A 72,089-nucleotide genomic window follows, 5' to 3' on the forward strand; every position below is an offset into this window, starting at 1 on the left:
GATAGATAGATAGATAGATAGATAGAGTCTGACACCTCAGTTTCAGCATTTTATTTATTTTAATATTTTATTTTTTAATAAAGTCTATTACTTGTAACGATATATAGCATGAAAGAGGATATAAGATATGTCAATGTCAAAATTCATTAAAAACCACAGGTGAATTGAGAAACCTATGTCAAAAGAAGAAAAAAAAAGTGTCTAGAGTGTAAAGTTTTAGCAGTTTTTAGGTCTGAAGCCTTCAGGTGTGTCTGAACATAATGCAACAGCTAAAGATGAACTAAAACTGGGTCATGCAGCAAGACAATGATCCCAAACACACCAGCAAATTTTCAACAGCTAACAAAGAAAAAAATTAGTTACTAATATCATGGTGTTGCAATAATCAAATCCAGAGTTTGTCATGATTGAAATGCTGGTTAGAGCTATGGGGAAAAAAATTCCAAGTCATTACTGTTAAAAGTCGAACTGGCATCTGATTCAGTCTGTCCTCTTTGTCACCCATGGCTATATAACAGTGACACTGTGTGAAGTCATGTGATGTTGTCCATCTGAGGTTTTAGCTAGCTTCAACTGAAGTATACTTTAAGATAAATATGGAAAAAAAAAGTTTGAATAGAGTTTGAGCATTTCAGAAGGATGAAACATTCACCGAAATTCACTTCAAGAGTCTTCCCAGCAGACACACAACATCATAGGATGTTAATATTAGGTTAGATTTAGGTCGCCAGTGTCTAAGGCAGAGATGCCCAAAGTTGGCCCATGGTAACCTTTGACTTGGCCTGCCATCCTATCTGAAAAGAGAAGGAGAATGATGTGGAGGTGGCTGGGGCAAATTCCTTTGACAGAGATCCACATTTTGAAATTAACATAACCTTTTGTTTATTTGTTTTATTGCTAAGCTACAAAAAAGCCAGCTGAAATTAAATGATTGAATTATTAAGTTGTAAATGAATCAGACTTAAATACAAATGTAAATACTGTCACTTGACAGACAATGCATAAGATATCTGTGAGCAAATCAAGGTAAAGGCAGGAGCAGCTCGACTAGTGTCTTTCACATCAAACTCCATTGTGTTATAAATAGGATTGTTTATGTTTTTACTATAGTAAATTCATTATTAAATGTTACAAATGATACTGCATTAGTCAATATGATTTAAAGCAATGTTTTCTAGATATTTATAAATATCACCAAATTAGGAAATTACCCATGGCAAATTAATTATATACCGGTTTGGTATACATTCGTTCAACCACAACCATCAATCAAGTTTGCTTTTTGGCCCATTATAGGAAAAAGTTTGGGCACTCCTGGTCTAACGACAATGTCATTTTGATATCCAATAATGGCATGAAATGAGGTTGATATTTGCTTGATTTTAGGTTGTGTTGGGAAGTGACCAAAATCAACCATTGAGGCAACTTCTTAAACCAACGTCATATTGACGTCAAATATTGACATTTATTCATCAGCTATTGCAACCAAAATCTAAAGTTTGATAGACGTCATATTAGGAATGTCCACACAATGTCAACCTGTAACATCATTAGACGTTGATATTTTGTTGTTGCATTTTGGTTACTTTCCAACGCAACCTAAAAACCTTTGTCCAACATTGGACATTGACGTCAGTCTGACGTTGGGTTCTGACATCAACCCGATTTTCACTTCCAAACAAAATGCAATGTTCCATGACATTGCAGTACAACACTGTAAAGAATGGGGTTTTAACCACAGCGGTTCGAACTGTAGCCTAACTCTGCCGACTGACTAAAAAGTTATCAGTATGACTGTGAAAAACTGTACATTTCGAGTCAAACCATCCTCCTGCAATCTTGCACAAAAAATGGAAGTTAAGGCCATTTTAATAGCTAAAAATGTGGCAGAGTGTTACTATTATGTGATTGTATTGTATTGTAATATGGGGCGATTAAGTGTTGATGTTAGATAAAAAATAATTCACAGAATACTTGAAAATGAAATGATTTATTGACATTAATTCTCTATGGTTACAACTGAATTAGTTAAAAATAACTGTATAAAATGATAAAACATGAAATGATGAAAACGTGATATTACCCAGCTTAAATGTAAAGTTACCTAAGAGAGAGAGAGTTGGAGAAAGACAGAGGGAGTAGGCCCCAAAGAGAGCCAGATAGCAGTAGAGCCAGAGAAAATAGACTCCAGAGTGGGAGAGCCAGAGCAGGAAAAGTGTACAGCAGGAAAAGATACTATATATTTTGTATCTTTCTTGACCATGTGACTAAAGCCCAAATACTGTGACATACAAACTGACCAATCAACATGTGACCACATTGTAAAACCCTCAAAGTCCTCAGACATATTAACCAGGTCCTGATTTTATCTGTCTTTGAAATCTGAATGGAACTTCTTGGTGAAAAGTTGGGCATGTTTTGTCATATAAACAAATGCCTGCTGGGTTATTTTTTTTAGTCGGGATGAAATAAAAGCAGTTTTAATATATAAAAATGTTAAGGACAATATAATTAGCCACATTAAGACGCTACAGAACAAACCACAGTTGTTATTGCCCAATTAACTTAACTTTCACCCAATTAACCTGGTTAAACCTTTCGTTTGTGCTTTAAGGTCAATACTAGTATCTTGCAAAAAATAAATAGCGAAATGGATACAAATAAATGCAGGAAAGACTAATAACAAACTCAGTATCCAGTAGCCAAATGTTCAGTGGCATCATTGCATTATATTTAGATTTAAACTTAATTTCTTTCAAAATGTAGTTTAAAAGAAATCTGAAAAAGCTCAAATAGAGTTTATTTGTTTAAGCAGTATTAATTTCCATATAATTGGTGAGATGATGCACACATGTAATGTTTGACGAAAACCTTTCCCTGCGAGCACAGTCATTATCATGTTAGACAGAAGAGTAAGCACACGTCATCTTCTAGACGTTTAAATGAGTTTACGAACCCTATTATTCATCAGATAACTGTGTAGAATAACCTTTCCAAAGTATCTATCACAGGCAGGCGAAATGCTTGTGTGAGAAATCCTTCAACGGAAAACACGACAGTCGGGCAGCATATAAGCTCAGTTTAGATATGATTGTAATGGCAGATATAATGAGAAGCATGTGCGTGCCCTCAGTAATGGATCCATCTCACAAGCCTCTGCTGGCAAAAACCTGTTTCACCCGCTTCCAGCTTTTACACACACTTCTAAAGATTTATAGTAAAAAATAGACTCCATAACCCAGACATGCTTTACAACTGCATGTCATTTGAGGCTCGAACAAAAAAATGATTGAATTTACAATGCAAAATCCCTGTTTGCTTTTTCTCTCTGCTCTTCCAAGTATTGTCTAGCCCTCATTTCGCCTCGGTCTGATTTATTGTATCAGACCATACAAGGAGAGAAAGCGAGAGAGAGTGAAATAAAAACCACATAGATGAAGAATAACATCCGTCTGTGTTAAAAAACAGCATTGTGGGAGGAGGATTTGGGCGAGAAGTACTTTATTATGCTATGAAATGACTATACTTAAAGGGATAGTTCACCCAAAATGTATAAATTACTCATAATTTACTTGTTTTAAACCCTTATGACTTTCTTTTGTTAAACGCAAAAGAAGATATTTTGAAAAATGTTGGAAACCTGTAACCATTGACTTCCATAGTATTAGTTTTTCCTACTATGGAAGTCAATGGTTGCAGGATTTCATCTTTCTTCAAAACCTTTTCCTTTGTGTTCAACAAGTTTTGCACTTGCGAGTGAGTAAACATACATTTTTGGGTGAACTATCCCTTTAAAGGATTATGAATCTCACTTTATTTATTCTTTTTGATTTCTCCCCCGAAATCTCAGTTTAAGAGTTATATCTGAAGTAGATTTGAGTGTTTCAGAAGGATTAAACGTCCACCATAAATCACTTCAAGAGCTGCCAAGCCACCCAATCAGCACCAATTAGGACTGGTCATGTGGTGTGTGCTCTGTCCTCTTCAATCAGCTACAGACGGTGGGACACGGTTATAGGGATGCGTTTCGAGAGAGAGATGAGAAGATGATGAAATGAAGGATGTGGTTGAACCCACATCAGAGTCGGAAAATGACAGATAAATCAAGTGCTCGGCTTCTAGAAACACGCTAGTTAGCTGAGAACTGGCAGATCACTGAGGAGATGATCTGGATGTTTGTTGGGCAAAGGTTTGTGTTATGTTTTTGTCTTTTTTATTTGCAGCTTGTGTCAATATGCTGCAGAAGTAGTCTACTGCATTTGTGCATAGTATTTGTCAAGTATTCTCAAGCCATTGTTATTTACTGTGAGTTGTTAAAGTCTGTGTGAAATTGATATTGACAGTTTTTTTTGCTAGCACATTCTGTTATTCTTTAGGTGAACTATTAATGATAATCTTCAACCAAAGTCTGACCATGTGCTTTCGCATTTTGGGGTGGCGGTCCTTCTCTGATCATGTCAGTTTGAGGGCTTCAGTCACAACTGAAATTAAAGTAATATATTTATTGTGTATAGCCATACACGCAAAGCACTACACAATCATGAGAGGGAGGTCCACTCCACCACCAGTGTCCAGCATCCACTTGGATGATGCGATGGCAGCCACAGGACAACGGCGCCAGCACGCTCACCACACACCAGCTATAGGGGGACTGGAGAGAGAGCGATAGAGCCAATTTGGTGGATGGGGATGATTGGGAGGCCATGATGGGTAAGAGCCCATAGAGGGAATTTGGCCAGGACACCAGGGTAACAACCCTACTCTTTATGAGAAGTGCCATTGGATTTTTAATGTCCACAGTCGAAGTCAGGACATCGGTTTAACGTCTTATCCGTCAGTGCTCACTGACATTATAGTGTCCTCTTCACTATATTGGGGCATTAGGACTCACACAGACCACAGGTTGAGCGCCCCTGCTGGCCTCACTAATACCACTTTCAACAGCAACCTAGTTTTCCCATGTGGTTTCCCATCCAGGTACTGAACAGGCTCAGCTCTGCTTACTTTAGTGAGTAACCGGTCTTGGGCTGCAGGGTAATATGGCAACAGAAGTCTCAACAACTTATGGTTCATGCAGACTTTAAGTGGAAAATATAAGAAATGGCAAAACCTTTTTTAGAAGAACAAATAGAAGCTGACCTGACTCAAAAAATTACTCTGTAATCTGGTCACAGTCATTATGAAGACTTTTATTCCAGCTTGTTGATGTACTTCCAACTGAAACTGAATATTGAGCAGGGGGCGGGGCATTTTTTGTGCATAATTCCATCATAGCAAGCTAATGGTGAAAAGGGTGTGGTTGTGGCTGAAGCTGTTAAAACCGACGTCATCATTCATTCATTCATTTTCTTTTCGGCCTAGTCCCTTTATTAATCAGGGGTCACCACAGCGGAATGAACCGCCAAGTTATCCAGCATATGTTTTACACAGCGGATGCCCTTCCAGCTGAAATCCATCACAGGGAAACCCATACACTCTCATTCACACATACACTACGGACAATTTAGCTTACGCATTACACCTATAGCGCATGTCTTTGGACTGTGGGGGAAACCGGAACTCCTGGAGGAAACCCACGCCAACATGGGGAGAACATGCAAACTCCACACAGAAATGCCAACTGACCCAGCCGGGGGTCAAACAAGTGACCTTCTTTCTGTGAGGTGACAGCGCTACCCACTGTGCCACGGCGGTGCCTGACATCATCAGAGAAGACTTTGGTCACTTTAAAGGTTCTATAGAATAAAACAGAACAACTACAAAAACGTGTAGGCTGGTTGTTGTAGTTTTTTTGTTGTTTTTTTCCCAGAAAAAAAACATTTAGGATTTTTTTTTTAATTGAATTGAAATTGAAACCTATTTTCCAATCATGCTGTAATAGTCAAGTTATGTTTAAAATGGGGCGGCACAGTGGCTCAGTGGTTAGCACTGTCACCTCACAGCAACAAGGTTGCTGGTTTGAGTCCCTGCTGGGCCAGTTGGCATTTTGTGTGGAGTTTATATGTTCTCCCTGTGTTCGCGTGGGTTTCCTCCAGGTGCTCCAAAGTCCAAAAACATGCTCTATAGGTGAATTGGAGAAATTAAATTGGCCATAGTGTATGAGTGTGTGTGAGTGCGAGTGTGAATGTGTGTTTCCCAATATTAGGTTGCAGCTGGAAGGGCATCCACTGCGTAAAAACATATGCTGGAACTGTTGGCGGTTCATTCTGCTGCGGAGTCGAAGGAAAATAAATGAATGATGTAAATTTTTTTAAATTATAATACATAAGGTTACTATATATATATATATATATATATATATATATATATATATATACACGCTGTTGGACAATGTACAGTAAGTGAACAAATTAAACCACTCAGTGTGAAAAGTGTGTTTTATGAGTCTTAAAAGATCCCACATTTATTTTACAACTTCCCTTGATTCATTCATTGATTTTTCTTTGGCTTAGTCCCTTTATTTTGTCAGGGGTCGCAACAGTGGAATGAACCGCCAACCTTTCTGTTTATGTTTTCAAGGCAAATGCCCTTCCAGCCACAACCCAGTACTGGGAAACACCCATACACTCTCACATTCACACTCTACGGCCAATTTAGTTCATCCAATTCACCTATAATGCATGTCTTAGGACTTGGAGGAAACCTACGTGAACACAGACACGAACATGCATACTTCACACAGAAACGCCAACTGGCCCGGCCAGGACTCAAACCAGTGACCTTCTTGCTGTGAGGCGACCGTGCTAACCACTAAGCCACTGTGCTGCCCTATCTTGATTGTAAAGATAATTTGATTGGATTGCCTTGAAAGTAAATGTGCTTTGATTGAGTCAGTTTTTGGTAAGTTTCATGTGCATGTGTGTAATATTCTGTGTAGCAGAGACAAAGTACCAGCCAAAGATGTTTCTGTCCAATAGGAGTGTCCCCTTCAGAAACTGGGAAGCCGTTGATTTAATACATTTCCTGCCCAGATCTGTAGAGGCCAGATGTCTTCCTACCACGACAGATAAGGACCGTGTCAACATCCAAAAACAGTCCAAACGCTCACAAGAAACAGGAAGCTGGAAACATTCTTAAGCTTGCTTATTCCTAATAGAAACCTCCAGAGGGTTCAGCTTTTATAATGAGGATTGAACAATCACATTAAATGGCCTTCTGTATGTACACTGTTAGACATTTTATTGTATTTTTGCAGTAACTTACGGGCAGCACTGTTGCCAGCAATTTACTGCAACTGCCTTTTTGCAGTAACTTACCTGTAAATGTTTTACAGTAGTAGGGACCTACTGCAATTTACAGTAAAATAACCCCACCACAACTTCTTTTTATGGTAAATTGCACTTTACCACAATTTAAAATTTACAGTGACTTTTTTACAGCACTGTAATTTATTTACATTTTACACCAGCACTACAAGTCTTTAATTTTCAGTATTTACTATTGAATTTATTAAATTGCAAACAATTGACAAAATTATGTACAGCAGTATTTTTATTATTAATTGTTATTATGTCCATATTAAATGGCTTTCCAAAGGTCATTTTCATTCATCAATCTATTTTAAATACATTTTGTGAGACAAGATGTTAATTTTTTTTTTCATTTTCGTCGTCAGCTACAGTAGAAGTACTTGATTACTTTGATTACAGTAGACTACCGCAAATTCCTAATATGCAGTAAGTTACTGTAAAAGTTTTAAAATTTCCTACAACATAGTGTATTTTACAGTAGTAAACTGTGTTAATGTACAGTATGTACATTATGTGGCATTTTACTAGATGTTTTTTCAGTAAATAACTAAAATTGCGGCAAAATCTACATTTACATGGACATCAGTAATCAAATTATTTGTCCTAATCTGAATAAGACAATAAAATGATTAAAGTGTTTACATGAGATGCTTTTTAAATGTTCTTTCATGATGCCGTTTTACATGTTATAGCACATAATTCGATTAACGTCATTGCGTCCACGTTAGGGTCCTCTTATCCATGTTTCCTTCGGAGTTTCATGTAATTTCGGGTGTTTCTTTATTTATTTTTCAACTTTAACTGCAGTCCGGCAGTTTCACTTTCATCCAGGAACAGTTTATTCATGCCCCCTCATTACAAACAAGATATTGGATGCACGTATGAAGTAAGGACTGCTGGAAGAGTGTTGTTTTAATGGAATTTGCTACCGCACGCCCAATGGAAAGAAAAAAACCTCAGCACTTCGCGGTGTGTGTCTGTGGTCCTTCACTGACTCATCATTAGGTGCAGCTTTATAATGTTGAGTCAAACAGTGTATTGAATATCCTGTCGCAAAATGCAGTAACAAGTCCTAGATGATGATAATAGTTTCATTAAGGTATTTACATATCTGTACTGCACTTCAATAATGTGACTAAAATCGGCATACTCCACTGGTCTTAATTTGATTTCTGTTTAGTTCAATTAGGACCTTAATTGGATTAAATTGATAAAAAAATTCTGTATTGCGAGTGTTGTCTTAATCATATTAAAATCAGATGTCTTGGTGTCCATGTAAATGTACTCACTGAAATATTATGTGATCATGCTGCAAAAAAAACCAAATAAATAAAAACTTAAAATAAAACTTAATTAAAAATAATCATTGATCGTTTATAATAATTAATTTAAACAAAATACTCATGAAACATCCATAAGAGAGGGTTAATCATTGGTTAGATTTTTATTTAGCATCATTACACCAATCAAACCCATTCTAAAACTATTAAAGACTTTGAGCTACAAAGTGAGCTGTTCTTCAGTCAGTACAGGAAGCTGTATGTTATTAAAGTAACGTGAACCAAAGATCCCTGGTGTAAAATTTATTTTCGTTTCAAGTGTTCTAGCCTAAACATATGAGGTAGAAGTGCACTATGCACCCTTCATCCGTCCTCTTTCTCTTTCCCTCTCTCTCTCTGTGACGATAACAGACTCCTGGGATCCTCTGACCTCTCCTCCCTTGGTGTGGCCTGAACTCTGACACATAACATTCTTGAACTTCTCTCAATCTTTCCCTCAGCAAGGCTATCTAACCATCAGTGTGAGGTGAGGGAAAACTCCACGACCCTCACAGCTGTGACAACACACGCCTTCGTGGGGCCAACACCAGAAAACACCCTGCCGCATTGGATGGGAGTGTGGATATATATGTGTGTGTTTAATCTCTGACTCCTCGTGTCACACACTCCCCCAACACACACACATACATACACTGTATTTTCTACTGGGAAAACAGATAGGACTCTAAATGTTTTAATGATCGGTGAGCAAGGATATATATGGTGAACAAAAAAGAAAGGTATTACAATTTTGGGCCCAATAATGAGCATTCTGGGGTAATTGATTCTGATTGGTCACTTGTGACATTTCAAGGTATGTTATTCTTTGATAACAATGACCTGGATGGACTTCATCTCCTGGTGATAACGCGAATGAATATAGATGTATTCAGTGATATTTTATTTATTATTATAATTGTATATTCATTCATTCATTTTCTTTTCGGCTTAGTCCTTTTATTAATCAGCGGTCGCCAAAGTGGAATGAATTACCAACAGCAGATGCCCTTCCAGCTGCAACCCGACACTGGGAAACACCAATACACACTCTTTTACACACACACACACACCTGGAGGAAACCCACGTGAACACGGGGAGAACATGCAAACTCCACACAGAAATTCCAACTGACCCAGCCGAGGCTCGAACGAGTGACCTTCTTGCTGTGAGGCGATTGTGCAACCCACAGCGCCACTGTGACACCTTATTGTATATTATTAATAATATATTATTATAAATATTGTTATTATTTTGTCAGAATGAACCGCCATATATGCATATGTTTTAGGCAGCGGATGTCACAACTCAGTACTGGAAAACACCCATACACTAACATTCACACTCATACAGTACAGTCAATTTAGTTCATCTAACTCTGAACCTCTGGAATAACTGATTCTGATTGGTCACTCATAACATTCCGAGGTATGTTATTCTTTGATAACAATGACCTGGATGAACTTTATCTCTTGGTGATAACACGAATGAATATAGATGTATTCAGTGCTATTTTTAACAAACATAGTATTTCCGTCTGATAATATGAGCATGCAGTGGTAGATGGTGCAGCTTGGAGAGTAGGTGCTATATTTTTGAAGCAACATAACATAAATATGCTTTATGCTGAAGTCTATTATAAGGGGCTTCATTCCAGGCTTAAAACACTTTATTTTGTACCACACATGCATTTGCCATAATAATAATAATTACAAAAATAAAAAAGAATCACTGTAATACTATTTTAGAACATGATAATGTGCACAGTGTCTTATAAAATACAAATATGGATACATAAGCATTCATGGTCATAGGCTTTTATTGGTAAATTCATCATAATTTTGAACCACTGAATTAAATATTGCTTTTTTGAAGTCTACCAATGATAAGAGACTTTGTTATTTCAGGCTGTAGTTGCATTAGTTGTGATCACGACAGCCTTTTACAGACACACAATTTTTTAAAATAATGATAAAATAGTCTATTTCTGTGGCCTTATGTTGCAGAAATTTCGAGGCATTCATTAAACGAATCTGAAGAATCATCTGAATCGAAACATTAAGTGGATGACAGCATGATTACTAACAAATACATTTTTTTAAAGTAATAAAGTAAGACGGGTGTCTTACACAAAATTTATCCTGTAAAATATTTGTAAAATATTTGAATGGTTTGATGTAGAATAGAGAAAACTTGAGATTTTTGTGAATTTTTTTTTTGTGTGTGTGTAAGATAATAAATAATCTGTTACTCATCTGTTTTTTCAATGTGTATACTCAAGATTATTTTGGATTGATGTTTCTAAGTTTATTTCAAGGACATTTGGTACACTAATACAAATTAGATTACATGATGACATGCTAGATTTAGTACAAGATGGAATTGATTAAAAAAGTACAACCTATTTTCTTATACAACTAATAATATTACTTGGAAATAGCATATTCATGTCAAGAAATGGGCCAAAACTAAGCCAAACTGTCAATATTTTATAAAGGAGATTAAACAATATGGAACTACACTATGTAACATTAGAAACAGAAAAGCTAAAAATAAAAAAAAAACATACAAAGCATTATGTAAATTTAATTGATTTAATAAATGTTTTTTTATGAATATTATTATTATCTTACCTATTTTTTACCCCTGGCATCTGTTTATATTTTGATTGTGTAACTAAGATAATTTCTCTCATTTTATTTTTTTTATTTTATTTTGTTCATAATTGTTGTGAGATGTGAGAAGTTTGTACATACTTACAATAAAAAAGAATCATCTGAATTGATTCGCGATTCTGTCTGAACCAATCGAGCAACTCGCTCACAAGCTGAATCGTTTAAAGTGTATTTCACATTTATTGAAGCAGTAACTGCAGAATTGCGCTGAATTAAATGGATATTAACTTACAGCCATCGAGACGAAAAGATGCCATTGATGTCTTTCTTTGTGAACAACTGCAGGTAAAACAAAACACAAGTACACGGAAAACGTGTAAACAAACAAAGTCATAACACCACGATGCATTTTTAGATGTTCAACTGACTGAGGTAAAGTTGGTTTTATATTCGTACATTCAGACTTTCTCCTAAATAATATAACTTCAGAAAAGTATACGTTATAATACTAAACATTGAAGTCATATTAGCAGCCAATGAATATCAAAGTACAACATTGTTCACAGTTGTTCTGAAGTCATACACGTGATTTCAGACCCAATATTCAAAGTAGCGGTAAACAATATAAGGAGCATGTCACAGAATGTCACTGCAAATATAAAACCAACTTTACCTCAATGTTCAACTGTGTACATTTGGTTTACTTTAGGCTTCTCAGATGAAATGTTATTTTGAGAAAATGTCCTCGTTTTTCTTGTCAGATAAGCATTGATGGATTGATTCATTTCTGTCCTGAACGAAGGTTGTTCATAAGCCAGGTGTTTGTTTGTACCAAACTCATTTGTCCTTGCTTTGTTTTGACGAGTTGTACAGCAGGGTTATTCTAGTTCATTCTTGATTTGCAGAACATGATTATTTGAATGTATTGGAGTAATGTCAATAGATTTTTGTGAAACAAGAGCATCCTGTGATTTTCAGAGGAGATTGTGTGACAAGACCTACAATACGCTATCAAAAATATGATGATATGAACTAGTTCCAGGCAGGAGAATATCAGTGCAGGAATGAGAATTGTTCATGTTTTTCTTCATGCATGTCTAACAACTTTTTAGCAAAATTGTCTAAATATTGGTCCAATAATTTACAGTTTTGGTTTTGAGATGCACAACAGCATAAAGGCACATTTGGTCTAGATTGGGGCCTGGTTTACATTCACACAAGACCGCAGCCTGACTCCCAGTATAGTGAAGGTGATAATTACAGTACCTCAACCACTAGTTTGTGTGGTGTCCCCCACAGTCTTTTCTCACTTGTTACCCTATTTAATGTGACTTTATTGATAGTGACAGTAAGCATCTTTCTCAGTATGCGTTAATGGTTTGTTGTCATTTTGTTTTTTTGAAAATTGACAAATGTGTGATCTTTATAAACTTTGCACAATGATTGTTACCACTCTTAAGTCTCTCCCAGCAGTCAAGTTTTGTTTTCATCTGTGTTAAATTCAAAGAAAAAGGGGTTAAATCTAACCAGAATAGACATTTTATCACAAATCGCTATATAAGTTTTTTTAATTAAATAATTATGTGCCATACCTTTTCAGTTTTGAATAGCATTAACAACATTTTGTAGGGTTATGCTTAAAACAAAACAAAAAAATTGTTAAAAATCAAATCTAATTGTTGTTTTCTATAAAAAGAGACATATATACTATATATAGCCTATATAAATTAATGCTGTACACTTAATTTAATCACAGTATGGACTAGTTTGTCGAAGCATGAATATTAAGACCCAAAAACCTGTTTGCAATGCATTTTTTAACCTCTTACTGTAATCGTCACACCACTTTTGAATTGAAACAAATTTTTAAAGTAAGTTCAGATTCAGACAAAATATTTTTTAATAAATAAATACTGAAAAGCATCCTATCTTTGTGACAGTGGAAGTTAGGGGGCTAAATTATATAATTGTTTTCATCATATTTGCAATATCATTAACTCATTAACTGCTTGTGTTTTGGAGTGATTAGCTACAGAAGTCAGAGGGCGTGAGACAGGAGTTAGTAACACATAAACGCTGACTTGTGATCTCTTAAAATGATTTGGCACCATGAGCCCCACCCGAATCCCCTCACCATGATGTCATCACCTTCTCTTATACAAACCAGCTGTTTGCTTAAATGGCCTTTAGATACCAGCCAACTTTTTACACGTTTGTACAGGAATGAGGGAGAGGCGGAGAGAGAACATATGTGTGCATTTCATATCAAACAAGAAACTCTTGAGTAAACAGCGATTGCGGCCAAATAAGTGAGATATTGGATCGTATAGATCCAAGGCACACAAAGATGAGGTCTCTCAGGGATAAAGCAGAAATGAATAGTGAGCACTTATCGATTTATTTTTTCAAACTTTATTCCTATCACAAACATACATCAGTTTAACACAATGCTAGTACACCGATCCAAAATATGACGGAACACCGGAATGTTAAAAGAAAATATCATCGTTGAAAAATAAAGGACAGGTTATTCATTTGCAAATATGTTCATATTGAACATTTAAACATACAATTTCATTTTTTAATGGTTTATTTCAAGAGAAGCAATCACTGTAGCACCAAATTTTGACCTCAAATCATTTTGAGACGGTTTAAGTGTTTAAAGGGGTAGTTCACCCCAAATTTGAATTCTGTAATCACTTACTCACTCTATACTTATCCAAAACCTGTACGAGTTTCTTTCTTCTGACGATTCAAATTAAAAAAAAATAATTTGAAGAATGTTCACTGTAGCATAGGCATTGGACTGTCCATAGTCATAGTCCCTAACCTGATTTCACCAAGTAGGACATGTTCCTGAATTAACATCTGTGTTGATCCTGGAACAACATTCCAATCAGAATTAAGGATTATGTTTACCGTTTATGGTTAGGATTTGGTTAGGTTTATGCACTTCTGCATGATAGTTATCCAACTATTATTGTCCTCTGATTTTAAGAATAATTTACATTTATGGTTAGGTTTAGGGGTAGGGAATAGGTATGGAATACATTTTTTAACAAAAATGATGTTCCAGAATCAACATAGATGTTAATCCACACATCGTACTTAGCAAAATCATGATGTCTATCAATAGTTTAGTATGCCAGTCAGTGGGTGCACTATGAAATGCTGGATTTTTTAAACTCAAATTTGGATAAAATATGGACAAACCCTACCAACTTTAACCCAACAGTTGGGCATGTCCATATTATACCCATATTTTGGTTGATATAACCCAATTTATTATATATTTTTTTTTGGAGTTTAGCCATTTGATTACCACCATTGTTTTAAGTATCTTATTTTTTGCTCAACAGAAGAAAAACAGCTTGAATGTGAGTAAAAGATGACAAAATCTTCCTTTTTGGGTGAACTCCATCCATTTAAAAAAAACATGGTTAGAAAATGCTATTTTTGTCTGCACCGTTCCTCACTGCATTGGAGTGAATCTACTCAAACTAAAGTTGATGATTTCACGGCTGCACCCAGTTACGTAATTCCTTTGACTAAAGCATGATGTACTGTGTAGTAGCAAATGTAGATACAAAATAAACCACACCCACCTAAAAGAAACTTCTAATATTTAAGGCAGGTCATTCAAACAATGAAGTCAGTCATTCAACACTACATCTAAATGACTAGAATACAAATATTACAAAAAAGAGCATAATACTGGTTTACAAAGTACGGTAAAGCTGTAACTCAATCCAGAAATGTCAGATAACATTTAGCTGTTACCCTGAGCGCTTATTGGCTTTGCAGCAATTTGTTGAATTTTTTTACGTTAGGGGTTGTTCGCAGCAATGAAATGGAGTTCACGTTGACACTCAAACTGATTTTGTTTTTCTATCTCCAGAAATCATTACTTTGTCATGCAGTGATATTAACAAAATTATACAAGACTATAAACTAGTCAAATCATACTGTACACAAACACGAACATATAGAACACGCCATACAGTCTAGCAACACACAAACAACCCATAGCAAACAAAAACACAACTCGTGTCTATTGGATTCCGAATGTTTCTTTCTAGTGTGATGTGATGCGATTAACACCCAGCTGGAAGCTGTGGAGCACTGAGACTGGAGTAGGGATCCTCCCGACGTTTTGTTCCAGCCCGGGTTGCTCTTATGAAAACCAGCAATGACTCATGGGAAAAGTTCCCCACCCCATTAAACTTAAGGGTTGCATCATGGGGCTAATACCTTTTTTTTTTGCATCATGTTTTGATTGAATTTCTATAATATCATGCATCATCACTGTTATAACTGCCATTTTACTGCTTCATTTATAACCAATCCAATCTCATTATGAAATGGAACTATTTTACGCCAAAAAAGTGGCTAATTCATAGTAATTCATACGATTTAATTCTATTTTTAAAGGGAGGCTTGGCACCAAACCCTACCCCTCATTGGGGGATAAGCACATGGTACTAAAATGTACAAATGAATACGAATTAGCCACTAAATCCAAAAGCTATACTAATTACCTCAAAATTGTGTTATTTTTAAAGCATAACAACCTTTTCATAGATCATTAAAGCATTTACGCTTCGGGAGCAGGTTATTGACCAATTATTTCATCCCATTTTCATCCTATATAGTTATATCCCATATTTTAGTCTTGCCTATTGTTTCATATGACTTTAAATGGAACATTTTGCAACGTATTTACATTCATTGTGAGAATTTGAGTCTTTGTTAACCCTTGATAGCCAAGGTCAGTATGTAGTAGATTGTTTTGGATGTAAGGAGTAGGGAGTGAGTGTTTCACCCAGACCCTAAGGTGGCAGGACCGCTTATTCACAGCTCAGTGTCTGCCGTCTTGGTGGTGGAGTGGCCGTTGGTGGCGGCAGGAGTCTGGGGCTTCACTGCCTCTTGTGACTCTCCGTTAAGACTGGGTTTCTCCTGGGGCTCAGGTTGGTTTAGTGGGGCCACCGATACCAGAGTATTGCCTTGGTTCTCCTCATCGGCCATGTATGACTCCTCAGCCTATGGAAACACAATGCAAACAGATTGTTTTTTTGTTTTGTTTTTTGCTTTAATAATTGTTAAAATTGTTGATTTGTGAGGTTAAAACCTATTTGAGATTTACTTTCTTTGAGATTAGCAGCAATAGACACAAATAGTTGATGTGATAAAAGTGTAGAGATACTCTTCTGAATTAAACTGTATAAAACATCTATAGAAACGGCAATATTGTACGCTATAAAATCAATGTGAATAAAATAGCTCATCTAATTTGTTTTGGAAAGAATTGGAAGAGAAATGTTGATAGAAAATTGTATCTGAATATTGGGTCTCTGAGTGCAGTTTTGATCCTTTAACTTGGGCATTTGATAAATAAATATAATACTAAAACTATTATTACACGTTGGTAAGCCCTTGTGTTATTGCAGTGAATTGAATCACTTGTTCAAAAAATGGCTTACTCGGTTAGAAATGAAGCAAGTGGCTGTCTTGTGTTGCTTTGAGGTGCATAAATGTTCTGCTCTAACTTTGTTGGTTACTATTTTTATTACAAATAATGACACAGCTGATTAATGATACACTTTTTGAAGAGTGGAAAAGACTCCTAAAGCCATTCACTGTAAAGTCTGTGTGACGGAGTTTTCAGGTAACAGTGTTTGCCACTGAATCCACACATTTTAAGTGCGAGATGTTCTGTTTAATCTTTCATTTAATCATCAGGATGATTTCAAATGCAATAAATCTGTTAATATTAACCTTGTTGTAATGGTGTAAATAATTCTTGGTGGGTGCAGCTAATTTTTGGCTGGAGTGACTACATTTTTAGCTATGAACACCAGTGCTACCAAGCAAAAAGTTTCATTTAGATCCCTGCAGATGCAATTTCTCTTCTACTGAACAAATAAGAAGATGCTATTGGAAGCCAATGAGTCCAACTGTTTAGTTTCTAACATTCTTTAAAATATCATTTGTGTTCACCAGAACAAAGAAACTTGTATAGAGTATGTCTAGAATAAGTGGAGAGCGAGGAAATAGTTGGAAATTTGACATTTTTAGGGTGACCTATTGTGTATGTTCAACTGCTGAATAAAACCAATGCTCACACTCTGATATTTGGTGCTCTTACCTCTTTGAACTACCTACGAAGTAACAAAATTGCTTAGCAAACATTGAGCATTGTTGAGATATTTGTAAATAAAAAATAATTGATGTGCATGTGTTCATTTAGAAGAAGAATGTCATTGCTCATCTGCACTGTAAAACCCAACAGTCAACTTTATCAAATGAAATTTGAGTGTAGTTAACCCAAAATGTACTGAAAGTTATTTCTACTCATTTGAAAAGAGTTTTGAACTCAGTGTTGAAGGTAATAAGTTAATCAAATACCTCATTACGCCAACTTAAATGGAGTAAGTTCACAGCACGCATATAGATTAGTTTTTAATTCAAATGGTTTGTAGCAATCGGTTTCCTCAAACGGTTTGAGTTGTTTTACAGTACTCAGTTGGTTTGAGTTCTCTTCATTTATCGGCAGACTCTGCTGGGCATTTTACACAGATCTACATGTGGGGTTATTTCATCGACAAATGTCGTGAGCGCAGTATTAAGTCGAGATCGCATTCATGTAATAGCCTACGAGCATGTCAATCTCTGTGCTCGAGCGCCGATTTCCTCTGCTCATGCACAAAACTTCTTGCGCGCCCTCAAATATACGCTGCTCAAGTGCAGATTTTCTTGTGAGCTCTTAAATAAATGCTGCTGAAGTGTGATTTAGCACGTTTATGTAACAAGTATGTCTTCAACATTTATTAGATTTGCTAGGAACAGACCTACAGAGCGGCATTAATGTGCCCTGAAGTAAAGTGAAAAGGTTATAAACTCCAGCAGGATAAAGTCATTGTATGCAGAACCACAGACCTTTATCTATAAATAAAATATAATTATGGAAACTGTGTTCACCATAACTGAAAGCTACGCCATGTTTGCTGGCCTCACGCATCACGCACCTGTCAGTCGGTCTGTCAGCACGTCACCTTAAAGGGTTTAGCAAAGAACGCACAGCACTACTACGATTACAGAAAAGTTTGCGCTGTTACAATTCACTTACCTTTTTAATATGCTTTTGGTGCGATTATAACCCGCTATTTAAAAAAACAACCGAGTGTTTTGAATGAGAAGCTGTAATGTAGCCGTGGCGGGAGGAATTTTGGTGTGGCGCCCCGCCACGGACGAATGAATGTAACGGAAACCATGTTGAGTTTTACTGTGCTCAAATTGCTTCATGTACTCAAATGGATTAAGTTCACAGTACTCATTAGGATTAGTTTTTGAACTTAAATGGTTTGTTGCAATCAGTTTCAACTTTTGGGGTTTTACAGTGTACGTAACATTTCCTGTAGATTGTTTTACATTAAATGTTTCCAAAATTACTGTTTGTTACACATCATACTACATTAAACACTATGATAGCTGTTTTTTCAGTAATAGCCAAGATTTTTATTCACAGTGAGCAGTTGTAACTTAGGACTCAATAAGCAAGACTCTTAAACTAGGGTCAGGGTTTTCTTTTGGAGCAGAATATGGAAACCATCATCAAATTTTTATTTGGAATATGTTTCTTGATATATCTTTAAAGCTTTTATTGAGCAGTGTATGACTTATGAAATTCTGCCTGTGAACGTACGTGTTTGGTTTTTTTTCTTTACAAACCCTTCTGAGGTCCGCTGAGAGTGCACTTTGATTCAATTTCATAACTTGAAATCATTTAACAGAGAAGGAAAACAGCTTCAAACTATTGGCAAGTGGATGAAACGGTTGGTGTTTAACTAGCATGTGTTGTGGTTCTCAACATTAGATGGGGCGTGTGCTGGAGGAACTGCACCGCACTGATACCCTGCCAATTGTTTTCCTCCTAATTATGATCTTGGCAACACTTTCCTTCCAAATGGGCTGAATTTTGCAATTAAAATGCGCGGATAACACATTCAAAATGGGAGTTTGATTGGGAACACTTGGTGGTGGAAATACAGTTGTTGAAGTCATCGATTTAGGGGTTTATTCAGAAGGACAAAGCAGTAAGTGGATGAATGTACAAATTTGCTTCGTGTTGAATTTCGTGCAGGATTTGCTTTGTTTAATTACAACATGTTTACATCCTGAAAAAAAGGATATTATTTAGGGTTTTTTTTCTTATGTTCAGTGTCTGTTTCTGAGGTGGAACTCACCAGTTTCATGCCTTTACCGTTGGTTCGGCGATGACATTTGAAGTAGTAAATGCCGACTATTATGGCAGCAAGCAGTAAGCCGGTCACCAGCACAGATACAAAAACAGCAGAAGATGACCCCCCGGAGGTGGTATTGTTGTCGCCTTCAGTTGTAGACTGTAGAGAAAAATTACACCAAAATATTAGTACAAATAGAGAGATTTGGGGTTAGTTCATCTCAGTGTTCAAATTGTCACCATTTACCCTCTTGTTGTTTTTAACCCAAAAGTCAAGTTAGTCTTGAGAAAGTTTGTTTATCCAAAGCTCTGATGCAAATGTTTATTTATTTTTTTATTTATCAAAACAGAAATCAAATATAAGTATTAAACTGTAACCAAAATCTCCTTAAACAAAACAAACATATTATAAGATTGACAGATTTAATTTAGGGCTTTTTATTGACAAACATTGATCACTAAACTTTAAACCTAAACTAAAGCTTTGCATGCTTGCTTGGCAATGTGAGAAGTTGAACCAATGAGGGTCATTCTTGTTTGCCATACCAGCACTTTTGAGCAATAATTGCTTCTGCTTATGCCTATTGATCAATATTTGTATGTGAATTAAAACCTAAAATAAATCTGTTCATCATACAAAGTGATTGTTTCTCTCAGCAGACTCAGATTAAATAGCGTGATTTGCATAGGTCTGTTTTTGGATCTCTTAATTAGAATGTTCTTCGATTTTATCAATAATCTTCACTTGATGAACAGAAATCTTATGACCTTGGATTGGCATTAATTCTTAAAAATGCCAATGATTTATTACCGTAATGAGATCTATTCTTTAGCAAATCTCAAAATTATTAGCTGTTTTTCAAAATGATGACAATTTATTTGTAGAATTGATCAATTATTTATTTAGTTTTTAATGTTTTATTGTTTTGGAAAAAAATATTATTTATGTATTATTTAGTAATCATATTCAGCATTTCAAAGTTTCCTACATTGGATATTATTCATTATGGTGGCTTGAAAAGCCAGCATATTGTTATCTATCAAAACTTCTTCTTCTTCTTCTTCTTCTTCTGAGACTAATTTCTAAGTGTATCTCCTCCTAAGCCTTTCAAGCTACATACTTCAAACACTCGTCAAACCTTCAAACTGGTCTGACTCGGGTTGCTATATCTTTTCTAACTGATCCGACCTTGGGTTTTCCGAAAAACGACCCAGAAAAATCCCAAAAGTCCCATTGACTTAACATTGGGTCAAACTTTGTGAGCTCATAACTCTGCATCAGACTGTCCTACAGACTTCTAACTGGACTCATTTAACTCAGTCTAGCCAGCAGCCAATAACTGATGACTTCTTAACTTACTAGCCACTCCCTAGCAACCACTTACAGCACCCTAGCAACTGTCCCATAGACTTCTATTGTAAAAGACTGTCATTGACTTAACATTGGATCAACCTTTGTGAGCTCATAACTCTGCATCAGACTGTCCTACAGACTAGAGTCTGGCCTCATTCAACTCAGTCTAGCCAGCAGCCAATCACTGATTACCTTTAAACTTACTAGCCACTCCCTAGCAACCAATTTAAGCACCCCAGCAACTGTCCCAGAGACTGTGACTAGCTATTCTAACACATGCTAACAGTTTAAACTTCCTACTGACATGCTAATCTTGCTAGAAAGGTGCTAGCAACACGATAGTGACATGCTAGTCATGCTAGTAACATGCTAATTCATGCTAACAACATGCTAATTCATGCTAGAATCATGCTAGTAACATACTAATATCATGCTAGTTACATGCTAATATCATGCTAGTTACATGCTAATTCATGCTAGATTCATGCTAGTAACCTGCTATTTCATGCTAGTAACATGCTGGTAACATGCTAATTCATACTAGAATCATGCTAACAACATGGTAATTCATGCTAGAAACATGCTAGTAACATGCTAATTCATGCTAGTGACATGCTAATTCATGCTAATTCATGCTAGAAACATGCTAATTCATGCTAGAACCATGCTATTAACATGCTAATTCATGCAAGAAACATGCTAGTAACATGCTAATTCATGCTAGAAATACGCTAATAACATGCTAATTCATGCTAGAATCATGCTAACAACATGCTAATTCATGCTAGAATCATGCTAGTAACATGCTGGAATCATGCTAGTAACATGCTAATTCATGCTAGTAACATGCTAATTCATGCTAGAATCATGCTAATTCATGTTAGGATCATGCTAGTAACATGCTAATTCATGCTAGAAACATGCAAGTAACATGCTAAATCATGCTAGGATCATGCTAGTAACATGCTAATTCATGCTAGAATCATGCTAGTAACATGCTAATTCATGCTAGAATCATGCTAGTAACATGCTAATTCATGCTAGAATCATGCTAGTAACATGCTAATTCATGCTAAGATCATGCTAATAACATGCTAATTCGTGTTAGAATCATGCTAGTAACATGCTAATTCATGCTAGAATTATGCTAGAAACATGCTAGTTCATGCTAGAATCATGCTAACAACATGCTAATTCATGCTAGAAACATGCTAATCCATGCTATAATCATGCTAGTTACATGCTAACTCATGCTAGAATCATGCTAATTCATGCTAGAATAATGGTAGTTACATGCTAATTCATGCTAGACGCATGCTAATTCATGGTAGTTTATTAAATTATCAATTTAACGTCCCATATCTGTTGTATAATGCTCTAAAACCTTAATATACCAGACAAAGAGGAGTTTAGCACCTTTGTATGTTTTTTACAAACATTTAAGTCATGATTTGTGGGCTGCACTTGACCAACGGTATCATGAAAGAATAAACAACTGCTGTTTTGGTAAATAAAAAACTGCTGTTTTAGCTATACTGATTGATTCAGCATCAGCTTTAACTATCAACTATAGATATCTGTTCTTGCCAATGACAGACTCATCATCTCCCCCTTCTCGTGTTCTTCTGTCTAACCTCTTTCCTGGGTTCATAACCGCATGGCAGCAGTGAGAGGAAGCCCCTCTTCTCTCCCGCTCATTCATCTTTTGTGCGCAGGGATTATTTATAGTGAATGACAAAACAGGATCTCCCTAATCTGAGCTCACAGGCATCAACAGCTCAAACTGCCTTGCTATACTTCATCCTCGCAGACACAAAGCTTCCTTCCTTTCTAATGTACACGGATGCAGATGACAGCAACTGAAAATATCTGAAGTCACTCCACTGGTTTCACTTGGCAAAGAGCCTTAGTGAGACTGTATAGTAGAGCGGGGCAAAAAAACGGTACTGAAAATTGTGATTCGTTTTCTTGATAATAGAGTCTTGATCATTAAACTGTTTGTGCATTATGCATACAACTATATGGCAAGCATGTCAAAAGAGGAATGAAGCATCACATTTTATGGAATCTTAAATATTCAGTTTCACATAGAATTAAATTACATTATTATTATAGACTAATAATATTCTTTTATAACTATAATACATTTACAAAATTTGTGTTATTGAGCTATAGTGGTTTTGTGCTTTGTTTTGTACTAATTTACAATGATTAGGCTACTTTTTCATAATAAAAAGTAACTTTTTACTATGGAAGTGAGGTTGTGTGTGGGTTTACCTATGGCAAACCTGATCTAAATACTTTGGAAGTCCAATAGTTAATTTTTAATTCAAACTTAACACTCAGAATGTTACAATTTATATGTAAAAATATATTCAATATTAAACAATATAACAATCCAGTTATGAGTTGCAGCTGGGAGGGCATCCGCTGTATAAAACATATGCTGGATAAGTTGGCGGTTCATTCCACTGTGGCAACCCCTGATTAATAAAGGATTTAAGCCGAAAAGAAAATAATGAATGATTATTCAAATGTCACAGTTTTTTGTAATGGGAATTGACATTTCTGAGTTGTCAGATTAATTATGGTAAAAATCTTCCTTTAAAAAAAAACACACCCTTTTTTGAAAACTGGATAACATTGGACAAACCCAACAATGGGAAATTTTTTATATTAAATTTAAATGACACAATAGTCTGGTTTTTCCATATTGCACCCAATGTTGAATTGCAACAACCCATAATTTTTTACAGTGTATCAATAAGAGAATGGAACAAGGAATATGTATAATGCTGATATGCCCTTACTGGGGCATATTAGCATGAAAATATGAATGCAGCCGCAGTATTTTTCTTGCAAAATAATGTATTTTTGACCTAATGGTGCATTTACAGTATCAGAAGGTAACACGGTGGTACTTTGGTTTGTATAAATCTAGCAAATGATTGGCATATACAAAAAAAATTATATAACAATATTATGATGTTAATGCAATGGTATTTTTAGGGTACTGAAATCAAATTATAAAGATTAAAAATAACTGTGACTTTAAAAATAACTTGTAACTAAATACCATGAAACTACTGCATGCTTTGTAGAAGTACCATGCTTGTGCCATTATGGTATTCTTGGAAGTACATGGAAGTACCATATAAATATCAGTGAAAGTGTATTAGATTTTTTACATCCTGCTGAATCTGCATTAACTTGAATCCTACATGCTGAGTTTAGATAAATTACAAAACATTACCGCATGTTCAGGGTTCAATGCTCAGGATTTTTTCTACAGTGGTTCAGATTTTCACTTGCCCTGCCAAAATTTTCACTGGACTCAAACAAAAGATGTTAATAGCTATTTCTTAGCCACATACAATATTTTAAATAATGCTTCAAAAGCCAAACATAATTGAGTTTGGGGTCAGTTTTATTTAATTTTTTTAAAGTTTATTAAATGTAAAAGTTTTTTTTTAATTGTTAAATATTTATTAAAATTAAAGGTTTCTTAACAAATTAAGTTAATTATTGAATAATTATAAAATGATTTTTAGGATTATAAAATATATATATATATTTTATTTCCTGTCTAGCCGTTTATACCTGGCCTTTCTGGGAAACTTCTACTTAAAGTGTAGCTCATTTGTTTTAGGAATGTCCTTTTGTTCAATCTTTTTGGATTAAAGTGCTTTTTTGAAAATGCTTTCATTATCCAAAATAATCTTAATCATTGTTAAAGACTTAATCAAGACACCTTGTTTGGGGTTTTACATTAAAATATATTGGAAAGTTTTATATCTATAAATGTAAATAAATGTAAACCTCTTTTTAGCATATTCAAACAAGAAGTATTACCCTAGAGTGATGTTTAAACTCCTAGAATTTGTGCTTATTGCTTTGTATTTAATAAGCCTGTTCGTTTTTATGTTTATATTACCCTCTCGTTTCCCCTTATTTCTCTCATGCGTTTGTAATATATTTAATTCATAATGCCCTTATTGTTTAAAAATGAACTATAGTTTGCAGAGACTGTATTCTGTTTTATTTGTAAATCTTTTGTTGTTATGAATAAAAAAATTAAAAAATAATGATGAGGCCATGTGATCGATCATCATGACTGCCGCAACTTTCAACTTTCATGACTGCCGCAAGTGTTCGGCTTGACGGCTCCGTTTTCAACTCCGCCCCCGCCTGCACTCGGCTAATCTCGTTGATCACTGGCTGCAGTTGTGCTTCATGTCGAACGCACCTAGTGTCACTCATCTGTGAAGAGCACAGGGCGCAAGAGCCAATCACAGCCCTTTCTGTTGAGCGCATGACCAATCATAGGGTGTAAGAACGAACTCGCAAGGCTCAAAAAGCGAGCGGGATATTTATATTTGTTTATTTGCTATAAATGCTTGTGTTGTTCTGTGCATGTACTTGAGTTTTTAAAGGTACAGTTTATATATCTGACTGTTTGTATTAAAAGGAAAAATTGTATAACAAATAGAATATAAATATATTTATACATTTTAATACAATAATTGCTGTGCTGTGAAGAAAATATGAAATTGTGTATGGAAAGCATCATCAATGCACCGTGATGCACCGAGATATTGAATTGAACCGAATGGATGGCATGATAATCGTAACCGAACCGAATCATGAGACCAGTGTAGGTTCACACTTCTACTGAAAATTCATGTTTAAAATCACTGGAATAAATTATTAAAATAAATGATAAATTACTTTTAAATAGTTATTTTATAGTGCAATAACGTATCACATTTTTACGATTTGTACTGTATTTATAATGAAATAAATGCAGACTTGACGAGCAGGAGAAGCTTATTTTAAAATATTTAACAATCATACCGACCCCAAACGTTTGACCAGTTGTGTATATAATATTTTAAAAGGATAAACAGCTCTCGTTAATATTTCAGCATGCTTTCACTTTTGTATTAGATATGAAACATTTGTCTTTAGGAATGACATCTCGTCCTACTCCTCATTCTCTCTTCGTATAGCCGTATAAATGGCTATTACACAATCATAAGACACTGTGATATAGCCTGGGTCGTTAGTTCGTTGGACCGTTTTGTTTTCTCACTACAATCGATTAGCTCAATCGAGCAGAGACCACCTCATTCAGGCGATCTCGGTCCAATTGATTTGGCGTGGCTCCGAGCGCGATTGCTGGACTCACATATGCCAAACAAACTGCGCTAACTGCGGGGAAACCAGACAGATTCCCAAACAAACGTTTTGTGTGAAAGCATCCTAAGATTGTATTTGCACGCAATTGACAGACAGCCAAACTTTTGTGACAAGGCAGCGCTGGCCAAATCGGGCCAGTAACCATTCTGTACACTGGCCTGAGCGTCCCGCACGCTGGCCCCGGGCCATCAGGCGGTGCTTATTGTCGAGCCCTGATGTTCTTCATAAAAGCTGTTGACCAATGAAAATTAGTGATTTCAGCAATCAAATAAATTAATACTCCGATAAGTTCTGAATTGAACTCTTCAATATCAATATTGTTTTTGATTCATTGTTTTTTTTTTTTTTCTCCCACTGTTATCTAATAAGCAAAAAGCACTTACATCTGAAGATACAGAGTCTTTGCTTAACTTCTGATCGCCATTGATGCGAAGATTTACTGTTTCTTTGATGGAGGTTTCTGATCTGGTGAGGTCTGTTGAGGATGTAACCCCACTGTCATCTTTGCTGTCGGCAGCGTTGTTGTTTTTCGATTCTGGGGTGGAATACACTGGGGTGGAGTTCACATTTTCTTGTTGGGCCGTACCACTGATAGTAATATTTTCAACACTTCCTTGGTTTGAGGCATCTGGATCATTTGACTGTGATGTTAATTCTGAAGTTGCTGTCGGTTCTGTTCCCGATACATCTGCTGCCTTTGTTGGATCTGTTGCTGATCCAACTGATTGTGAAGATACACTTTCTGTATCCTGTCCTTGACAACCTATGGAAACAGAAATTGTTCAAAATGTCAAATAAGATAGGCCTTACATGTAGGTTGCACTGCCACCTCACCTTAGTTAATGATGTAGCCTTATTTAACCAACACAGACTCATTGGGAAAATGTGCCCAGGTATGAATTTATGAGAAGATCATGCAAAGTGCCTCAGGGTAGATAATGGCTGCATTTTGTTTGTAAAATGAATGGTACAGGACAGTACCGCTCACTGATTACATTCTGGTTTGCTTGGTAGCTCACTGTGAACGGTGCCAGACTTCAGAGGTGGAGCGGGCAGGAACGGACCAGGGTTCAAGTCCAGTAAAATGTGGCCCCAAAAAGCAGGTAAAACAAAACCCCAAAAAAGACCAGTGTGATAGTATGGTAGAATCACATGTCTGCTATGGCTTTTCTCTTCTAGTTTGCTTTCGAAAATGCTATAAGTTGGGTTTAGGGAATGGGGTGTGTGGGTCAGTCGATACAAGCTGATGTATTAAGCACAACGACAAGCTGACCAACTTCTCTCACGGACGTGTGTCAGATGGATGTTGAGATGGCCAGAAACGTACACAACGACCTCTGGTGGATTTACAAGAAATGGCACGTATGAAAAATCATGCCCCAAGTAATGTATTGTCATTGTCAAAAATGTATACGGTGGCCTCTAGTGAATTTGTGAAAACAAAAACTAACACGAACAACAAGTATTATGGAACTTTTACAGTTGCTATTAATAGCATATTACTCATTCGGTCTTAATAATTTTTTTATTTTTATTTTAAAAGTGGTAGCTCTACCGAAAACCTAACTTAAGTAAAATCTCTTTGCAAATGCTTATCATTAGTGTTGATGCGCTCCCTTTTTGAAAAAGAAAATTGAAGTGTGACGTCAACATTTAATAGGAATGTTTTTGTTTCGTTTTTTTCGACATGAAATTCTCTAATTCCAGATGGTAGCTCATATTTTGAAACATATCTTGTCTCATAAAAGTCATTTGTTTCAGGAATCAGGACTACACTGGTTCTGCTGTGTGTTTTTCATTCACTTAAAATAATCAACTTCTATAGGAGTCATTTAATAGTAATTGGACTGCATTTAACAAATTTAGTTATGGTTTTGATTCAACAAGACTGATTTGTTCTTCAGAGTCATTTGTACATGAATCAGATTTCACTGGTTAAAGGGAACTGGTTTGTTTTTTGTGATAAGGGATATGATTGTTCAGATTGTATTCAGTTTTTGCTGAATGGTATTCAAGGTAGACTGTAAACATCAATTAAAATTACAATTGAAAACAGTGAGACATTGTGCTGTATGTCCAGCCTGATCTCTTGAGGAAACGTAACTATTTAAGATAGTGTCAGTCAAGTCTCTACTTCATATCAATTCATACAATTTCATTCATACTAAAATGTCAATGTTTAAAAAGAGGAATTTACCCAAATCCCACCCTTAACCCCAACCCTCATTTGTGGATGAGCACATCATACTAAAATATACAAATGAGATTGTACAAATTAGTAAAATGTGTACTTCAATCAAAGTTACACATTACCCATGAGATTGCATTGATATATCACACAGTCAGTAAGGATTTGCCCGGAGTGCACTCCACATCCAATAGTGTTTGTTAGTGTGTGGGTGGTAGGTGCACCCCGAGGTTGAGGAGAGGTTAAAAAAATTCTGACCGTTATTTAATGCCCTTCCGTCTCCACCCTCTACAAAAATCTGCCTTGTTTGCACAGACACTCTGCATTATTAATATCTTAAGCAAGAGGGTAATGCTCCAGACACTGACTGAGCAAATAAACATCACCTCCCAAAAGTCAAGACCTTTGGCTTTGCTCTTCGTTACCACACTCCTAAGGAAAGAGTTTTGTCTTCAGATGTGGAATGCAGGAAGTGTGTGGCTGGGCGTACGGTTCAAACTAATTCTTTTGCTGGTTTGTTTTAAGGTGTTGCATCCGTAACTATATCCAAAAGTCATTGGACTTGGCTTCTTAAAAATCATATTAAAATAAAAATGACATTTTACACTTTTGATTGACACATTCGATCTAGATTATCTTGGCTTTGTGGAGACTACAATTAAAGGAATATTTCAGATGCAAGATCAAAAAAAAGTTACATTTTGTGACAGAACTTCATTAATATCTGAAATAATGCTGTGTGGTTGGCTGATCTTGCTCATTGTACAGTATGTGCATACATTTTAGGACGTTTTATCAACTTACGTGAACTTGTGAAGAGTTTATAGAAATTGTAAAGCAGTCAAAACGGTTTTAGGAATTCCTTGGTCGCACACACAAAAACGCAGATCTGCAGGCGACTGTGATGAGCAATATAACTATCGTAAAAACATTCTGTTCTTTTTTGGGGCACGTCTTGTTCATTTAGATGTTTTTGTTATGTTTATTTGGAAGCCAATTTGGATTGAGACCCATTTTTTTCAGTGGTCTTGGATATTTTCAAATCTAAAGGTTCTGATTTAAAGGGTTAGATCACCCAAAAATGAAATTTAATTCACCATTTACTTATCCTTATGTTGTTTCAATCCTTTTTCAAACATATCTTGAAAAAAGCTGAAAGGATAAAGCTGAAAACCTATAACCATTGACTTTCATAGTAGGAAAAACTAATTTAACTCGGTCAATGGTTACAGGTTTCCAGCTTTTTTTTTTTGCTTTTTTTTTTCAAAATTTCTTTTAGATTTTTTTTTTTTTTTTTTTTTTTTTTTAGTATTATTTATTTAAAAAAGTTAATACTGTAGAAACTCATACAGGTTTGGAACAAGTAAATTTTCATTTTTTAAGTATATATATCCCTTTAAAATTCCTTTACTTATATTTTTACAACAATACTTTTTAAGCAATCAAGGACAAGTACATTTTTGAAGCTATTAATTTTCTACATATGCATTAATTGAATTGAACCCAGAATATTTTATATGCAATTAGGTGTATTTTTTGTCATTGTGGATTTGAACAGCTGAGATCTAAATCTAGATAAATTTCTGGTGTCATTTAGGAGATCACTTGTCTTGCCATCAAATGTGTTGGCTTCAGAATGCCAACTGGAGCTCATGCTGGGTGGTCTTGTGCTTTTCTAACAAGCAACAAGAAATTTGCCACCCCCTGACGATCAACTAATTCTACATTTGTCTCAACAGGTGGCACTGTAATAAGGATGCTACATTGTAAAACAGCAATCCTAAAACAATAAACCTTCATGAATCTTTGCAGTTAAGATAACAAAAGAAATGACCAATCAGGTTGTTATCATTTAGGACTTTATTTTAGTAAGTTAAATCAATCCAATCACAAATTGGATGACTATAAATTAAGCTATGTGGCTTTTAAACACAAGTAGTACTAAGAGATGTATTTGACTACAAGTTATTTGAATAATACAATACAAATACTTTATCCAAAAAAAGAAAATTAATGAAAGTCAATGGGTACATGTTTTCAGTTTACTACTTTTGTGTTCAAATGAAGAAATGAACCACTTGAGGATGAGTAAATAGAGGAAAAATAATAATTTGGGTGTGATCTTTCCATTTAATAATGGTAATGCATCTCGACTGACCATTTGTGATTAGATAAAGGTAGGGATGTAACAGATCCAGGTTGATTTGTGATCCATATGGATCACAACCCACAGTTAAAACGCATGTGACCTGCACATTAATAACTTATTGTGAAATTGTAGGTTAATCCCACATTTATAACTTATAATGGCAGAGAGATCACCTCCCGCGTCTTTCAAATCACGTGAATGACGGCATTATGGCTTCGCTGTAAAGTATAATGGTGACAGAAAACATTGTGGTGGCGCCTTAATGTTTTCTTAGATTATTAATTAAAGGTGTTCTCTGTCACTGTTTGTTTAGCCTGCATGAATGCATTCAGTTTAAGCTGCACTATTAATCAATAAAGGATCATGATCTCAATTCAAACCTGCGCAACATGAATGATAAATGATAATGATTTGCATATGTTTAATAATCATTTGAAGTGCTGCATTCAAATCTGTGTTTAATCGAGAGAGATTCAGTTTTTACACTTTTCAGTTAGTTACAAACAATTAAATAATGCAGAAGTACTGGGAGACCGTTTATAGTTCAGATATAAACACTGATGTTTATGGTAAAGATTAGAATCACTGTTTAATGGAACTTGACGCTGGTGACTGTTGTAGCAATTACATTATATAACCAATAAGTGGTAACAAACAACCATCAAAATTTTGTCACTGAATAGGTTTTCAAAAATGATACACCTATAATGAAACATTACAGTAAAACAAGTTTTATGTGTGAATTGTTGAATCATTAATTGAAAATAAATATGATATGTTGTTTCTATAAGATGTTTCTAGATTTAGCATTTTCAGCAACGGTAGCAAAGATCATTTTTCGGATTGAATATTTTCCTTTTTTTTCAGCTGTTTCTTTCTTGATTTTAATTTTTTTAAGATTACAGATTCTAAGTTCTGTTTGTTAAAACCAATGGATGTTGCAATAATAATTTTGTATAAACAAAAAGTAAATCACATTTGTCTCCTCCCTTTTTGGCTGATCCGAAAAATGGTCCAATCCGTGACTCAAACACCGTAGTGTTATCCGAATCATGAGATTTGTGATCCGTTACACCACTAGATAAAGGCATGTTAATTCTAGGCAGAAACATGGTCAATGGTTGAAGTGATAAACTTTTTTTTTTTGGTTTTTAAGTTAATATTTCATTATTTTCTGCCACCATGAAAGGCCTCGCCCTTGCTCACAGCATGAAACACCCCTCCCTCATGACAGATATACTCAGAGTAACTCATGAACTCATCATGCTTGATTCTGTGAGTGGCTGGCTCTATATTTTAATTGGCTGAACTGGGCATGCGTCCTGCAGCTCTTAAAAATGTTAATAAAACTAAACGCTTACTTGCACAAGCCAAAACCTGACATGTTTATTGATATAATAACTGTTAGGAAGAATGTTCCCTCTTCTCCTAACATCACATAAACAAGACCAGCGTACATGAACGCTTTTGTAAACTTCTGTATTGGTGTTTTCTGCAAATGAGAAGTGCCACAACATTCTTTTATAACATGGATAGTTACAAATTACTTTAGTTGTGTACAAAAAAATGCAGCATGATTGCACAAACTAGCAGCGTCTCGTTTTACTTATTTTCTGTCTTAAATCTGAATTTGCACATCCATTTTTAAAAAAGATTATTTATAAATGATTTATTTATCATTTAAAGGGTATTTAGCTAGATGTTCATGCTGAAATGTTAATGCAAGCAGCCAAAAATGAGAGTTTCTATGGTGTTTTACCATACAGGGACATGTTGAAGAATGACATCAATAACTATTTGGCAGGAACACAGATCTTTGATTTCAATGATTTCATCATCATAGGAAATTTAGAGTAGTCAGGAAACATGTTTGATTGTATGTATAAATTTGAAATGCATAGGGATGCATCGATCCCGTTACTTGGATCGGATATCGTTTTAATATCGCATATTTTTGCTGGATCGGGTATCGGCCAACCAGTACCGATCCAAATCTGATCTTGAGCGTGCGCTACATTCTGTGTAATTTATAAGCCAATAAAAGCCATGAGGGTAGCATATTATAAGGCACTAGAAAGTAGTCATATAGGCCTACTATATCCCAAATGCTCTGAAGCCATTCTATAGTTTAACATGAAGTATAAAGATAAAAATTCAAGTGGTTAAATTCATGCGGAGAAGCGATTTGCACCTTTTTGTAAGATTATTCTGTAATATTAAAAGTTTCTGTTCTTTCATCCTTCGCACCGGGTTTATTCTTCTGATGGCAATACTTTCAGTGCTGCGAATAGTTTGTAAAGCTTAGCTCACTGTGGTCAAAGTATTGATTAAATGAATAAAAGTGAAACTGAGGGCGCAATATGGATTTAGCAGAAAATTATTTAGCCTAATATAGGCTACTCTAAAACTGTGAATATTTCATTATAATTTTATTTATATCAATATTTTATTTAACAGACCACTTTGTGTTTTGATTAATGTCAATAGGGGTAGCCTATTACAGATTTCAAAGAAAAATATTAATATTAAAAAAGGAAACACAAGCTGGACCACAACAGATCAAAATGTCTTAACGATTGCTCAAATAATGTAGCCTAGTTTACAGCAAGCGTCATGTTTTTAGTTAGATTGTGCTGTCATATACAGTAGGACTATAGGTCTGTTATTTTTATTAAAGACGATAAATTATTTGAGTTTATCACAAGAACTAGAAACTGTATTATACTTTAAAAAAAACGGCACAGTATCAGGATCTCATCTGTATCAGTCGATACTCAGAATTTTGGGATCGGGGTCGGATCAGTTCCAAAAAATGGGATCAGTACATCTCTAAAAATGCATATATGTAGACAAATGTAGAGTACATGCATAGAGATTAAATAAATCATTTTTGTGTTCATTTTTATTTAGATGTCTCATTTTTCCATGCCATTTACTGTCTATTTACATTAATCAGATGCAATTGGACACCTTGAATATACACCTAAAGCAATTCCTTGGCAAATAGGGATAGTTTAGAGGATAGTTTACTCCAAAATGAAAATTTACTGGAAAAGGTTAATTGGAAGTGGTTCCAAACCTTTATCAGAGAATTTTATTTTCTGTTTTAATACTAAAGAAGATATTTAGAAGAAAACTGAAAACCTGTAACCATTGACTTCCATAGTAAGAAAAACAAATAGATGTCAATGGTTACAGGTTTTCAGTTTTCTTCACAATTTCTTCTTCTCATTCATAATAGAGCACAGTGATTGGTTCAAACAACTCTTCCTCATGAATAATGCACAGACATGCTGAAAAATCAGTGACATCACTTTGTACTGGCCGGTGCAAACGGCCAATGACCACGCTGGAATTTACGCAACGATCTAATCGCCGTGACGTTGCTTCAAATTTTATTTTCAAACTGGAAGAACGTATTTGCACTCATTTTTTTGTGAAAAATATGTGTCCTAATAGTGTTTTTAGTGATGTGGGACATATGTCTACATCTCAAAAAATGTGTTATGGTGTTTAGTGACCCTTTAACAGAAATTTAAACATGTTTGTAACAAGTAAAGGATAAGTATTTTGAAGAAACTATCCTTTAAATCTTTGCCATGGCAGTGTGAGAAATCAAAGAATGGACAATGTCTTACTTGAGTCCAACAAACCATAAAACTCAACCCGTCACTTTTTCATCCAAAACAGGACATCCCTGTTTGACAAATCAGATATTTCACAATTTGTGTTGCAGTGAGATTCGGTCATCAAACTGACATCTGGAAGCTCCGACGGCAATCACAAACAGAGTTCTGGAAGAGGGATAGTACGTGACTCCACCTAACCGCGACGGTGGATGTTTTTCTTCCACCAATACAACAAAAAATCTGACCGGAATCATTGTTTTCCTAAGGAAAGTGACACAACAGGGACCAAATGTGCTCTGCAGATTTCTGAATCGCTCTAATCCATTCCATGGTGTTCTGGCAGGTCTGGTCTGATGTAATGAGACAATCTCAAGGCAAAGACTCAAAATCCCCCATGTTCTCAGCTGTGCCTAAATGGACGTACGGCGGTAAGCTTAGCCAGACACGTCCTGACAGCTCTGATATAAACCTGAGAACTAAAGCCTCCTTTTTCTTCCACGGTCTCTGGAAACATGAGAAATGCCCATAAATGCTTTGGGTTCTTTTAAAGTAAGCACTTTAGTAAACTGATAGTTGAACAAAGCATTTCGTCATTTGACTTTGTCTATAATGCTGATGCTTTGTTTACTGTCTTTTAAAGGCATAGTTCACCCAGAAACAAAAATCATGTCATCATTTACTCTCCCTTGATTTGTTATAAACAAGTTTGAGTTTCTTCCTTCAGTTGTACACAAAAGAAGATATTTTGAAGAAAGTTGAACTGTAACCATTGACATCTATAGTAGGGGAAAAAACACTATGGAAGTCAATGGTCACAGGTTTCCCACTTTGTTTAAAGCAAGTTTGAGTTTATTTCTGTAGTTGAACACAAATAAAGATATTTTGAAGAAACCCGGAAACCTGTAACTATTGACGTCCATAGTAGGAAAAAAAACTAATACTATGGAAGTCAATGGTTATAGGTTTCGAGCTTTCTTCAAAGCAAGTTTGAGTTTCTTTGTTTAGTTGAACAGTAAAAAGAGCATTTGAAGAAAGCTGAAAACCTGCAACTATTGACATACAAAGTAGAAAAAAACAATTACAATGGAAGTCAATGGTTACAAGTTTCCAGCTTTTTTTAAAAGCAAGTTTGAGTTTTTTTCTTCAGTTGAACACAAAAGAATATATTTTGAAGAAAGCTGGGAACCTGTAACTATTAAAGTCCATAGAAGGAAAAAAACAAATACTATGGAAGTCAATGGTTACAGGTTTCTATCTTTTTTCAAAGCAAATTTGAGTTTTTTCTTTAGTTGAACACAAAAGAAGATCATTTGAAGAAAGTTGAAAACTTGCAACCATTGACATCCATAGTAGGAAAAAAACAAATACCATGGAAGTCAATGGTTACAGGTTTCGAGCTTTCTTCAAAGCAAGTTTAAGTTTCTTTCTTCAGTTGAACACAAAAGAAGCTCATTTGAAGAAAGCTGGAAACCTGTAACTATTAATGTCCATAGTAGAAAAAAACAAATGCTATGGAAGTCAATAGTTACAGGTTTTGAGCTTTCTTCAAAGCAAGTTTAAGTTTCTTTCTTTAGTTGAACACAAAAGAAAATTTTTTGAAGAAAGCTGTAAACCTGTAACCACTGACGTCTATAGTAGGAAAGACAAATATCATGGAAGTCAATGGTTACAGGTCTCTAGCTTTCTTTAAAGCAAGTTTGAGTTTCTGTCTTCATTTGAACACAAAAGAAGATCATTTGAAGAGAGCTGTAAACCTGCAACCGTTGACATTCATAGTAATAAAAACAAATACAATGGAAGTCAATGGTTACAGGTTTCTAGCTTTCTTCAAAATATAGAGTAATGATTAAAGATTTTTAGTTTTTTGGGTGAACTAACTATTTTATTTTCCATTTGGCTGCTGAATTCAGATATGAAGAATTGAGCTTGTTTTTCGTTTCCGTCTTTTTTTAAATTGAGCTAAGCATGAATGTTGAAGAACTTCACATAACCCTTTTAAAGTATTTCAAAGCATTCAGGCGTATTTTGATCACTGTCTCTTTAAATGCATCATGAGTCTTCTCATAAGACTAAAAATGATGTCACTCTAATTTTCCCATAGACTTGTATTTTTGGGAATCCAAAAGCATGTGTGTCTGCTAAGATTTTGACCCTGGAAGATTTCTGGACTGAATCCTCAACTCAGTACTCAAGAGGAATGCAGCGTTAAGCGATCAGCTCAAAAGGGAATGTCCTTAATCTCCTAAAATACCTACATTAATGCTCCTATCACAGGCTTGTTGAACTCGAGGACAGTCACTATCTTTTTAACAAAGCCCTCCTTTTGTTCTTCTATCCTCACTCCGATCTGTGACGTGATTATCTAGCGGGTCAGAAGGCCATCTCGAGATCTTCTATCTCTGGCTCTGGGTAAAGCAGGAGAAAACTAAATAAACAGCTTAGCAAAAAAGGAAGCGGTGTGTTGACAGATGAAACCAACTCAAAAGGGCTTGCAATCACTCTAATAATCGCTAATGTGTTGTCCAGCAGGGTGGAGTCCATCTTTCCATCACCAGATGCACAGATCTCAAGGGAAGCCCTCTCCTCCTCGTGTGCTTTGTGCTTAAACAGCAGGCTCTGACGTCTATAGCCGGTTGGCTGGACGGCAGCCTGGGACTCATCACTTCTCCACCCAGGCCGGAGAGAGCTTGTCTTGGTGATCTGAGACAGCTGTTGTGCTGTCCCGTCTGTTAAGCAGCACCTACAGTATATGCTCACTAGCTACTGTAGCTCTCTTTGTTCACAACTAATACCCCACAACTATTGCCTTGCTGTTGATGGGATGTTATGCAAACATATATGCAAATGTGCTACACTGTTAATGAACAGTTTCCGTATTTTGTGATTCTCTAGTGTTTTCCGTTTATTTATGGATGTGATTTGCATTATGGAACTTTGATATCGGCTCTGTTGACTCTTGTTGTTGAATATTCAACTCAACAGTTTTAACAAAGTGACATTTAGCAGTTTATTACAACGTTTTGTACCATTATATATTACAACCACCCAGACAATATATCACTTTAAACTAGGGTTGGGCGATGTCGACCAATTTGGCATCATACGATGTCTAATGTGAAACATCGCGATGGACGATGGCATCGTCGGTGAATTAATTATGAATTATTAATCATTCATTTTTCCAGAGATGGGTTGCAGCTGGAAGGGCATCCGCTGTGTAAAAACGTGCTGGATAAGTTGGCGGTTTATTCCGCTGTGGTGACCCCGGATTAATAAAAGGACTACGCCAAAAAGTAAATGAATTAATGAATAATCCATTCACTCATTCACTCATTCATTCATTCATTCATTCATTCATTCATTCATTCATTCATTTTTTTTCAGCTTAGTCCCTTTAAAAATTGGCTGTTAATTAGTAGTTTATATGTACATATAAAAAAATTATTAAATATGATCTTATTCTGAATCCCTAATGCTACTGAAAACCTAAACCCAACGTCTGTTTTACTATTACTAAACAGATGATTAGTTTAAGCTAGTAGTGTTCGTTAAAGTTTTGTTAATACCATGAGTTGTGACCTAAACTAAAGTGTTACCACAATTTTTTCTCATTTCAGCTGTTTAAAATAGTACTTGTATTTTTTAGTTTATTCTAAAAAAGTGGAAGCCCCTGCAAAGCACTGTTGGTGTGATTTAAAAAATATTATTTCTCAAAAGGTCAAAGAACTTCACAAGCCGTTTTAGTCCAATGGTCACTCTATCTACTTCAACTCTGTGAGAACTATTTCCATTTGTGCGCATGCTGATCTTGAGAGTTTACTTAGCAATGAGCCTATGGCCCAGTTGTTTTCTGACAAAACACAAACGGGGTGAAGGAATTAATCAAATTAGTGTCAGGCGTGGAATGTTTCCCCTACCAGACAGGATGTAGGTATATCTCGGATAGAAACTATAGACGGTGCATTTACCATACACACAGTAATGATCCCATTCCTGACCCCTTTGGACCAAATCCGATACACAGCCTACCTACTAAAGGATTCCTTAATTATTCATCTATTGCAGATTCTCATTCATTGTGTTCATTACAAGAACCGTCCAGACTCATACAGTACAGACTGCAGTTGCAGCTTTGGTGTTTTTTCTAAAGAGCACCCCCACTGTCCAAATGGGCGTCATCTCATCACCCCCCTCTAGCTGCCAGCTGCCTCCTCCTTTTGCAGCTCACTGTCAGCACCAAAAGCATTGCGTGGCTGCAGATGTCCGTGGATGATTTCCAAGCTCTTGTTCTTTGACATCATCGTGCAGATTAATTCAGACATTGTAATTGGATATCTAAATGTTTGATCCGCTGCCATGCTCAGCTTATACAATTCTTGGACAAAAAGGCCACAACAGAATGGCGAGTGTGGGGGTATTGAAGTGACTATCTTTTTTCTTTTTTGCTATACTTTTTTTTTTTTTAAACTTCTCATTACACAAAAGAAAAACTGGGGTTGGGTTTTGCCCCTTCTCTCACTTTCTGGCTAACCGTAACAAATCCCTTGGGCTCTGTAACAGTGTAGTTAAGGAGGAAAGACTGCCATGAGAAAGTCCTCGTGCTTTTGATGGCAGGCAAAGGATACAATCTTATGTTTTCAATTAGGGAGCATTAGGTAGAATTGCCCCAGTGCTGTACTGCTTGCTGAACATTAATTACCCCGGCAATTACCCCACCGGTTAAAGACGCATAGCCAAGCCACATTAACTCTGTTTATTCCTCAGGCAAAATGGCAGAAACCACCATTGAAGTGCAAACCTCTACATAAAGTTGCATGAATGTAACAATTATTACAGTAATCTAATTCAGTTTTGTGTGTAAATAATTAAAACTCAAAATGTATCTTTAAATTTATAATTTAAAAAACAATTAACATTATTTACTGATTTAAATTTGATTTATTATTACATTTCTGTGTCTGCTTAGGGGGATAGCTTACCCGTTTATAAATTTCTTTCTTCTGCTGAACAGAAACGAAATATTCTGAAGAAAAAAGTAGCCACTGACATCCATAGTAGAAAGAAAAAATACTATGGAATAGGCATGGCCGGATATAAGATTCTAATGATATGATAACCTTGGATAAAAATATGACTGTTTATGCAATATCGTATCACACAGATTAATTTTTCATTGGATCCAGAGATATGTTTATTGGGCAATTATACAAATTCTAACCTCCAGCATAATCATGCTATTAAGCTTACTGAAATGTTATTGACAATCGCTAAAATTTGTATTGGTTTACAATGGAAAGACATTGATTTACCAATTGGGCTAAGAATCTCAGAAGTTTGCAATTGTATACCATTGGAGAAGATCACATATTCTTCAAGAGGAAAGGTTGAATTGTTTAAAAAGATTTGGAATCCATTTTTGAATTAGATTAAAACTGTGCCATTTGATTTGACAAAATAGTTTTTCCCCATTGGTTTATACTGTATCTCCTCACTTTATTTGTTCATTTTTTTAATGTAATTTATTTATTTTCATATACTGTGTGTGTATGTTTTACTTTAGCTTGTGTGTTGCTAAGTTTCGATGTTCGGAAAGCAAAATAAAAATATATAATTAAAAAAACTATATCATGGTTTTACGGTATTGTGATTACTGCTCTAACATATATTCTTATTAAATGTCTGGGTAAAAAACAAAAATTCAATATGTGTTCTTCAGCGTTCTTGCGTCCTTCTGTTAAAAATGCATGAAGGTGATGTGACCATCAGGAAGAACCAGGAAAGAACGCAGCATCTCATTCCTCATTGGACGCGTTCTCTGTTCTCATGGTCTCCCGAGTTCATACTTCCAAGGTAACTTGGCAAGAACGTTCTCCACAAGAATGCAAGTCTATTCCCGGCGTTCTTAGAATTGAGAAACAGCCCATAAATTGGAGTGAAGTGAGTAGGTCATGTGATGATGACCTTATGAACTTATGACCCGTTTCCCCTGAGTGGTACTGTACGGTACGGTACGACTTTTTCGGCACCCTTTGCAAAGGGTACCAAGGATACTAAAAGACGGAGCTAAACGCACAGCTGAATGCTATTGGATTACAGAGATACGTAATTCGCGCGTGCAACAAGCCAGAATAAAAACAAAGGAACCGCCATGTTTTAAATACACAGCCGAGACATTACACCTTAATAATATATACATATATTAATGAGCCATGGTCGACCCGAGCTCAAACAAACCTTGTCATCATGTTGATGAACAGCCACAAAGCCAACAAGAACAAAATCTGCTGTGCCCTGTTGTTGTTTTTTGAGCCCGTCTAAAATCACGAGCAGTTTCACTTTGTCAAGAGTGCTCGCGATCTCGTCTATATTTGAAATAAGGAACTTTTTGAGCTCATAATAATAACGTACTCGTGATCATTGGAGCGCTTTGATATCCGATCCTGTCAGAAAGGAACAAACACGAGAGTGAAGCGTGAAAAAACAAAGGAGAAGCATGAAAAAACAGCAGCAAATGATGCGTTTGCAACATAAAACATGAACAAACTGCCATGTTTAACTATTATCATCACCTTTTGGACTATAATGAACTTTGAGTGACGGAATTACTTTCTAACAAGAGGCTGCACGTGCTGCTGAAGATTAAAGACACATATGAGAGGTTTGCACTAACTGTGGGCTATATTTAGTGTTGTTTTTGAACCTAAATAAGGACTGAGTGTATGCTGTGTGTAGTTTTTCTGTAATTGGTAACATATCGGTGACTGTAAGAGTCTGTATGTGTTCATATATGTTGCATTTATTTATTCATTTAATATAATTGCAGACATTACAGTAGGCTATTTCACACTGTCATTGATCTGCAGTTATAATTAAATTATGCTCATAGAAAAGTTAGTAATAAACATTTCTACACAAGTATTTATGTGTATAAAGCATCTGTTTTGTGACAAGTGCTTCTTATATGATATGTGAATGACCCATACAGCTTTAATGTAGACATTTCCTCGAGCAAAAATGACGTCATCTGAAACTTTGTCGTATACCACGTCCACCAAAAGAGTACCATTGGCACTCTTTTAGCAGTGGAAACGCAAGCCTGATAAAGGTGACCTTTACCGACCCATACGGTACCGTACCCTCACCATTCAGTGGAAATGGGCCAAAAATGGCATCCATAGTATGTCCGAGCTCCATTCATACTTCTCACATTCATATTGTATAAATATACTTTTCTATCGATCGAGTAGTACATTCAAATTCAAGTATAGTACCTACTGAGTTGTAGGTGATTTCGTACACAGCCAATATATTTTATTTTGAGAGAGGTTTAAAATATTTTGGAACAGTAAATATGTCAGGCTAAATAATTCAAGTGAAGACGTCTGCCATCTTCAATAGTTTCAGTAACAGATTTATTTACAATTTAAAATGGCATCTTTGGATATCTTTTCTGCTGGAGATCCTGTTGTCCTAAAAAACTAAAATATATATATATATAAACAGAAAAATCTTACATATATTGTAGAAATGGTATAACAGAAAATTTTGGTTATCGTCCCATACCTACTATGGAAGTCAATGGCTGTTTTTCTAACATTCTTCTTCTATCTTTCTTTGTGTTCAACAGAATAAAAAAACCCAAACATGTTAGGATCAAGTGGAGAATGGGTAAATGGTACAGAATTTTATCTTTGGGTGAACTTTAAGCATTAGTTAAGAGTTAACTTTTTGTTTTACCTCATTTGTGGGACATGTACTGTATGGCTGCACACATTTCTCATAACTTATTTTCGAATTTTACTATGAGAGTTTCTTGTGAAACTAAAACTTCATCACTTTCTAAATTGCTGCTTGACTAATACGATGATCCAACCATCAGACCGGTCCAAACTGATGCCTTGCAGTTTCCGCTCATTACAGATTTTGTTGAACCACAAGCTAATTACACACTAATGCTTGGACTCAGGTTCTTGGATACTCGTATTACCACAGCGCTGTGTCAAAGTGAGAGCAGTTGGAAGCTGTATGCCAGCTGTGAGAGACGAAATAACTGAAAAACTGCATCGGAGTGCCAGGGGAACTACAGAATAACAGACTCACAAGACCAAAAACAAATTCAGATCCTTTTGTTTTTCTCTTTTTAAAATGATGTTCATTCACTGAAACATGACTGTTACTTGTTACTCCACATTTGTTCATAATATAATACGTAATAGTTGTTTTGTCAATGTTTCTTAATTATAACTGGGTTGATGGGCATGAATGTCTAAACATGCAACTTGCTGTAATTGCTGTTTGCTCAGATGATCTTTTCACATAATTAGGGAATGAACTCAATATGCATCACTGAAAAGCCCAGAGAGACCAACACACACCCAAATCTGAGTGATGTCAGATATCCTACAGAATTTGTGCATAGGTTCCCCACCCCTGGGTACACTGTTAACCTCACCAAAGTGGCCTGGGACTATAGGAATGCCAGGCAATAGCTGAAGGCCATGAGAAGCTGGAAACTCTTGTGTTTTTCTTGGCTGAGAGAGCATTACAAGCCATAGAGAGTGTTTCAGAAGCAAGGCACTTAGATATGAGGTCCACAAGCTTATCATTTCTCTCCTTGTTCGCCCTGACCCCGGCCATCCATTTTGTTTTTATCATGCGTGATTCACTGGCATGCGTGAATTTCCTGTTCTTTGTGCTTTGACTGTATGCCTTTGTCTGGATGAACCCATAAAAATATGCATCTGCTCTCTACTAAATAGCGCTTGTACTTGCCAATTCGATAAAAAAATACTTTATGTGTGGGGAAATAATGCTTTTAAACCTCATCTGAGTTAAGCAGTTTGGGAATTTCCATGTGTTTCTTCAGATCGGTGTGGATGAATTGGCTCCTGTTGGTACAGTTGATCTAGGCCATGGATTTAATCCAAATATCTAACTGTAATGCACCACAGTAGCAGTTGTAGAACCGGGAAAAGATCAGCTCTTGGGATGTAAAGTATGCCAGGGAACTAAAGACGCGTGAAGGTGTTTTCTCACTCGCCGCTGAGCTCAAACCGCAGCCAAATTCAATAATGTTCCATGATGCTTGGGCGGAACCGACCATCAGCTTGGCACCTGTCCACAGAAATGCCACATAGCTACCAGGGTGTATAATAGCTTAGAACATGGGAAGGGGTGGTAACTGAAATTCAGTGTCGTGTGTAACGAATGTGAGCTCAACTAAACACGTTTGCCAGAAATGCTGTCATAGAGAGTTGTTCATCCTTGCCCTTTTTTGATCCATCAGGGAAGAAGATGTACCTCCTAAAAGATCTATATTTACAAAGGGAGGTCACTGTCACAATTGAACTGTGGGTGGATGGATGGAACGCAAGACTCCTATCTTCTGAGTCTTTCCTTCAAATGCCATGTAATTTGACCCTTTTTAGCCACTTAGCTTCAGATAATTTAATTCTGCAGCAACTGTAGCGTGTGGTTGACCGTCCATATGGCTGAAACCACTGATCTGGTTATCACAATTTAAGGGTTTTTAAGGTCAGTCCTTTTCATTTTGTAATTTGTATTTTTGATGAACAAGTTTGTGGCTTATGATATGAGCAAGTGGGAAAGCAAGCAAATAAAAAGGATGTGGATGCAACTATGATCGTAATCTATGTGTTGTGCTATTAGCTTGAATATCTTGTTTTGTATCATGGTCATATGTAGGGCCAGACAGAATCTTCGGACATTTTTTGCTATTTCTGCACAGAATTTTGTAAAATAATCTGCGGATTTATGTGGAATGATTTTTGGGAGTATCGTAACTTAAAATTTAAGATATTAAATTAAGAAATAATACCTTTTAAATTTTATTTAATGTTTAATGCCACTTATTTGGTAAGCAAAGCAAGTCTCACATATAATATATCTACTAAAAGACAGAAAATATTACTTATTGTATTGTAAATAAATCATCTGAACATTTTCATATTAGTCAATAATATTACTGAAAATTATTTCAAAACTGAATAGAAATTGACACACATTTACATTTAAGTAAATAAATAGCTATAAATAGGCTAAAAAACTGCAGATTTCTGCGCTCACATGTTCCGTGTGGGCCTAGTCATATGTGAGGTCAATGGGTAAAGAGTAGCTCTTCATTTGTGGCTGTTTGGATTCATTCAACCTTATTTGCAAGAGTTTGGGACCCGGTACAGATCTTTCCTCCAATGACTTTTGATATTGAAAAGTTTGAAAGTAGCTTTTATTGACATCTTTCATTGGTTTTAAGTGATATATGTTTGGTATTGGTGTTGTAAATTGTAGTAAAAAAGCCTGGTAAAAAAACTGCCAGAACTTTTTCTGTTATAGACTCATACAAAATTGTTTCAAACTACTAAAATGTCAATAAAAGTGACCTAATTAGTTCAACATCAAAAGTTGAGCAGAGATCAAGATCATAGCTGTAAATAAATAATAAAACAACCATCAATCCCAAAAGCGGAAATGGTTAATTATGGGATATTTTCACAGTGGAGTGGGACTTTTGATTACAGTACATCTGGAAGTGGATGAAAATACATTTTAAACCAAAATTACACTTGTATCTATAGTGACAAAAACCTGGGCCAATATACAATGTAAAACAGTTCAAGAGCGATGTTTCATTAAAGTTGAAGTCAATATAGTAATGTTTGTTTATTAAAATAATTGGTTGAATTTGTATTAAATAACAAGAAACATTTTTAAAATGGCATATATGCGCTAACTTAAGATTTACTAAACATGCATAGATCTGGCTGCATAAATCACTTCACTTTAACATGGATTTATGATATCTTCAATTCACAGTAATAAACTTTTATGCTGTTTCCAAGTTTAATGATGCATCATCGTCCATCTTGATCCTCTCATACCTCCACGGTTGGCTGAAAAGTGCTGCTACATTCTGACTATGCATTGGTGAGGTCTCACAGAAGTGCCAATTGCACTAAAGTGTCAAGTATTTAACAGACTGGTGGGAATGGAAACGCATAGTGCTTTGCGGTCTCTAAGTGGGGAGGTGGGGGGAGGCTTCATTTTAACAATGTTTTCTTGCAACTTCCAAAGTCTTAATGGCAACATGGCTGTTACAACCTAATGAAATGAGCTGGTTTACAGTTTAACACCACTCTTTATTAAAACTGAGTGGGACTTTTGAGGACAACTATTGGAATATAGTGCATTTTACTCTGCAGATTTCAAATTACACGCATGATTTGGTCAAGCTACGTGTTTTTACTTTGGTAAACAAGTCGGCTGGCGGCCTGATTCAATTTTTTAATTTAGCTTTAAAACTGATTATGTGCTGTTTATGTGTTTGTTTGGTATGGAGCTACCGTTTTCTTATATAAAATCTTAGTTTAGTGTCCTCTGCTGTCTTGTTTTTTGTTTTAGAAAGTGCTAGTTGCCAGAATTTGTTTGGTTTAACCACAACACTTTTGAGCAGCTGCTCTTTGTTTAAGCCTTCCCACCGTTAAACCTACTCTAGTGTTACTCTTACCTCTTGGGAACAAGGAATGGGCGTACAGCTCTGCCCTGCCCACATGGGCGTCACTTACAAACCAGCCTTTTTTTTACTCCTTTTTGAAATAACGGACCTGCAGTAACTCCCCTGGAAGGAAAGGACCATTCAGCTCTTTGGCCGATCACATAAACATCCCTCTATTTTCAGAAGAACATGAACCAAAACTTTATGGTCCTTCATGCACACCCGCTCTTCAAAAAGAGCAATTTCACCACATGCAGTCAAAGAAATCAGGAGAAAGATGCTTAACATGCTCCTCAGACACTTTCCCATCCTCTTCAGTCCCTAAACACACACATACACCCAGCTCCACCCAAACAGAGAGCAGGATGTAGCCCGCAATTACGATCAACGGCATGTTTCCACTCCAAGTCAGAGCCCTTTGTTTTAGTTTCCCACTAACTTTTTAACTCCCATCTCCTCCTGAGTAAACACTTAACTGCAGGCTGTCACATCAATCATGATGAGACCCCTCCTAAGTTATACCGAGTAAAATAAAGCCTTTAAACTGCAAATATCAACACTCATGCGTCTTGTAATACAATTGTATAATACGAAAACATCTTTAAATAAGTCCAATTCATTGCAATAAATTTATACTACAAAAAAACTGGTATATGTAATAAAGTAAGAACACATTAATGGTTCAGTAGTGATAAAACATCACATGCAAGTCATGAGAATTAAATCAGAGCTTACAAAGGACTTACCGTGCAGCAAAAGCAAGCCAAACGTTAAAGCCAGAGGCATGGATTTCCAGAGCTCATTCATTCTTAGCACGGCCATTCTCCTCTATGAGCGCACTGAGGTGTGTGAGAGTGTGTGTGTGCAGGCGCTGGGGCAGGGCTCGTAGAGTTTAGGGGTTTCCTGTGCCTGAGACAGAATTGAGCGGGTCACAGGATAAAGCATGGCTTGTGCTCCAGGGGTTTTATATGGCCCCGCTCCACTCCCCCCACATCTCTCTCTCTTTCTTTCTCTCTCTCAAACGGTCGTCCTTCTCTTCTTGCAAGCAAGGCCACCTCCTTCATGTTGTGTGCTTTTGGAGAACTGAAACTTGTATATTCATATTTTAAGTTGTTTGTGTGCATGGAGTCAGTTTCTATAGCTACTATATAATTGGATGGTGGGCTATGAAGTACTCATGTTTATGTTGTACACTGTAAAAAAAAAATTGGGTTCCACACAATTCCTTTATGTTGTCCCAACACAAATCGATTAAGTTAGCTTCATTGCTTTGACTTATTTAAGTGGGTTGAACATAAAATGATTAAGTTGTCCCAAAAAACAACCTTGAGAATTGGGTTGTTTCAACTCATTTTTAAATAAGTTAAACAAGCAGGAAAAGTAATTGAGTGCATTGTAAATCACCTTTTGTTGCTCTTTAGGTGAGATGTAGGTTAGGCACAGGTTTAATTCAATTCATTTTTATTTCTACAGCACTTTATCAATGTAGATTGTGTCAAAGCAGCTTAACATCAAAGAAGTTCTAGTAAATTTAAACTGCTTCCATCCAGTTTTCAGAGTTGAAGTTCAGTTTAGTTCAGTTCAGTGTAATATAAATGTCACTGCTGAAAGCCCAAACACTGAAGAGCAAATCCAACGATTTGTGATATGGATCACTTTAACAGCTGGGTGTGTAATAAGCGTAGGGCCAAGAGTTTAATATTAGAAGTATTTACAGAAATGAATTACAAGGCATTTATGATTAGTGAAAGTTACTTTAGAAAGTAATGCATTACAATATTAAGTTACCCCTCAAAAAAAGTAACCAGCTGCATTACTTAGTTACTTTTTATGATAAGTAATGCATTACGATACGTACTTTTGCATTACTTTTTCTGACCATTTTTTTTTTTCTCAAATAGAGGAGCTCTGCAATTAACAGCACACTGCATAACCTTCATTTACCTTTAAAAACACCTAAAAAAATTAATGTAGGATAATTTTTAAAGAACTTCCTGACCCCAGAGCTCTAAATGCTGAATATATAGATTAATATCAGTTTAAAGTAATGTGTTTGCTACTTTTGTACTTTTTGTCAAAGAAAAAAGTTAAATCACTGTCCATTTCCTTTTCTTCCATGTGCTCAAAATAATGAGAAAATTTCCATCACAGAAATGTAAGGCTCGGCCGTCCACATCTGTCTGTTTCTGCATTCTCTCATCCAGTGCGGGATTCAATGTGAATACACTCATTTTATTTCAGCAATTTATTTTTTAAAAGCAAATTAACTAAACTTAAAAGTAACTTGTGTTACATTTTTTAAAGTAACTCAAATATTATTACTTAATTTTAAAAAGATAATCCGTTACTTGTTACTTAAAGTAATTTTATTTAAGTAACGTTACTTGTAATGCATTACCCCCAGCACTGTTTGTAAAATTTAATATACATTTAAAAGTAGGCCCAGTTATACTTCTGATAATATACTTCAATTCTAAATTATTTTTAATTGTTTTTAATGATATATATATATTGATTTATTTATTAGATTTTTTCATTTTTTCATTTTTTATTGTGGGTGTTTTTATGCAGATATACCTAATTTTCCTTTCAAAAATTTTAATTTTACTTTTTTTTGCTTGTTTGTTTTACATAATACATTGTAAGTTGAAAACAAGTAAAATAATTCTTACTGCATCACTTACTGTGGCTTTATATCATAACATTTTAATTTTTTTTTTTAAATATCATATTTTTGAAAAGATTTTAATGTTACATATTTGTTAAAGGGCACCTATTTTACCTCTTTTACAAGATGCATGACAAGTCTTTGGTGTCTCCAGAATATGTCTGTAAAGTTTCAGCTCAAAACACTCATCAGATAATTTATTATAGTCTCCAGAATCTCCCCATTTTAGTGTCTGAATCCATAGCTGTTTTTATAGCCTGTGCCTTTTAATGCAAATGAGCTGCTTCTCCCCGCCCACTGTTCCCACATGCATCTATCTCATCACGTGTTACGTCAGATAAACAGCACAGTGACAGACAGACTCGGATGATCACACAAATGCCATTTGCGGCACACACACACACACACACACACACTCATATTAGCGTTTCTGGCTCCATGCGGCCATGGTGATAATAGCGGTTAAGAATTACATAGTATTTTAGTATTAAAATTAGTAGCATTTTGCTTTCTTTATTACAAACATGCTCTGTTTTAAAAACGTTTTAATCTTATAAAAATCTAAGCGAGTTGTAACATATTGTAATCCCAGTTTATTTGCAAAAAAAGTTGCGTATACATGTTATTATACAAACATGGTGCCTGTCGATCAATTCAGTTGGCAGGGAAAACCGCACTCCCTACTTCACGTTGCGGTGGGCCTCAAAATCACTGGGATTTGGATCCTATTTTAAAGTCAGGGAATTTTAAAAAAGAGACTTGTTGTGTTTCTATTACTCCAATATGACTGTGGACACACTATACACATACACACAGTTCTGTCCAAACAGCTTCCAAAAGTTGATTTTCATAGGTGCCCTTTAATATCAGCTAATTTGTCAGTTGTTAATGTTTAAATTCATGATAATTAGTATTATTATGCAATTTTTAATGAAAAAATGTATTTGTATTGGAGGTGCCTTCGTCTATATAGATTATAAATCTCTTTTAAATATATTTAGCATGTCTAATTTGATCTCCGTATTTCTGTTTTCGGTATTGCACCATAATTTATGAGCCATTCTGTCCTTTCTTTTCTTCTCTGCAGACTATATACTGTGTTCATAACTGATCAGCTTGTGAAAGCACATGCCGTCATGCACTCTGGATTTGTGTGTCCCTGGACCAATGAGTAATACATTAAGTCATCTTTAACCCTTAACCACCCAAATATACCAACACAAACACACACAAAATAAAGGAAATGAATATCGAAAGGCAAGCCGACATGCACATGCATCTAAACCTCACGCAAGTCCATTTCCCCTGGTCAAACTTTCATTTCTCCTCGCTGCGACTGGGCGGGAATCGTTCGCATGTATCTGTGTGTTGGCGCCGCATGGAGAACATCTGGAAACAGTGCAGTGTGAGCAGCTTTGTGTGTTCTTGGGGACTGCTCGCAAAATTACTTGTCAAACATTTTGGCCAGATGGGGGAGAGAGCGGAGAACATGTGTCCCTCCCTCCCACCGCCTGGTTTCTTCGTTTCCCTCCTTTTTTTTTTTAAGGAAGTTGGGTGAAACTCTCACTGTAGCCCTCTTTTGACCTCTTCATTTTAGGCATGAAACCAAGACTCTCACACACGCAAACAACATGGATTTCCTTTTCTTTTTTCTGTCACTTTTTTGACTGATAGGCCCAGGCGCACAACATCCACCTGGGCTGTTCGGTTTTTGGCTAGCATTGGTGGGTGGAGTGGGAGCGCTAACACAAGAGTGTGAGGAGACTCGGACGGGACAGCCAAGACTCCACATGTGGAACCGCATGTAACCTGAGCTGTTCTTTTGCCCAGCACTGCACAAGACGCTACAGTTACAAACAGCCAACAGCGGCTCTTGAATGTAGCATCCGTCGCACTGTACGAAAAGAACAAATCTGTAAATTAATTCCTGTGGCTGTGGTTTTGTAACGCAAGATGATTCAGGCACTTAGCGTGACCATAACTCACAGGAAAACTCATCTGTTTTCTGCTTCAGAGTCAATGGGTTTTTTATTCTTAAGCAGACGGATGAAAAATGAACAAGCTTGTGCTTTTGAGGGACGTTTTAGAAGCCATTCAGTATGAAAAGTAACAAAGTACTTATTACATTCTCTGCAGATCAAAAGAAAAAAGCCGAAATGAAATCAAGTTTATGAGATAGTTTTACTTAAAGGGTTTGTTTACCCCGAAATGAAAATCATTTAATCACTCACTCCCTCACTCACTCACTCACTCACTCACTCACTCCCAAACACATTTGATGTTTGTTCAACTAGAGAACACAAAAGAAGAAGCTTTTTAATGCAACTTTAATAAAACTTTTTATGCACTCCATGATTTTTTCTCATATTACATATTGTCTTACTAGTTGGTCACATGCAAATAAACAGTTTTAAAACCAGTTGAATCACTTCATAAACAGGCACTTAAAGTATTTGATCAGAAGTCTATTAGGTTTAATCATTGTAATATAATACAAAAACATTATTTATTGAGCTTTGATAATATGAAATATTTGGCTGATGCTTGTATGATTTTTAAAATTTTAAATGGATATGCTCCACCCCCATTATGAGAGTTTGTAACATACAAGAGCAATAATGGTCAAGCAACATGATCTGTTACCAGAGGAGACTGTGCTGTGCAGTTCAGACCTACAACTTTTGCACAATCAGTCTTCTCAGTTAGAGCCAGTCATTTTTGGAATACACTTCCCATTGATTTAAGGGGTGTTACAAATTATTCAACTTTTAAATATAAGTTAAATAAATGGCTAAAAGCAAATCAAGTTTGTTATCATGTGTAATTCTTTTGTTTAACATTTTAAGAAATTCTTATTATATGTTTTATCCTGTTATCATATGTAACTTTACTGTTTTTGTATGTGTGATGATATGTTTTTTGATTTTAGGTTGCCTTTTAAAATCGGGCAGGGGGCAACAGATGAAAATTAGCCCGTGTGGCTAACTTGTGGCTTATTTACAGTTTCACTGTTTATTAACGAAAATTGTCCCTGTTAAATAAATTACAAAATTACAAGATGTTTTTAACAAATCTGAAAGATTCCTGTCAAGCATACTTGATCTTACTTTATTTTATTTTATAAAAATGTTATCTTAATGAATGTTATAGTTTTTTTTACTTCAATTTTAAACATTTCTCTTGGAACAACACTTAAAAACACAGTTACGGGTCTTGTAAAACATGTACAAATTATGACCTTTTACTCTATTTTGACATTACAGTTCTAAAGAACATTATAAATAATAAATGATCTTAAATAAAACAAATACATTTATAGAGATGGTATATATAAGTATATATTTTCACTTACCTGGGAAATGGGAGCCACTTGAATGGTTTTTGAACACAATTAAGTGCACACAGCATGCCATATCATGTGATAATTATAAGAAATAATTCCAAAAGGCAATTCACTGTGTAAAGCCACATGAATCAAAACAAAAATACGATGTATATGCCAAGTTCAGCGGCTAATCAGCCGGAATCAGCTGAGGTAACGTGATGGTGACCAGCGAGACCTAGCTGTCACTCAAGTAGCCCCGCCCTTAAGTATGCAGACTTAATATAAATGAAATGGATGAGTTATAGAATAATTCACCGCACACTCATAGTTGTCGAAGTGTAATTTTAGCTATATACACCAAAATCATTCTTTGTACCAGGCTGTAAACACTTTTTTTTATTTTTTTCTATTTTAACTGTGGGCTCAATAGAAATTTGAGAGATATGAAGCCATGACCAGCTGATTTTCGATGAATTGCAGTTTCAGTTACTTCCCTATTAGCTTCATAAGGGAGAACGGAATGTTGCCGCTGAATTGTTGCATTGTTGATGCTGAAACAATATATCGCGCACACTGTAGAAATATTTTTCTTTTATTTACAGTTATGATTCGCATGATGAGACCTTGTTCTCTGCTCTGTTGACTTTTGGTGTTGGAAATTCAAATTCCAATGTTTTATTGACAATTTAGTAGTTTGAAACAATAAATTGTATAAGAAATAATAAATATACAGTATATTTATATATAGTAATAAGTTATTTCCAGGTTTTTTATTGTAATTTACAAGACAAATACAGACATATCATCACTTCAAATATAATGGAATATGAAAGAAATAAAAGTGATTCTTTTCAAACTTGAAATAAAAATGAAAAGTTGTTAAAAAAGGTCCCATAATATATTTCCAAAGCATAAAAACAGCATAAATAACTAAATATGGAAAACTGCTAATTAAGTTTTGTATTTATTTATTTATTTATTTTGCAGTGCAGTTCGACTGAGTTGTTTTTAATTGGCTTAATATGGATTTGTGTTTTGATATATTTGTGAATGTTTTGAATTGTCAAAGATCATGTTTTGGGTAAAAAGACTTCAGTAAACAGACAGATATTTCAGATAATTATTTTTTTTTAAGTGTTCCTCTTTTATTATAAGATACATTTCTGGATTTGGAATGATGGTATGTTCAGTAAATGATGATGGAACTTTCATTTTGGAGTAAAATCACCTTTTGCTGTGTCCTTTAATCAAACTCATTGAAGACCAAATGACTAATCTCCACAATAAAGCCATATTTCTTTAAGGCTTTATACTTCATAGGGATAGTTCTCCCAAAACTGAAAATGTACTATTTACTCACTCTCAAGTGGTTATAAACCTTTATGAGATTCTTTCCTCTGTTAAACACAAAATAATATACAATTAAAGAAATATAAACCAGTGTATATGAAAAAACAAATACTATGGAAGTCAGTGGTTACAGGTTTTCCAACTTTCTTCAAAATATCTTCTTTTGTGTTCAACAGAAGGAAGAATCTCAAACAGGTCTATATCAAATAAAGGGTGAGTAAATGATGATAGAATTTTCATTTTTTTTGGGTGAACGATCCCTTTAACACTATTGTAATTTGTCAAAAGAGCGACTTCTGAATGTTACACGGTAAAAAAAATGCCTTAATTAAATAATGAATGGTGAATCAAATAAACTTTTCTAGTCTTCTCAACTTGCATCAATCAACCTGACTAAAATTGTTAAGTTAAACTGTAAAACTTAAACATGTAGGTGGAACCTGATGTACTGATTAAAGTAAGTTTGTTTACATAACATTTGTTATCGTGACTTTTTGTACAATTTACAGTATAGAATTGTTCTTTTTCTTCATCCTGGATCAAATTGAAGCATCTTAGAAGTACAATAATACTTCTGTTTACCAGTTCTGGTCTTTAGCCACGATGGCGCACCAGTCTTACATAAAGAACTTGTTGGGAGATAAAACTGACAAGTTCTCTCATTTCCTGTTTGTGCCCTTTCCTGCTTCCTGTCATTTTCCTGTTTATGGAATGTGTCATTTTAGGTTACATAACATGAAAACAATGGACTTGGGTGTTCATTATCGGTCCCGATTAACCATTTTGGTCCCTAGAAAGAACTTCAAGTTTTTTTCAAATAATATATATATGTATTTTTATTTTTATTTCTTGTATAACAATGAACATACAAGGACATCAACAGAAAAAGTTATTTAATTATTAACATTACATTATAAGACATTACAAATTATAACACATTACAAGTCCATCTTCAAATGTAGTTTAATATTAATAATAATAATAATAATAATAATAATAATAATAATAATAATAATAATAACAAATCATTCAAATTAATATAATGTACATTTTTTGCTTTAATATTTCGGGTCTTTTTAAAAGTATGAAGGTAGTGAGTCATTTCTTTCTTAAAATGAGTAAAACTTTTTTTTACTTTAGTATTTACTATTTTAACTAGTTCCTCTGATTGTTTATGTTCTCTTGATATCTATTACTGGAATTGTTATCATAAGATTGTAATATAGTCTGGATTTGACTGTATACACAAAAATGACATTCTGCTGTTTGTTCACACTTTTTTTAATTGAGCTGAAGCAACACAGGTCTTGAGTATTTTGGGGCCGACGACTGAATTGTTTTACGTTCAATCCTCATAAATTTGTAAAAATCGTCCAGTATACATTGTGTTTTGTCCATTTTCTACAGTGTATTTCCAGGAAATCTTAAATTATTTAGAATACTGACAATATTTAAAATATTTAAAATGCTAATTACATGTATTAAAGGTGTAGTAGGTGATTTATGTATTTTTTTTCTGTGCTGGTTGATTTGAAATACGTATTTTTATATTCTGAGTAAGGCATAAAACTAAAAAAATTTCGTCTAATTAAAAATTGTCGGGCCAATAATTCCCATAATTCTGATAAGTAACCCTAACTGTATGTCAACAAATGTATATTTGTACCACTGTGCATCTCTGTTTACGCAGATCTGCCATTTATGTGTGCACACGAGACAGTCTAAGACAGTTTTAAATGAATATTGGAGTTACTTTTGCACGCTGGTGGAAGGATCACACCATGGCTGAAGTATTTCTTTTAGACAGGTAATGTTCTGTTTTAACTATTTTAGTCATGCAAAGGTGATGTAGATTGTGTTGTTACAAATGGGTTATATCAAAGACTATAGAATACACAAGACGTGTCAATCGTATACTTTTGAATGGGGAAAAGTGTAACTGTCAATATGGCGAATGAAGCCCCGCCTACTAGTACAGGATCCAATCAGCAATTGCTGTATAGCGAATAAAGCCCGCCTTCTGGTACAGTAGCCAATCAGCGATTGCTATAGAATGACAATTCCCTGGGGGAGGGGCTCAGACCAGATGTGAGTTTCTGCAGATTTTGTGTGATACGAACATTTAGAAATGAAACTAAAGACACAGTTGTTATTTAATTTTATTGGTTATTTGGAGAAACAGATAGCCGAGCCACCTCAGCTGACTTCTCTCGGTGTGGAGGAGCAGCGGCTCTACTCCGAACTCCTCCCGGGTGACAGAGCTCCTCATCCTATCTATAAGGGTGTGCCCTGACTGGTAAATCGAGAGCTTTGCCTTTCGGCTCAGCTTCTTCTTTACTAAAACAGACCGATACATCGACTGCATTACTGCTGCCGCTGCACCAATCCGCCTGTCAATCTCACCTTCCATTCTTCCCTCACTCCTAATCACAACCTACGAAATAACTAGTTTAGAAAAAAATCTGTAGCATTTTGCCATTTAAATGTCTGAAATTTCATTCAAAATGGTCTTTAAAAGGTCTTTAAAAGTCTTAAATTTAACCTGCAGAAATTATAATTTGTCATTTTAACTGAGCCTAAGCAAGAATATTAGTTTTCACTCTATATTTAATTTGTCAGTCAATGCACAAATGATGTGTTCCAAACTGTGGTGCATTCTCAACTAGGATTCAACACACAGTGTACAGCCATGGTGGACATACGCACATTCAGACACCTGTTTTAAATTACCACTGAGAAGGCTAATCATCTTTTTTTTCTTCCCTGTCTTCTCTTTCTTTCAGAGTCTCGGGGGTTTTGAGAAGGGATTGCCTCATAGCGAGTGTGTTCGGCCACGCCTGTGAGAACACAGAAGAGGACATGTTCCTTCAGTCGCAGGACAAGCGGACGTCACTAGACATACTTCAGGTATCAGGAGGCACAGGGGGGTGGTGCCGGTCAGGGGTACTTGACCCTCTGTGACCTTGTTTATTTTTCAGTCCTAACTGGGGGGGATGGTTTACACAAACTGCCACAGTGTTACTAGCATTCCATCAGGAAAGAGGATGACTTCCATATGGAAGGCTTAAGAGATATGCTCATGGATATCAATGATAAATATGTCCATTTGCTTGTGTGCAAGCCATGGCGCATTTTTTTATGATTTTTTAGTGAATGGAAAGTTCAAAAAGAACATATTTTTTAGCATTATGAATGCTGCAACGTCTGATCGATGTGAAAAAAACACAACCTTTTAAGCATTTATAGTTATTTTTAATTAAGATTAAGCGCAATATTTTTGTGCAATTCATTCCACATTTATCATTAAATTAAGCATACACCATTTGTCTTATTTATTTTTTAATAATCATTTATTGATGCCAGCAAAGCACACCATTAGAATGAATGATGAGGAAAATAGTCGGATCTGACGCAAAATTCAGATTAAATAAATAAATACAGTAAATAACAGTAAAAATAAATAGTTTATGAAGTAAGAACACTGAACTTTAATAGAGTACACTGATCCTTTCGAATGTGTCTATGCTTGAATACATGGTTTGTCTGAGACATTTATTGTTTGTCTCCAGTACATCACTGCAATTCATAATTCATTCATGAAATTGCGAGCTAGTTTGTCAAATCCAAATGAGAATCTGGACTGCACCAATGGAATAAAAAAGGAGGGGCTAAATTGCAAACGGAAAGAGAATTGGGTTAAAAGGTTAGAATCGAATTTTCACCAACCAGGGTTGTAATTTGTTTGTGCACACATTGTAGATCAGTATGATCAACATCCAAATTTGGGACACAACTATAATGATTTAATAGTTATTTAATATATGTTGATTTTAAATTAAACTTAAGCACATGAATCGAGACAGCTATAATGACTTAAAGGGACAGTATGTAATTCACCAGAGGATGCATATTCACAACAAACAAAGGCACAGTTTGAACACACCATCACCGAGTGTGGAATTGTGAGAGTTTTTTATCTTCATTACTTTTTTATTATGCTGGTTGGGATCACGTGGGAAGAAGAAGCACTGTTTTACCATAATAAAGCTTCTGTTATAATGCTGTTCTGTGCAGATGATAAATACAAGACATATTAAAGCGTCTTTGGTGTTTTCTAAGTCATTCCAGTCAAACTGAAATGTGAAGGCTATGGCGTCATTAACATAACAATTGTAACTGTTTACTAGGGGCCTGTTATTAAGATATTGGTTGTTTATTTGTATTTAATAAGTACATATTTTGTGTGATCTTAGTCTACATTTCTAATCCTACCCAATACCTAAGCCATTAATAATACACATACCATTAATAAGCAGCAAATTAGGAGATTATTTAGGGAAATGTCATAGTTAATAGCAGCTTAAAAAAAAGTGTGACCAAAACATTTTCGTTAATAGGTAGCACTGGATAAGATTTCACAGGAAAATATTAGTAGTTCACACAACTATAGTAGTTCACACAAATGCATTTTGCAAGCAATGATGCAATAAAATATTTAAATCAGATTCACTAAAATGGACCAATTGAAAAAGTTTACTTTTTCTTTGAAATGCCAGCTGTGAATCATTGTGAATAAATTAAGATATTATATTAGTATGTGCATATGATACATCCCTCAGCCCAAATTCCTCAGTTCTGCCAAATGCCAAACTATGCACTGAAATGATGCAGCATCTGTGCTCTGAACATGTTTCTATCTTTCTGTGGATGTTTATCATCACTAACCAAAGAGAGCTTTGAGCTTCCCCTGACTCCATTAAGGAAGTCAGAAGTAGCTGTGAAACTGTGGCTGTGGTTTGTTTATTCAGTGACACTTCTATTAAGCTCTTATTCATCTGTCTGGTGTTGATAATTCTCAATGACAGTCTGTTAGTTAAGGATGAGCAATCCTGTGCATCACATAGAACCAAACCACACATTAGTTCAAGCTAGTTCCATTGTTTATGTTTGTTTATGTTCACTAAATATCTACACTACTTGAGTTGTTATAGTAAAAATGTAGTATTGTCTGGATTTGACTGTATAAGTTAGAGTGCTGACTAGATTTTGACGTTTTGTTTAACATTTCATATATATTTAACTAAGCCTAAGCAAACTGTTTCTGCACTTCCTGTATTTTAATAGGGTTTTACAGTAAATGTGAATCTGCAGGAAGTTTCTTTGCTTGTTTTGTCTGCCAGCTGAAACTAGACATCATACAGCATATACTGTACAGAAGCTTAAAGTAATACTTCTCTTTTTTGGTGTTAAACTGTTGCAACCATGAAGACATTTGTGAAAACGATTCAGAACTATTTTCAGGCCTGCAACACAGCAGCAAAGTTCCTTGATTATTACGTACGCTAAATGAGGGCGTACTAACACTATGTACAGTTGCCTTGAACCAGGCCAAAGCACGCTTGTCTCCCTTCCCATCTCCCCCGGACAGCCCGCACTCACTACATTCGGGCCTGGGCATGCTTATGTCATCAATGATGCGCTGTTCAGTTAGCGCTTTTGCTCAGCACAGTGGAGATTTCATTAGTTATATTGTTTTAGTCATTTGGGATGCAGTGACACACAGTCAATTGTTTTGCCGAACAGATCCGCGACTTTTGACGCTCATGAACAATCATAAAGTCTTCATGCTGCAGGAATTAGGAGGTTTGCTGAAGGTGCAGCTGTCGTGCAGTGAGGGGTTTGTGTCTTTAATAATCTATAACAGTTTGTGTTCATTGAACGGTAAGAATGATTATAAAATCTATATGGAACAATCCTGTAAAAGTCACGTCTCGTCTTCAGTTTCGGGCTCTGGCGCGCTTTGCACTCACACTATAAGCGTACAGCGCCAAAACCCAAGTGAACCGCACTCTGGCATACCTCTCCCAACCTGGCCAGGGCTGGCCAAGTGAACCATGCCTGAGCCCGAGTCAGAGCACTCACACTTCTCAAACAATCTGGGAAACGGGCCTGGGCACGGTCCGGATAGTACAGTGTGAGTAGGCCCTGAGAGTATAATTCATAGCCATAGATAATAGCAACTTTTTTTTTTCCATGATGTAACTACAAAAAAGTCAAGTTACAAATACGAAAATTAATTAAACTCATTGACCATTTTTGAGTGAGATGCTAAGTGTTGTGACTATCCTTAATCAAAATTCCACATTAGTCACATGAATGTGCCACCCACTGCGCCACCGTGCAGCCTCTCACCCTGTTATTTTCTTGTTCATTTTATTTTTTGGCTTCTGTTTTTGTCTTACCTGCTTTCTGAAAACGTTCTTCACCGGACTTGAACCTCGTCGTCACGGTCCATTTCTCTCAGCATCTCAAGTCCACCGGCGTACATGTCGCGCTACCGGACAAACTTTTGACAGTGGAAAAGACTTCCACATGCAGGTAAGCGGTCAGCTGGTTAGCAAGAAAAAGAATGGCATCATACGGCCCTGTAGCATTCGTTTTAAAGACAAAATGCAGCCATACAGAGCTCTGGCTACATAATTGGCGATCTCCTAAAACATATATAGGGCTACGTTTTTTTAGAATAAGCCTATGTTGATTATGGGCCTAGGGTCCAAGAACAATTTCCCCATTTGGGACAATAAAGTGTATTAAGTAAATAAAATGAGCCTATATTCAAAAAAGTGGAGTGTTCCTTTAATACTTATGGTTAGAGATTTGTACACATCGAGGCATCAATAATAAATCGTGCAAGTGGAAATATGAATCTTCAAAGATTTATTAAAAGTCCACAAAATAATTGATGAGCTTCAATTGCAGATAAAAGAGCACAGCTGAGCCGAAAACTCCCAAATTGTTTTTAAATGGCAACATAACTTACGCAGGCTCATTTTTTGGACAACTGTCATGACAAAAGCTTCGGAAATCTATAAATAAGCTAAAAACGACACGTGTGTAATGGCCACAGAATTCCTCCCTTGTCTGTCCAAACAAAAACTGAAGGCCTGTTCAAACAGGCAGCGGTCAGTCTGACCAAGACCAGACCTGTGCTCGTGTCTGATGCCAAATGGGACATTGATATCATCAATGGGGACTTAAAAGAGAAACAAACAAACAAATGCCGAGCCAAAAAGAAACACCATTGACAGGCAGCTGTTGAGTAATGCCTGGAATTAATGGAGATTACTGAAGCCGCTGAATGTGTCTATCAAGCACATTCGAGAGGTGCGAATCAAGTTCCCATCTGAAAATAGGCGGATGCCAAGAAGCTCACTGGAATCTGGATTACATTCCTGGAGAACAAATGAGACTGGAGTCACTTTGGCCAGGAAGAGCAGGAAACTATACAGAAAGCCGAAGTTCTGTGTAGCGTGATGATAACCAACACTCCCTGCTTCCTTTCAAACTGTTGCTGCTTCCTCTCTTTCATTGTATGTGTGTATATATGAGTGTGAATCTGTGTTGATAGTCCCCCCCCCCCCCCACGACCACCATCTGACCCTCTGTCGTCAGACTAAATGTGGACATCACTCTGGGAGATGACCCTCAGGACCCTGGTCTGGGTCAGAGAAACTGTCCCACGCTTGCTCTGTTGCACCAATGCTATTATTCTTTTGTCATGTATTAAAGAGATGGCACACACACACACAAAATTAATTGTTGTTAAATGCACTGCAAAAAATAGAATACATTTTAACAATAATTGTTAGAATTTTTAAATAATGTATCTAAATAGAGATACAGTCATTTCAGAAGCAGAATCTATAGTAGTTTACTGGCAGCAGTTCGCCAGTAACTTACTGTAAATCAATTACATCATAAGGACTCTATTTACATTTATAGCACCATTTATCTTGCTGTATATGTATTTACAGTATTGTATATCTTTACTGTAAAAGTACAGTATTTTTCACAATGCAACTTTAAAATACAGTAACAAACTGTCCTACAGTAAAATACCATTCATATTACAGTTAAATACTGTGTAATTTACAAAAGTCATTAACAATGTTCTTAAATAGAGATGCATTAACTTCAGGAGCAAAAACATGAGGCAGGTACTATTATGATATTTGAATAGTTCCTCATTTAAGTTTAAACCCTTTCATTTTCTCATAAAGTATATTTTACATCACCACATTTCACATAGTGTCTCAAACGATTTAGTCTTTCCTCTCTTATATAAGGGGCCGATACTGTGCTCTGATTGGCCAGATGGCATAGTCTGTTGTGATTGATCTACCACTTACAGCATGTGCTGGCCTATTAGTATATTTTAATTTCAGTTCCAGAGGGTTTCTCAATCCTCAGCTTTTGTACTCCGTGTAATGATGATGTTGATTGTGAAGAGATTAGAACATTGGAAAACTAGTTGATTAACCTGAACCTCCAACTTGAAGAGGATTTTTCTGAGTATAGATTTATTTAAAGATTTTTGTGCATGAAATGTACTCCATGGCTCAGTGCGTGCATGCATGTGTGCTTGTGTTTGGGTGGTGTACCAGGACATAACATTTGTATAATGACCTACTGTAGGTATTTCAACATTGAGGTGGTTTATAAAAAAAAATCCTTATGTCCTTTACACTCAAAAAAATTTGTTTGCTGTTTTGTTCAAAAAACTTATTTAACCTTATTTAATATTTAACCTTCCTGCCATGTTCGGGACAAATCTGACCGATTTACAACTCGCTTATAAATATTGTGTTTTAGTTGGCGCCAATAGCCTAGTGGTTAGTGTGTCGACATATAGCACCCAGGTGCTCACGGCGACCCGAGTTCAATTCCTGGCTTGAGGTTCTTTGCCGATCCTTTCCCTCTCTTTGCTCCCCATACTTTCCTGTCAGTAAATCTCCACTGTCCTGTCATTAAAGGTGAAAACCCCTAAAAAATAATAATAAATATTGTGTTTTACATCTGAATGCCTCAAGGCCTTATGAAATCCTCCACAAGCACTTGAACATATAAAAGCTATGATCACCTCTTTCATTGAATTTTGAGTGTTTTAATCAACCTTGTTACACCTGTGGTGTTCCCGGTCAAAAATGACCACCATAGGAAATGAATGGGTATCCATACTATATTTATCCATCAGACAAAAAACATCCCCATACACACCACCCCAACTCACTCACTCATTTCAGCCTGAACTATGTATTTTGCAGGTACATATTTCTTTACCATTCTTGTGCCGATTCTCACAGGGAAACATAACTATTTTACATTTTGTCAGTTTAGTGGCTAATTCGGATGAGTTCTATTCATCCTAATTTCTTTCTTTCTTTCTTTCTTTCTTTCAATCTCCATTCAGCCAATCTCTGGGTCTAGCAGGACCACTTTTAGCTTAGCTTGGCATCAATTATTTAATTGGATTGGACCATTAGCGTTTTACTCAAAAATGACCAAAATATAACTAGTGCTAGTTCTGTGTTCATACTCACCATCCATAATCTCGGTCACTATTTCCTACATTAGTACACTAATATTGTCCAATTGAAGGACTGAACTAAAATTCGAGCACTCAGTACACAGCAAAGGATACAGTTTTGTTTGTGCTTTGCTGATTGATAAATCATTCAGATAGATTAAATTTTCAATTTCTTTGGTCAGCCTCTGAGATCATTATTTTGGCAAGCTGTCTATTGGTAATGAAACAAAGTATTTAGATTTCCGTCATCTATTGTTCATTTTGTAAACATCTTCAGTGCCTATTTGTATTTTCACTACAGTTATTTTGGCTAATTCTATAAATTTATGTTAATCACTACCTTAAGACATTGTTCACAGCTAAAGAATGTTGAATAAAAATTTGGTTGTGAAAAATGTTTTTGTGTTAATTAAGAGCAGTTAAAACAGACTACACTAAAGTAAGGGTCGGGATGTGAACATGACAGGAGGGTTAAATGAGCTGAAACAACACAGTTTAGTTTTTTATTTTTTGAGGGGGAGGGGGGCAACGAAATTGTTTTATGTTTGATCCACTTAAATTCGTAAAAACTAAAAAGTTAACTTAATTTCTTCATGTTTTTCCAACGCAAATTGATTTTGGGGAACCCAGCATTATTAGAGTGTAATTCAAAATGCTTAACAAACATAATTAATGGTGTCTTATGATATTCAAAATTCGCCACAGATTTCCTGGACCATATAAGGGTTTTTTTACAGTATAAAATACATGACACCTTATGGAGAGTCCTCGTAAACCACCAATACCAACAGTGTGGAACACAAAAGAAGCTATTGAAAAAAACCCTAATTTGTACTACTGAATTCACTTTCATTATATGGACTTATATTTTTTTAAATTGGGGCAAAAATTATTACTAAGGCAAAACGATTATTGCAAATTAACTTTTTCCTCACGCTGTTTGTTAATGTACAAGAGACTAAAGGCAGTTCAATCCCCTAATGTATTCTCTGTGAAGTTCTTTTCCTTTTTTTGCGTAGAAGTAAAAGGAAGTTGGAAATATCTTTGCAGCAATATACTGATACTGAAAATCCCTCTGCGCTCATGAAAGAGATGTTTAGATTAATTTGTAAAATGCACTGCATTCTTTCCTCCCAAAAACAAAGAAAAAAACAACACAGATGACAGCAGTGAATAAATAATAACCAAGAATTTAAGCATCTGATCTCAGAATTGTGAATGGTTGAGATGTTGTCACGACTGATTATTACATGTGCCTTTATGATTAACTAGTTGCTTGATTAGGAAGTGTACATGAGATTTGGGTACATCAGGCCAAGTGAGACTCTTTTCTTTGCATCACATGAAGTAGAATCGCTCTTTTTTTGCATTATCCTATGCATGTGTTTATAGTGAAAGAGGCTCGTGGAAGTGTGTGCAATAATCCTTATCATTTTCTATTGTATAAAATCAGTCTAAATGTTTCATAGACAACCTATGAGAAGGTCAGGACCTCAGATAAGGTCTCTCAAGAACTGGTTTTGTCATAAGTTGCTTACAAATTGGCATACAAAATGATTAATGCATGAAAAAAAATCATACAGTTCTTTTAAGTGAATATTTCACATATTACCTACTTGAATTTCCATGTTTTATTGGAGTAGACTTGTCTTCTGGCTCACTCCAAGACTCACGGAAAAGAAGACAGACCCTGAAACATCATAAAGCAAACTAGACACGGACAGAGAGCGGGCACTTTTCCATATGGGAAAATCAACTGGAAATCACAGAGGAAACAGATCTCAGAGGAAAGTGGTGTGGCGGGTTGAGATATGGTTGTTTGCACAGCGTTTGTGACGCATCTGTAGTTGTTTTATTTCTGGAGTTTCTTTTAAGATCCATCCAGTGAGAGGGCATCCAGATGGAATGCATGATAACTTCCTGCCAGATCCATCCGTGAACTTATTATATCATATATTTTCTGAAACTGGGATTTTTTTTGGGTTCGTAGATCATTTACAACAAGACAGCATAGCTCAACTAAATTCTTAAAGGTGAATTATGTAATATTATTATTTTGGATTGTTTTGATCCCGATCCCAGTTTAAAGTGCAGAGACAAATTAAAGCAATTTGTAGGTTCATTTCTCATAATGTGTTTAAACTATGGTTTTGTAGCTCGGTCAAACATTGCTTGAGCACAGCAATGCTGGCTCAGCCAGTCATGTGGCTTTAAGGTTGGACTCTCTGTTTGACTGACTAATGGCCAACTGGAGTGGTCTTTGCATTTGTTGCCACTAGTTGTGCTTACTTGCTCCCTCTATGATGTTTTTTATGTATGCACGTTAATGGTAATTTCCTTATTATGTATGCAGCATTGACACAAATTAACAAGTTTAGGGCTCAGTAAGATTTTAAAAAGTATAATAAAATAAAAGAGGAACTTTATTTACATAAGAATCAAGAATAAAACAAAAAATATAATTCAATATTTCATATAAAGCATAAAATGTAATAAATAGATCAAATTAATTTAGATAAAATTAATGAGATAAAATTAACATGTGCACTGGACAAAATATTTAGCACAGCCTTGTATGCTTAATTTGAACAAGAAAAAAAATCATCATCATAAAACATGAAATAAATGTTATAGAACGTTTCTCAAGCATCAACATATTGTTACAACACCAAATGATATATTTTTGATAGTGTTTCTTAAAAAGTAATGCTTCAATGAATGATCTGCCAGATAGAACCATATAATTCCAGGTGGAAAGTAACTTTAGAATTAGAAGGTTTCATCTGCATTTACAATGGGTTTTTACTTCAATTTGCAAATGTAAGAGAACTTTGATAATTTACATTTAGAGTAGATTTAGGGTCTCTGTCATGTTAATGTATGGAAAAGAACCACTGTGGGCACTTTTCTCACACAATAAACCACTTGTGTCCACAAAGAAGAGTGGCTTTTTGGAGGTGTGAGACACTCTTTGTGAGCGCCGACGGTTCTGGAGGTAATAATAATAATAATACTGAACCACTTTGATGACAGACTTTGGCTGAGAGATTTTAGAATGTCCATTAATGTCGCCCCATCACACCCTTGTTGTCAGGTGATCTGTTAAAACATGACTTTTTAAATTTTAAAGTAAATGAACATTTGCCGTGTTAGATTTGTTTCTGTTTTTGAATAAATAAATGCAGCCTTGTCGAACAGGAAAAAACAAAAACAGAAAAACATTTAAATGTTGCTGAATGCCAATATGACTATTTAATGATATTTAAATAGGCGCATTTCGAATGATATAGAAAAGGCTTAATGGAAATTTTGAAAATGTGCATAAAACACATGCGTACAACCGAGTAGGATAAACTTTTTTTGCATAATGTGCATAAACTACGATGGAAACACATTTACTGAATAAATTCCAGCATGGGCTTCAAAAAAAGTAATGTGATTCAGATCATGTGATGACAAAAATAGGCATGATGGGACAACATTATTGAACAACCCACATTATATAATTTCAAACTAATGAAATGTCAATAAAAGTTGTTAAACTGTACATCAGCGTCCTATAATGCAATTCACAACCGTAAAAAAAACAGAAAACACTTGTCAGTCTGGCCAGGTTTGACGGTGTAGGCCAGTTTTTAAAGAAACAAAACGACTCTGTACAGATTCAGTTCTGCAATCCATCATTGTTATACTGGTTGTCAATTACTTGTTGATGCCAGTAGACTGAATATGTAATAAATGTGCATGATGTCAATGTTTTCCACTATGCTTAGCTTTTTTGTGGAACATCCCTTTACTATTTGTGTAAAATACACAATATGACAATAGGAGTAATGTTCATGGTTCCAACATTTTTGTCTGGTTGAATTAAATCATTTTATGATGAAACGGACACACATATGTAAAAGAGAGAATTGTACCATTGCAAAAGCTCTACCTGTTTAATCTGTCTTGACAACAAGAACTCACCCTGAACTGATTTGTGGTTGTGGTTTGTGGTTGAAGCTGATAAGGGGGTGATAACTGTCACCTGCAACCTGTAGATAACACAAGCTGGTTGGTTGTTTTCTAATGATTGTGAAGCGATTGGGCTAAATTGTTCATGAACCGCAGTGGAAGCTTGAGAAGACAAAGCTTTGTGTTTCTTGCTCTCTGTCCAAAATCCCCTTCATTTGTTTCAAACTCCTCCCTTATTTCTTCTCTCCTTTTCTTTCTTTATGGCCTGTTGTGTGAGCGGAGCGTATACAGATGTTTGACTTTAGCAGATATCTCAGGAGGGAGGACTCTCCATGTGCTAATAAAACATCCTCACCACACCCAACACAAAAGCGTAACCTCAACAGTATGGGAAACAAAACATACGACTGACGTTCAGCAGAGTAAAGAAACAAGAATGTGAAAAAGCAACACAAAGCCACTTGCATATGTGTTTGTATATACCACACACAGAGGTTCATAGTGGCTGTACAAATTATGGATGTTTAATGGTCCAATGAAATTAAATAATGTTTTTTTTAGATGTTAGTATCAGTATTAATAGTTTTTAAGATATCTATAAGCTAGTGTGCTCCAAAATAGTGACAAAATTCCCGTTTAGAAGATATAAAACTGATATAAACATGTAAAGTAGGCTTGTAAACATCAACCCAGGCTCATTCTGATTACGTACCCCTATATACATTTCTGGATAGAGCAAAATGCATCCCAGGAGCTACGTTTTTTTTGCAGTTTTTGTGAATCCATCAGAGGGCACTGTATACGCTTTATCAGATCTTAAATTTCTCTCGCAAGTGCCATTCATGCCTGATCTTCTCATGCAAATCCATCAGAGGCCGCTGTCTACTGACTGACTAGCTGACCAATCGACTGACCCACCCTCACCCTCCCCTTAACTCAACCAATAGTATTTTTTTTTAAAAGCACCAATTCACCCGCCCACCCCCTTTCCTAAACCCAACCCGCAGTGTTTCAAAAATCAATCCAGAAAATGAAAAGCCCCTGATTTTTACAAAGTTTTCAGATTTTACCACATTCTCACCCTGTTATTTACTTGTTTATTTAATTTTTTTGACTTCTGTTTTTGTCTTACCTGCTTTCTGGAACTAGTCCTTACTTTACTCGAACCCCATTGTCGTGGTCAACTCCGCTCCGCATCTTAAGTCTGCCAACGTATATATCAAGCATCCAGACAAACTGGTAACAGCGGAAAAGGAATGGCTTTATACCGCCCCGTAGCGTTTGTTTTTAAGACGAAATGCAGCCATACGTAGCTCTGGCTACATAATTCGCGATCTCCGGAAATATATTGGGCTACGTTTTTAGAATGAGCCTATGTTGACTTCACGGGACCTTTAAGGTGCAATTAAAAAGCCACAGACTTCTTTAAAACTAAAAATTCACGCCCAGTGTCATATGTTGTAAACAAAGTTCACATGATTTTTTTAAACATCTTGCTTTAAAAGGTAGTTTGAAAAAAAACTGGAGTGATTAGTTATGATTGTCAAAAGATTTAAGACTTACAATGATATGAACAAAAAGGCCAAATTATTTGTTCGAAGAAGAATGTTCGAAATTATTTGTTCGAAGAAGAACTGCTTCTGATATAAAAATAAAAACAAAACATTTACAAAAAATAGTTTCCTAAAAGGTTTCAAGGATATACTTGTTTAAAAAAAATTAGAATTACTTATTTTATACAAAAGAAGATTTTAAAGATATGAGTATTTTTTAAAAAATTGACCCGTTCCAGGTTGTGGGAAAAAACTATTTAGAAGAACAAAAAAAATGTCAGTAGCTATGTTTCCATCCAAAACTGGAATATTGCATAAAAGACATGCGAATAAAGCAGCGTTTCCATGCAACGATAAATGACTTGCTCCTCAGAAGACAAATACCAACATGCGATGAACGCGTGGTGGCGTTTGAAGGTGTCAGACACAGAGCACAGACGATCTTAGCAATTCTGGAGGTAATTAACAATACAATAACAATAATACTGAAATGGTTACGGCATTTTAGAATGACCAAAGCAACATTTCAGATGTTTTTCAGATGTGGTCAGCCTGTTTTTTTGTTCAGTCACACAGTCACACACATTTTATCATCACATGATCTTAGAACAAAATCACATGACTTTTTTAGTGCGCATACTGGAATTCGTTCTGTAAAAGTGTAACAATGAGTTCACTGTACTCAAATGGACTCCACAGTCACTAGAACTTAATCCAATAGAGCAAAATGGACCAAAATCTTCAGTACCTTGTTGAATCTATGCCACGAAGGATTAAGGCAGTTCTGAAGGCAAAAGGGGGTCCAACCCGGTACTAGTAAGGTGTATCTAATAAAGTGTCCAGTGATTGTATATTGCTCCTGTATGTTTAAGCAAGACTAACTGTCAAAGCAAGATGCAGCATTATCATCACTTCCCATAGAACATTCCAATTATTCACCCAGACTCATTTTAAAATCTGCAATGCTCTTAAAAGCTGGAATGATGTTTGTTCCAAGAAGCGCAACTGAATTTTCAGTAATATGTATTTTCAGGAATAAACATTAACATTGCGTCACCTTAGACCACTGAGCAGAACTTTTAACTAACACAGGGCCCTCTAGGCAGCTTCATTTTGCTGGGGACGTCATGACTGTTTAGCCTTTGAGGGTAATCCATCTCTCCATCTCACTCATTCCATTGTCCCTTCGCCTCCAATCACAAACCAGACAGTTATTAATACACACAGACTGTCATCAATGTCCTGTGGCAGTGAGAGGGTGTGCTGAGACACTATAGAAGACACATAATCCACAGCTATACAGTACGTGACTGACCGCAGTGTGCTTACAGGACTCTCCAAATTTCACTGTAAAAATCTTGACGGAGGAGAATATAAAGTTTTACAGATTTGTTTGTATAAATGAAGATTTGTGTATTCACTATAAAAAAAAAGTTCATTTCTGCTGCATTTTGTATCAGCGAGACAATAATGAGGTCAAATTAAGATTGTTTCATATTTTCCTCCTCAGAAAATTGCCTCAGTTATAATCTGGGTGTGAATAACAGAGAGGGTGGAGGTCTTTGACCCCTTTAATAATGCTTAATCCCTGCCCTGAAGGACGTCAAAACAAGATGTGAGGGGGTCTGGCATTTAAAAAGTTTGCACTGACCTGTGATTTAAATAATATTAACAAAAATAAATAACAAAACGTTAATATAAATATGATAATGACAGTTTATTTATATAGCACAATTAAAAACAACCCAAGCTGACCAATGTGCTTTACTAAAAACCACAAACAACAAGAGCAAGTCATAGAAAAAATCAAGTTGGGAAAAAAAATAAAAGAAATAAAAGAGAAAGCCAGTAAAATATTACATTTTATTTTTTAACAGTTTTTAACTTGGATTTAAAAACAAACAGAGATGGTGCCACTCTAATGGAAGGGGGCCAATGACAACAAGTAGCATTACTTGCCTAAAAGTAGGATTACTTGCCTAAAAATGTAGGGCAGGTAAAGTAAAAGTATCTGTTGTAAATATTACCCAAAGTATGAGTAAATAGTAGACCTTACAAAAGTACTCAAGAGTAGTGAGTATTACGCTGTAAAAAGCTGATGCATTTACATGTAATTTGTTGATGTAAACGTAACATTCTGTAATGCATTTAGTTATTGCCCAGCAGGCACACAATGCCATAGGATGTTATATTTAGGTTGTGACGTCAGGTGACCAGAATTCAAAGTCTAGTCAGTGTCTAAGGACAACGTTGTTTTGATGTCCAATAATGATGTCAAATGACATTGATTTTAGGTTGTTAGAAAGTGACCAAAATCCAACATCAAGCCAACATTTTAAACCAACATCATATTGACGTCAAATAATGACATTTATTCATCAAGTATGGCAACCAAAATCCAATGTTTGATAGACATCCTAGTGGTAACGTCCACACAACGTCAAGCTCTAACATCATTAGACATTAAGATTTGGTTGATTTTAGTTTGGATGTTGGACATTGACTTTCTTACGTGAGCATTGACTTTGAGTTCTGATGTAAACCTGATTTTCATTTCCAAACAAAATGCAAGTTCCCACGACATTGGAGTACAAAGTCAATCTGACATCATGTTAACGTCTTCTGCTGGGTGTTTAAGGCCATTTTAGTCATCATACAGCAAACACAGTCATCTTCTCATGAGTGACATGCATCTAAACAGTCTCTGGGTCAATAGTTCAATATGATGCGATTTACCTTTTATGTGTAACTTGATTGGACAGGAGTCCCAAGGCTGATTTTTCTAATTCCCTTAGACAAGAAAAAATAAAGTAGCGACTGCAGGTTGAAGGAAAGTAGTGAAGTAAAAGAACCAATACTCCACTAAAATGTACTCAAGGAAAAGTACACATTTTTAAAACAACTTAGTAAATTACAATTCCTGAGGAAAAAGTATTTGTAATTAGTTATTTTACACCACTGAAAAGGGAAACCCCTTCCAAAGTTTAAGAGCAGCTACAGGGAAAGCTCGATCACCCCGACATTTCAGCCTAGACTTAGGAATCAGCAAAATACTCTGATTTAATGAACAAAGTGATCTAGTTGGATGGTGCTCAGTGAAAAGAGCAGAAGATAGAGCTAAGCCATTTAATGATTTGTATGAAAATAAAAAATAAATTTAATCCACTCTGTAGCTCACCGACAACCAGTGAAGTCGCAAGACAGGAGGCGTGATCATATTTACAAGCCCCTAATAAAAATCTCGCTGCTGCATTTTGAACTAATTGTAATCAGGACATATAGTTGAATGGCTAATCCCAAAATAAAGATAATTGCAACTCTTGAAGAGATGTAGGCATGGATTACTTTTCCCAAGTTTGTAAAATATAGAAAAGACTTTGTTTTAGATAAGGGTCAATGCTGGAAAAGGTAGATTTCACCACAGAATGCTCATTGTCATTATGAATGTAAATTTGACCCTGTATAATGGTTAATACCATTAGTCAATGCATGATCATGTGAATTATCATCCATTTGAAGGACAACTGACCAAGGAAGCAAATTTGCCATTGTTTGGCTAAATTTGCAATTTTATATAACAAAAAAACTGATTGCCTTTGAGAATCAAATGTCTGTTGAAAAATCCATCAGAGGTTACCGTCAGAATCTGCTCATTATCCCCAAAACACTACAAACATACATTAGTTTGATTAATAAATGAGATGTAATTGATTTCGCTTCACTCAATCATGCTCCATTGTTAGTTTGTATTTACATTAATGATTTAGGTCATGGAATAGATTCAGCTAAACTACACTTGTATGCAGATTAGACAATTATATATACAGCTGCACACTCCTTAAACCAAGCTGTACAGTATTTACAGAATGCTTTTCAAGTACTACAGTGTATGTTGCAAGAGTTAAAATTGGATTTAAATTTAAAAGGTTAGTTCTTATGAATATCTAGGTATTCGGAATGATGAGAGATAAGCCTTTGATGTACACATTGACAAGTTATTGAAAAAGCTTAGGCCGAAATTAGGTTTCTTATACCGGTAAAAAATAGTTTTCGTTATAAGACCCGTAAGAAATTAGTAGAGTACTTGTCTATAATTGATTATGTTGATCATATGGTTGAAGTCAGAATTATTCGCCCCATTTGAATTTGTTTTTCTTTTTTAAATATTTCCCAAATTATGTTTAACAAAGCAAAGAAAATTTTACAGTATGTTTGATCATATTTTTTCTTCTGGAGAATAAAAAAAAAAAAAAACATTTTAAGGTGAAAATTTTTAGCCCCTTTAACCTACAGTCTCAGAAAAAAAGTTACATGGTGGTACAAATGATGTTTTTTTAAGGGACAGTTTTGTACCTTTGTAAAAGTTGTACCTTATATAGTACAGAAAATACCTCTTATGATACTGTTCTTATATGGT

At 35.6% G+C, this 72,089-nt stretch overlaps 1 protein-coding gene across 1 annotated transcript; it reads right to left on the bottom strand.

Annotated features, from left to right (window-relative positions):
* Positions 1-13,947: 13,947 nt before the first annotated feature.
* cd34 (CD34 molecule) lies at positions 13,948-38,238 on the bottom strand. The gene is made up of 6 exons (XM_056449598.1): positions 38,169-38,238; positions 36,420-36,666; positions 34,071-34,201; positions 26,358-26,737; positions 19,426-19,581; positions 13,948-16,222 (listed from the first exon to the last, which is right to left on the bottom strand). Exons 1-6 carry the CDS (start codon positions 38,236-38,238, stop codon positions 16,034-16,036), a joined length of 1,173 nt encoding a protein of 390 aa, XP_056305573.1. The 3' UTR covers positions 13,948-16,033.
* Positions 38,239-72,089: the final 33,851 nt, after the last annotated feature.

Source organism: Danio aesculapii, chromosome 23 (assembly GCF_903798145.1).
Source record: "Danio aesculapii chromosome 23, fDanAes4.1, whole genome shotgun sequence".
Classification (NCBI taxonomy): Eukaryota; Metazoa; Chordata; class Actinopteri; order Cypriniformes; family Danionidae; genus Danio; species Danio aesculapii.

Coding starts and splice junctions, on each gene's coding strand:
- cd34 (XM_056449598.1), bottom strand. CDS start 38,238: ATGTCAAAGAACAAGAGCTTGGAAATCATCCACGGACATCTGCAGCCA. Junction 36,667..38,168: donor CAATGCTTTTGGTGCTGACA/GTGAGCTGCAAA, acceptor GCTGCTTAACAG/ACGGGACAGCACAACAGCTG. Junction 34,202..36,419: donor GTGATTGCAAGCCCTTTTGA/GTTGGTTTCATC, acceptor CACTTTCCTTAG/GAAAACAATGATTCCGGTCA.